At 42.8% G+C, this 72,089-nt stretch overlaps 2 protein-coding genes across 2 annotated transcripts in view; both read left to right on the top strand.

Moving 5' to 3' along the window:
- Positions 1-943, top strand: part of LOC134623969 (nuclear factor 7, ovary-like) — a 1,458-nt gene extending 515 nt beyond the window's left edge. Inside the window, exon 1 of the mRNA XM_063468968.1 lies at positions 1-943. This exon is cut by the window's left edge and continues 515 nt beyond it. Within this exon, the coding sequence (XP_063325038.1) occupies positions 1-943 (943 nt within the window).
- A 49,064-nt stretch (positions 944-50,007) lies between these two features.
- On the top strand, positions 50,008-58,101 carry LOC134623968 (nuclear factor 7, brain-like). The gene is made up of 3 exons (XM_063468967.1): positions 50,008-51,479; positions 52,750-52,800; positions 58,030-58,101. The coding sequence occupies exons 1-3, from the start codon at positions 50,088-50,090 to the stop codon at positions 58,099-58,101; spliced, it is 1,515 nt and encodes a 504-aa protein (XP_063325037.1). The 5' UTR covers positions 50,008-50,087.
- The last annotated feature ends 13,988 nt before the right edge of the window (positions 58,102-72,089 follow it).

Genomic DNA, 72,089 nt, shown 5'->3' with positions numbered 1-72,089 from the left:
GTTTGATCAAACAAGAAAACACATTAAGGTCCAGGCCCGACACACAGAGAGGCAGATTAAGGAGCAGTTTAAGAAGCTTCACCAGTTTCTAGCAGAGGAAGAGGAGGCCAGGCTGGCTGCACTGAGGGAGGAAGAGGAGCAGAAGAGTGGGATGATGAAGGAGAAGATGGAGGCTCTGAGCAGAGAGATAGCAGCTCTTTCAGACACAGTCAGAGCCACAGAGGAGGAGCTGAGAGCTGAAGACGTCTCATTCCTGCACAACTACAAGGCTGCAGTGGAAAGAGTCCAGCGCTGCCCCCTGCTGGATGATCCACAGCTGCCCTCAGGAGCTCTGATAGACCAGGCCAAACACCTGGGCAACCTGACCTTCTACATCTGGAACAACATGAAGGACATGGTCTCCTACACTCCTCTCATTCTGGACCCAAACACTGCTCATCCAAAACTCATCCTGTCTGAAGATCTGACCAGTGTGAGATATGGAGGAGAGAGGCAGCAGCTTCCTGATAATCCAGAGAGGTTTGATTTGTTCTGCTCTGTCCTGGGCTCTGAGGGCTTTAACTCAGGGACTCACAGCTGGGATGTTGATGTTGGAGACAGTACAGGGTGGTTACTAGGTGTGTTAGCAGATTCTGTGCAGAGGAAGGGAAGCATACAGTCTGGATTATGGGAGATATTGTTTGATGGAAGTAAATACTACAAACACTCACCATCAACTCCTCGCACTGCTCTCTCAGTACGGAAGAAGCTCCAGAGGATCAGAGTGAATCTGGACTGGAACAGAGGAAAGCTGTCGTTTTCTGATCCTGATACTAACACACACATACACACCTTCACACACACTTTCACTCACAGGATGTTTCCATATATTGAAACTGTTGGTAAAGTGAAGGTGTTGCCGTTGAAGGTGTCAGTGTCAGTGGAGCAGTTGAGGATGAGTTGAGGATGATGATGTTTCTAATGTTTCCTGTCAGTGAATTGAAGCTGTTAAACTGCAGCTGTCCTCCTGCTGCCTCGTTGTTCCAAAGTTCTTTGTTTCTCTTTTAGTTCTCACTGTTTCTTTCTGTTTCTGCTGTCCACCTTTTCACATGGAAAATCATTTCACTGTTTCTCACTGAATGACTCCCCAAACTAGATTTGAAATTCTAACAAGTTTCTAATCATTACAAGTGATTCATGTTTCTATTTGATGTGTGTAAATGGAGATGATTTATTTTGTTGGGATATGGACTGACATGTGTTGAATGAGAGGAGCAGTTTGTTGTTTTCTTCTTGTCTGTTTAGGACAGCAATAAATATATTGTTGAAACAATGATTCATGTTTAACTCCATATATGAAATGTTTCTGATATTTGAATTCTGTTTGATTAAAGACTTTCTGACACAAATGCGATTTCATTGTATTAATAGAACTAAATAAGATCAGAGTTGAAAAGCTGGAGTATTATGTACGTGCTTCACTGTCGATATCTTCAGGGGGATTCAAAGTCATGAGATAAACAAGTGTAGGCAAGGCAAGGCAAGGCAAGTTTATTTATATAGCACAATTCAACAGCAAGGTGATTCAAAGTGCTTTACAGAGACATTAAAAACAAAAACAAATAAAAAGCATGATTTAAAATTGATTAAAACAAACAAACAAGCAAGCAAACAAACAAACAAACAAAACAGTATATAAAATCAAAAATTAGAACAGTAGATAAAATCAGTAGTTAAAATGTAAGTTTTGAAATTTAAGCTTAAAAGTGCGGATTTGGTGCTTTATTCAAAAGCAGCTGAGAACAGGTGAGTCTTCAACCTGGATTTAAATAAACTGAGTGTTTCAGCTCATCTGAGGCTTTGTGGGAGTTTGTTCCAGATATATGGAGCATAAAAGCTGAATGCAGCTTCTCCGTGTCTGGTTCTGACTCTGGGAACTGATAAAAAACCGGAACCAGATGACCTGAGGGATCTGGAAGGTTCATACTGGGTCAGGAGGTCACTGATGTATTTTGGTCCTAAACCATTCAGAGCTTTATAAACCAGCATCAGAACTTTAAAGTCTATCCTCTGACGGACAGGCAGCCAGTGTAAAGACCTCAGAGCTGGACTGATGTGGTCCACTTTTTTGGTCTTAGTGAGGACTCGAGCAGCAGAGTTCTGAATGAGCTGTAGTTGTCTGACTGATTTTTTAGGTAGACCTGTAAAGATGCTGTTACAGTAATCAAGCCTACTAAAGATGAATGCATGGACTAGTTTTTCCAGGTCCTGTTGAGACATCAGATCTTTTATCCTTGATATATTCTTGAGGTGATAGTAGGCTGATTTTGTTATTGTCTTAATGTGTTTTTCTAAGTTTAGGTCTGCATCCATCACTACACCCAAATTTCTCGCCTGGTTGGTGGTTTTTAGGTGTATAGATTGAAGTTCTCTGGTGACCTGTAATCGTTTTTCTTTGGCTCCAAAGACTATTACTTCAGTTTTGTTTTTGTTTAGCTGGAGAAAATTGTGGCACAACCAGTCATTAATTTCCTCAATGCATTTACCAAGAGCCTGTACAGGGCCTCGGTCTCCTGGTGACTTTTTGATATATATTTGTGTGTCATCTGCATAGCTGTGATAGTTTACTTTGCTGTTCTTTATAATCTGTGCCAGTGGGAGCATGTAAATGTTAAACAGAAGGGGTCCCAAGATGGAACCTTGGGGAACTCCACATGTGATACTTGTCTGCTCAGAAGTGAAGTTACCTATTGATACAAAGTATTTCCTGTTTTCTAAGTATGTTTTGAACCAGTTTAGTACAGTCTCTGAAAGACCTGCCCAGTTCTCCAGTCGTTTGAGTAATATGTTGTGGTCAACTGTATCAAATGCTGCACTGAGATCCAGTAAAACTAAGACTGACATTTTTCCACTGTCTGTATTCAGACATATGTCATTAAACACTTTGGTCAGAGCGGTTTCAGTGCTGTGGTTCTGTCTAAAACCTGACTGGAAGGAATCATAGCAGTTATTCTGTTTTAAGAAGTAATTGAGCTGTTGAGAAACTGCTTTTTCAATGATCTTACTTAAAAATGGGAGATTTGAGATCGGCCTGTAGTTGTTCATTTGTGTCTTGTCAAGATTGTCTTTTTTCAGTATAGGTTTAATTACAGCAGTTTTTAGTGATTCTGGAAACACACCTGACATCAAAGAAAAGTTGACGATCTGTAACAGGTCTGACTCCAAAGTCTTTGAGACCTTTTGAAAAAACTTGTTGGCAGGATATCTAAACAGCAAGAGGGGGAGTTCAGTTGACCTAAGATGTCCTCCAGGTCTTTGCTGTTAATAGGGTGAAACTGTTTCATGGTGTTTAAACAGTTTTTCGGTGGACACAGTCCATATCCTGAATCTGCTGTTGATGTACCAATTGTTTGTCTAATCTTTTGGATTTTTTCTGTGAAGAATTTGGCAAAGTCATTGCAGGCCATCGTCGAATGAAGTTCAGCTGCCACTGACACAGGAGGGTTTGTTAGCCTGTCAACTGTAGAAAATAAGACCCGAGCGTTATGACTGTTTTTAGTGATGATGTCAGAGAAGTAGGACCTCCTTGCACTCCTCAGTTGTAAATTATAATTGTGAAGTTTCTCTTTATAGATGTCATAATGAACCTGGAGGTTTGTTTTTCTCCATCTGCGCTCAGCTTTCCTACACTCTCTTTTTTCGTTTTTCACCAGTGTGGAGTTTCTCCATGGAGACTTTTTCCTTCCAGAGATAACCTTCACCTTAATGAGAGCAATAGTGTCCATTACATTTAACATTTTAGCATTGAAGCTATTGACGAGCTCATTGACTGAACCTCTGGACAGGTCAGGTGTTAATGGGAAGACCTGGTTAAAGATCTCACTACTGTGTTCAGTTATACACCGTTTTGTGATCACTGCTGTTGATATATTTATGTGGGCTGAAATTTTACTTTCAAAGAAAACACAGTAATGGTCAGACAGGCCACATCAGACACAGTAACCTTTGAAATGCTCAGGCCCTTGGAGATCAGTAGGTCAAGAGTGTGTCCTCTATTACTGTTACATGCTGAGTCAGCCCAAAGTTGCCCAGAGTGTTACTCAAGTCTTCAGTCCCTTTGTCCTGAGGGTTGTCCACATGGATGTTAAAATCCCCAACAATAATTACGCAGTCGAAATCAACACAGATCACAGACAGCAGTTCACTGAGATCATTAAAAAAAGTCTGTGCAGTATTTGGGAGGCCTGTAAACATTAAGAAACACAACTTTGGATGGGACCTTCAGCTGTAAAGCCACATATTCAAAAGACTGAAAACTTCCAGGAGATAGCTGCTTACATTCAAATGATTCATTAAATAAGAAAGCAACCCCTCCTCCTCTCCTGCTCACCCTGGCCTCACTGATAAAACTGTAGTTAGGAGGGGTCGTCTCGATGAGAACAGCTCCACTGTTACTTTGGTCCAACCAAGTTTCAGTTAAAAACATAAAATCAAGGCTGTGCTCAGTGATTAAATCATTAATAAAAAATGTTTTCCGAGCTAAAGATCTAACGTTTAATAAAGCCAACTTAAGTGTTTTAGAGGTATTATTTGCCCCCTCGTGTTTGGGAGCAGTCTGTGGCACACAAGGTATCTTTACTATATTTAAAGATCTTTTAGAGCGCAGCTCTCTGTGTTTTGACCAGGCCACATGTCTCCTTCTGTCACCTGAAGGTACAGACATTTTAAAACCTTCTAGTAAACAGGGTCCCAGCTTCTCCTGGGAAAAGTCACCACTGCCATAATCCTCGCAGCCCGGACCCTCCACACATCACACATCAGACTGCGGAGACAGAGCATGAAGGTGGTAAGGAGGAACTAAGGGGGGCGAGGCTGGGCAATGTGACTTCGATTGCTCTGTTGAGGGCGGGGCTCGATGGTGAACCTTTGGCTGCTCTGGTGGGGGGTTTATGGGGAACAAAAAGGGATTGGGCCGTGGGGTAGATCTGAGCCCAGCATTGACCCGCTCCATCATCTCCTCAGTGAATTTCAGGTGTGGGGAGGAGGGAGAAAGGGATGGGGAGGAGGGTGATGGCCTGTCAGGGGTTTGGGGGACTGGGGAAGGTCGTGGTCCCTGGTCCTGGTCGTTGGTGTTGTTGAGAAAGTTGGAGGCAAATAGGGACCCCTCTTCTTGCCTCAGATGTCTCTCCTTTCTGAGGCTCTTCCCGGGTGGGGGCAGATGGAGCTCCTCCTCAGGGTTTCTGCTGGGCTTTGTCTGTTCTCGGAGTACTGTTTGTTCCACTTTATGAGATAACTCCTCATTTATCTCAGCCTTGGCACCAAGCACAGATGGATGACGTATGGAATAAAACAAGTTGGAGGTGAACAGTTTCACCCCTGACTTGTTAAAATTAAATCCATTTGCTTTAAACAGATGCCTGCGTTCCCAAAAAAATATTAAAGTTGTTGATAAAATGCACTGAGTGGTCAGTACATGCTGATATAAGCCATTTATTCAGTGCAAACAATCTGCTGAATCTCTCGTCTCCTCCTCTGACGGGCGGTACAGGCCCACTGATGAATACAGCTGCATTCAGAGAGTTTACAGTATTTAATAATCCAGTAAAGTCCCATTTCAGAACCTCCGACTGTTGTTTGGACACATCGTTTGACCCTGTATGCAGAACAATATTTGTCACAGTTGGATATTCATCTGCAATCTGAAGAATTCTCTCCTTCAGGTTGTTGACCATATCCTTAGGAAAGCAGAGGACTTTAGTGTTCTTACCGCACATCCTTTGTACATCCTTTACGGCAGAGTCACCCACAATCAGAGTTTCAGGCCTAGCCTTTAGCTTTCCCTGTGGCCTTTTACTTTTCAATAGATTTTCAGACCTTACTTCGCTACTTTTGGTTGTCCGATATAGATCCAGGGTCCTTTGATAGTGGAGCAAATCTGTTCTGCAGTTTCACATTCAGTTGTTTTGGAGGTTTGTTGTTAACCCTCCTATTCACGGTTGTCCAGTCCTGTTTCCTCCCGTATACAGGGGTAGAAGAGCTTCTCTGTCTCGTAGGAAGTGAAGGCCAGTCGGTTTCAGAGATTTCAGCTCGCTGTGCTCTGCCTGTGATACGTCCTCCCCCTTCCAGGAGACATGACTTATGTCTTGGTTTTGCACCAAGACAGTCCAAGGGGGGATTATCGCTTGAGGATTTATTATAATGCACAGAGTCTACTTTCTTGGTCATGTTATCTGTGCTCCTTAGCTGTGTACTAGCTTGCTCATCGCCATTGTTTTGAATCAAAGGCAAGGTTGTTTCATTTCCACACAGTCCATTTACCTCCACGTTTACTTCTAAGCGATGAATTTTTGTCTCCAGTACTGCAATCTTCTGCAGGAGCCTGTGGTAGTCATCTGTGGAGAGGGAAGGCATCTTCTTGCTAGTTAGCCTAGCGGTTAGCACCTTTACAGGCTATTGAGGCTATTCGGTGCCCTGACCCTGTAATCAGGCTTCAGCTGTGTCTAGGCCACAGACACACGGAGCGTTGAGTATAAGGTAACTAAAAATGTTGCTGTTTCTTTTTTTTTTTTTTTTCTTCTTTTTTTTTATAAACCTGTCCCGTTTGGTTCTTTTGCCATCAGAATTATTGTCTAAAGGCGAAGAAAGATGCCCAACGGATTTACTTTACCAAATGGACCATCCCAGCCTTGCCGTAATGGTCCATTTGATTTACCTTTTATTGTTTATTTTATTTTTTTTTTATTTTTACTTGCTAGATACGGGACAGGGGAAAAGAAAAGGGAGAAAGAAAGAGGGGGGGGGGGGGGGAAACAGCGGAGAAGAGGGACGGGGATAAAGGGCAAAAAACAAAAACCAACAAAATAAGCAGACAAAAAATACATATATCGATCACCTGGATCACCTGTTGAGAAAGAAAAAAGAAAACAAGCAGAAGAAAATGAGAGTAATAGAATAAACAACATCACAATGATATATGGGAATATAACACTAAATACTTAATATTAAACATTATTGTGCAGCACGTAAGATCGACAGCACACAGTGTGCTTTGAGGTAGGAGCCAAAAAGGGTGTAGTTTGTGTGTGTGATCACCTGTGTGTACACCTGTGAGCATGAGCGCGCTTGTATTTAAAAGGTTCCTTAATGTAATGATCTGCTAGAGGGTGTGGGGGGGCCACAGTCCCATCCTCCAGGGCATGAAGCAGGTATGGAGGAGATCAAAACTCCAGACATCCAGAGGCCCCCAGAACACAAGAGACCAAGGAAGACCAACAGAGGGGCAGCCGCGCCACTATCCCAGAAAGAGCTGAGGAGAGTCCCAGATGAGGGATCACTCAGCAGCCGCGGAGCAGAAGCCAGGGGGGGTTGCAGTGACGTGCCCGTGAGCTCCGCCGGCAGCCAGCTGTGCCTGAGTGACCGAGCCCCAGGCCGAGAGGCCGAGGGCACCCCAAATGTTGCTGTTTCTGTTAAGAACACTTTAGTCCTAATGATCTATAAGTGTCCAGAAGTTCTCGCAGGTAAGCTCATACGGAAAAAAGGGAAAAAATCATCATAAAAATCAATAAAAATCAATAAAAGAAGCAAAGCATTTAAAGAGCAAAGAGAGGAAGCGTCCACACTCACAAAAGGGGGTACACTCACAAAAGGAGTGTAGAGGTGTGTAGAGAAAAATATTTGAGCTTTATTTTGTATCAAAGTGGAGCATTTCTTCCAGTGTTGGGGTTGAAAAATTATAAATTGTTTATAAAATAAATAAAGCTGTTTTATTGTTTTTATATATGCCCGATGCAATGTGCTGATAAACGAGTTGGCGCTCTGTGTTTTGAGAGTCAAGCGCTTCATTCAGTGTTATTGTCTGGATTTGAAATATTGCAGGTACACCAATGATGACTTTCTATAAGTCTCTTGGTCAGAGAGTCCAAACAAGATGTCCTGAACTGGGTCTAAGAATCAACCAAGTAAAACATTCGATAATAAAGACTACGCAGGGTGTGTTTTTGGGTCCATGTTTCTCTTATTTCAGGAAAAGGAACAGATAGGAGGTCGAGGGACTGAGTGGACTTGGATTGAAAAGGTAAGATTCGCAGCGGACTGCCACGTTGGTGTTGGGAGAAGATAGCCATAATAGGGTCATCTTTTCTGTGAAGCAGTTTGCTGGTTTGAGCACCCGCCCCTTTCCTGATGGGTGCCCAAAGTGGCCCTTTGTTGAGGCAAAAAGTTTATTTAAATTTTTAATTTTTTTTAAATGTGTGTGTGCTTGCGGAGTCCTGTCTGTGCCCCTCAAAAATAATATTTAACTATTAATCATAGTCTTTGCTAAATAAAAGGATCTGGCTTGCATCAGTCACATGATCACCATTAACCAATGACCGCCCTTGACAGCAGAACGCGCCGGTTACGAGCCAGGAACGAGCTCACAAAGAGAGCACGCATTTTTTGCGGTCCAGAGCAGTAGTGATGGGATTTCCGGCTCTTTTTAGAGAACCGGCTCTTTCGGCTCGGATCACTAAAAAAAGCCGGCTCTTTCGGCTCCCAACCAAAATTAAAATATGAAAACAAAAATATGCACATTCTCTGTCATATGGGCCTGAATGAATAAACTTTCTGAATCCTTTATCATCTGCAACTGAAAATAGTTGTGGATGATTACTATACCTTTCTAATGTAACGTTGTTGTCCCTGGCTCTCTTTCTCTGTCTCTCCCTCCTGCTCTGTTCCTGTGCTACTGAGAGTGTAATATTTCATATTTATTCCTACTTTCTCATTGCTTTATTATTGTAGCTCTAGTAATAAATAATAAGGGAAGGATTCTGAATTAGCACCATGATGCCCATACTATATACAGTATTCTGAAGAAGGTCTAAAATGTCACTGTGTGTGCGTGCATGTGTGTGTTTAATGTATATAGATTTTTTTTTTAAATTATTACTCATTATATAACATTGTCCAGACATGGCTGGTAAGGACATGAGGAGGAAACAGTAGGAGCTGTGTGAGGCTACTAAAGGCAGTGGATCTCTCAGCAGCTGGATTACAAAGAGCACAGGTAACATTAACACATGCACCAGCTGTTGGAGACGTATTCCAGGAATGTTTTGCTTCTATAACATTTTTCCGTCATCATTTTATTATAGATTAAGTGCAGGAGTTGTTAAGTGTGGATAATTAAATAATAGTTTATTGCAATAGCAAGTCGTGCCTTGTTCTCAGATGGACAGCAAGTGGAGAGTGATAGATGAGATGAGGAGATGAAGGAGGAAGAGAGGCAAGAGTGATTCACAGGCAGAGCCTTGTTTATTTCTCACAGTTTTATGTCTCCTTATGGTTCCAAGCGCTGTCACCAATCTTTGCATTTTGTTATTATCTCATAACACTTGTTTAATCAGCTACATCTCTCCTATGGACTTTTTAATGTCTACAGTCTCAGATCAACACAGCCCTGCCCTCCAGCACTATCAGCAGCAGGAGCAGCAGAAACCCCTCAACAGCAACATTGTATCAGGTAAACATAGGGTACGTTTGCTTTGCCTTGTTGCCACCTCACAACAGTGATATAGTATGATGCAATCCCATATTAGATTCTTGATGAATGTGTGTTGTTGTTATTCAACCTGGTTCAATGTGCCCCTTTTTAACTTTGAGCACCCGCCCCTTTAAACGTCTCTGCACAGCCCTGGTCTTTGCTTACTTTGCCGTGCTGAATTGAAGCCTTGAGGAAATTGGGGGACTATGTACTGAGTTACTGCTTCCTCATTTGGACTTCATTGGGCACAGCCAGGAGAGGACCACATCTACAGCCAAGATGTACTCTTTCTCCTCTCTCAAATCATCTTCAGGACTGGTAGGAGACCTTTAGCAACAGCATAGAATAGACAGAAAATTGTGAGTTTTTTGTGATTTAATCTTAAAATTCATATTATCTGATTGAGCTGTAACTGCAAAATTAAAGAAAGTAAAATATCCCATGTGTATTTAAAGGCTAATATTGTGGACATTCTTCGGACATTTTTAATTCTTTGGAAAACAGTGGTGAAAACTTATGTATGAACTTTTAGTTCAGCATCATAAGTTCCCATGGTAAGCTACCCCAACAAGACGTCAACCACCTTAGTACTACAGAAATCTCAAGGTTACCCTGGAGTTACCTAAATCAGATGAAATCCTGCTCCATGGTACAAACCCCAGGTCCAGTGAAAAGTCAGAGTGCGGCAAAAGTGACCATTTACTGAAACTTAGTGAATTTATCATGGACAGTCCTTGAAAACTGTAGACCTTCACTCAGTCTGTCTACAGGGTGGGCCATTTATATGGATACACCGTAATAACATGGGAATGGTTGGTGATATTAAAGTCCTGTTTGTGGCACATTCGTATATGTGAGGGGGAAAACTCCTCAAGATGGGTGGTGACCATGGTGGCCATTTAGAAGTCGGCCATCTTGGATACAACTTTTGTTTTTTCAATAGAAAGAGGGCCATGTGACACATCAAACTTATTGGTAATGTCACAAGAAAAACAATGGTGTGCTTGGTTTCAACGTAACTTTATTCTTTCATGAGTTATTTACAAGTTTCTGACCACTTATAAAATGTGTTCAATGTGCTGCCCATTGTGTTGGCTTGTCAATGCAACCCTCTTCTCCCACTCTTCACACACTGATAGCAACACCACAGGAGAAATGCCAGCACAGGCATCCAGTATCCGTAGTTTCAGGTGCTGGAATCACCAACCATTCCCATGTTATTACGGTGTATCCATATAAATGGCCCACCCTGTACATTAAGTACTGTGTAGAGAATGTGACAGTTACCAAAATTATCCAGGCTTTTCCTAACCAAAAACCTTGGATGATGAATTAAGTACAATCTCTGATCAGAACACGTAAGTTAGCCTTGAGGTTGAGGGAGAGGTCTCTCTACAGCCCTGCCAGAGCCAACATGAGCAAGTGCATCAAACAGGCCAAGGAAGCCTACAGGAGGAGGATAGAGGGCCTTCTCACCAACAACAACCCCAGCCAGGTGTAGAGAGGAATCCAAGCCCTCACTAACTATGAATGACAGGGCCCCCTTCTCTCTTGCTCTTGACGAAGGCGGTTGCACTTTTCTCCTCTCCTCCTCTCCCTTAGCTTCCCTGCTTAGCCTCTTGTGTCCTTGTCTAGTCTCGTGTTTTTTGTATTACTTTTCCCTGGAACACTCTCTCACAGTCTGTTCTCTAAAACCTAAAAGAGGAATTATGGATTTGATCAACTGGTCCCTAAATGCAATTGACACCCTTTTCTCAACGAGGAAGTCTGGGCTTGGGTGAGCCTGAGTGCTGAAGATATCTACCTATTCGGAACCATGATAACAGGGTTCTTGCTGATCGGAGCTGGCTTGGCTCTGGCTTGGCTCTGGCTTATCGAAGAATTAAGAAAGCGGAACCGGCTGTTCAAACCCCCACAAGGCTGCCCGCTGGGATTGAAATGATGGGACAAGGCGTGAGTTCTACCCTCTCATCCACTAACCTCTCATTATAATTGGAGATTAGGTGGAAACTGTCTGGATTGCAACCACATAAGCTAGCGCAATAAGTTTTTTTGCATATGAAACTGGAGGAATTGTACTTATATTGTATGCATTCAGCCTGTCCTAGGTCACAGTTTCCTTTAGTGATAGGTCCAACAACACTGACGCACCGGCGCATGTATCAAGCTCACAGAGCGAAACCTGTATCGGTGCGTGCGTCGCTTTAAGAAAAAGTCATGTGATCGATACAGGTGCTGTATCGCTCATTGCCAATGCGTCAAACTGTGTTTAAAAGGTACCGCATCTGTCAACGGAATGAGTCGCCACCAAAAACACAAAACAAAATTACTCTTGCAAAGATAAAAAAAATACATATCTCTCTATAACAAAATGGAGCCCGAAAGAAAAAAAAAGTTTCTGGTGTGTGGGATCATTTCGATCATTTAACTGCAAATAAGGTAACTGTTTGTCTGTCTTTGTTTCAGTGTAATCTATCAGAACAGGAAAAACAGCAATGTGACTTGCTGTGTAAATTATTTATTTCATTTTATGCAGGTTAAATGTCGCATGTTTTCTGCAGAGCGTTCTTACACAAACAAAAGCACTTCCTCAATGTTAGGCATTACAGAGCGAAACATGAAAATGAGGAGACAAACACACCGAGAATGAACACAGATAGGCCTATATAGACATTGAGCTACTTTATCGTCATTTTTTTATTCATATGTGTTTTATTATTTTGAAATCAAGCATCTAGGAAGACTGTTCTGGACCAGGCAGTCCTGAATTTTATTATAAAGGACTGACAACCCCTTAGTATTGTGGAGAGTGAGGGGTTCAGGGAGCTGGTTCAGGTCCTTGATCCATCATACGTTTTGCCAACCAGAAATGTTTGTATAGATAATGTCTCATCAGGTAGCTGATGTTAAGTACTGCATACTGATTTAATTTTGTTTCATCTTCAGACCATCAAGGAATTGATAGCCAAAAAACATGCGTGGGAACTCGAACGAGTGAAAATGGAAGTACAGCAAGCTGTGGCAGTGAGTATAACAGCTGACATGTGGAGTTTGAACTTTGAACATGGAGGCTTACTTGGCTCTTACCTGTCACTACATTAATGAGATTATGCAGTTGTGTGCATCTGTGTTGGGTGTGAAACACTTTCTACAAAGTCACAGTGCAGACAATTTGGCCCAATTCAAAACGGGCATGATGGATGACTGGGCCATCACAAATAAGGTAAGGTCTCTTGTGACCGACGCAGCACCAAACATGATTGCAGCAACAAGAACTCTCCAAATTCGACATTCAGTTTGCATTGCACACAAACTCAATTTATTTGTCAAGAAATCATGTGATCAAATCCCTGAACTTTCATCCATAAGAGATAAATCTAGACAAATCCTATCATTCTTCAGATCCAGCACTACAGCCAAAGAAAAGCTTGCTCAAGTGCAGCAGCAGATGTGACGGCCCGTCTTGAAACTTATCAACGAGGTACCAACACATTGGAACAGCACATATCAGATGCTGTCACGGCTACATGATGAGAAAGAACCAGTCTGGGTATCTCTTGCTTCTCTTCCAACAGATTTAACTCCATATACAGCCGATGAGTGTTACATCGTAAGGGAAGCACTTCTTGTGCTGGCCCCTTTCCATCAGGCCACAGTGGAGTTTTCTGAGGAGAGGAGAGTTTCAGGATCAAAGGTCATCCCGATGATGAAAATGCTATATTGTGCACTTGAGCAGAACTCTTTACATCAACATACACAAGCAGCCACCCGTCTCCATGACCAACTTAGGCGTCGTGTCACAGACACTGCTTCTAATCTGGAGTCATTAACCCTTTAAGACCTATTTTTACATGCTGTAGTGCCATTTTTGGGAGCATTTCAAGTTGATACACATCAATACAACCAGTGTAGCCCAAATCTTTATAATATGTATGAATTACGTGGATAGTAATTACATAAATTGCAAAAAAGTGCAATAAACTACAAAAAAATTGTAAATCGTTTTTGTTTTTTTTAACATATTGTTGGGTCTGTTCCCACAAACCCCGCTAGTTCTAGAGACTTATTCATCATGAAAGAAAACAAGACAGTCGATCGATCGATTACTTGCGCAAGGGAGGCCTCGTTGATATCTTAGCTCATCACGAATGACCCCAACGATGGCCTCCTCCTGCTGCCTTTTATTGAGAGACAGTTCACACAAGAAGTAACGCCCACATAGTTCTAAGACAAGGCTTTGTATGTATATGTGTGAACTTCTATATGTAAGTAGGAATGTGTGTGTGTATGTGTGTGTGTGTGTGTGTGTGTGTGTGTGTGTGTGTGAGACCTCCTGCTGACCAGAGGGTCGTAAACGCAGGAAGCTTACATCAAAAGAAGCAGATCTTCCAGATAGGATGTATCTGCAATAAAACATTACAGCCCCCCCCACCAGAACCTCGAGAATCTGGGGGGAAGGACAGTGGAATCCCTTTCATCAGAGTTGGCAAGCATAGAAATGACAAACATTAACAATTCACTCTAACACATATATTTCTAGTTAGAGAAATTTAAGAGGTTTATCCCTCAAAACTGTAAATACAAAAAAGTTGCACAAAATAGTTTTCCAGCACAGGAAATTTATTTTTAGTGTCTTCATAGTTTTATTTTTGAAATACACCAATTTTTATATACTGCAGGAAAAACGAAAATAAATATTATAATGCAAATTTGCAAAAAAAACAAAAAACAGAATATGCATCAAAATAAACGATTTCCAGCAGTGCAACATGAGTCCTAAGCATCCCAGAAACGACACAGAAAGTCATAAAGTCAAACATAACATTTCCGCAAAATGACGTCACTTCCGGTTTCAGGCAGGTCATGGCGGACATGCGATAGTTCGCGCTGATGGACTAGGAAGTGTTACGAACAGCTGATCGGATCGGCAAAGCGTGTTTCTGGAATATTATGTTTTTGCTGCTGCAAGTGCTTTTTATGCAATTTTTGCAAAGCTATATGTGGAAGGAAACTGTGACCTCGGACAAGCTGATGCCATAAGATGTAAGTACAACTCCTCTGGTTTCATATGCAAAAAAAATTATTGCGCTAGCTTACGTGGTGGCAGTGCTACCGGTGTTCCAGATCTACTGGCGTTTAGATCAACTGGCGTTTAGATCAACTGGCGTTGGTCGAACAGATGTGTGGCAGTCTTGCCTTTCAGGAGCTGCTACTGACAAACCAGCAAAAAAACCGCCAAATGTGTCATCTGTGACACTTGTGAGGTTATCTCAAACACACTCCGTCAATCTTGATGCCATTGAACAACAAAATGTTTAAAAATGTCGCGAGTTTACCTGGTGATATCCTCATGCGCGACGCGATCGCGAAAACACCAAACAATTAACACCACGCCGATGTTGTTCACAGGACAGCAAGAGTAAACGATCAGGAGACTCTTGTCGTCATTATCGTTCCCCTCACACGTTTTATTTCTCCGGTTTCAGCGTTTTTGCTTCACAACTAAAGCGTGCAGTTTACTTTGTGTGCACTAACATGGACTCGAATCAACCAGCGCCACCTCTGGCCAAGTGCCACAGCCTACAGCCAGATCAACTTGTGACACACATCTGCACCACGTTTGAATTCGTTTCATGCACAATACATTTGTACCTTTCAATTGTGTCTTAACCCTTAGATGCACACGTGGGGTCATTTGTTTTCCTTCAAAATCTTTAAAATGCAAAGTTGTAATATATTCATATTCCAGGTATTCCTCATAAAATATGTTTGTTAAATGAGGCCATTTGCATTTTTATTTATTTTTTCATTAATTTTAAAAAAATGCAGTTTTTGTATCAATACCCCACTCTTCCACAAGTGGGGTCAAAAATGACCCCAGGCAGTTCCTGTGGAATCTTCTATGAAACTTTCATTCTTAGCAACTCTGACTGTCCCACTTACACATCTGATGGATCATGAATTAATTTTTACACAGTAACCTACATGATTTATAGTCAGGGTTGCACATAAGTGGTCCGCAGGTGCACATTCACTGTCAAAATAAAAGTATTCCCTGAAATTCAGAGAATATGCGCTTCTTTTGCGGTGGAGGAACACCAAAGTAATTGCTTATGGAGCTTGCTTCTTTGACATCTTTAAGAGTTCTGAACAAATGTCTGTCCTCCTCCAGAACATCTTATGTACGCAAACGAGCGTTCCAACTTCTTATCTGGTACATGTCTTTTATTTTGACAGCGAATGCGCACCTGCGAACCATTTATGTGCAGCCCTGTTTATAGTTTCCTGTGCATTTCAAATATTGTCCTTTCTGATGTTTTTTTTTATATCTAAAGTAACATCGCTGCTATGAGGCCAGCTAGGATCCCTGTGGACCTTGCCCTACAATGATCCAGGACGGATGGGACGAAGAGCCCATCGGAGGCACTGACTCAGAATCTGACATCTAAGATATAGAGGACCCAGACTATTGTCCCCCCCACTGAACAAGGCCAGTCAGATACAGAGGAGTCCTCTGATGAGTCCTCTGAAGAGGAACTGGATATTGAGTCTAACAGAATGAGCCCCTCTTACTGCTCTAGCCACAATATTCTGAATTAATCGGCCAGGGCTTGCACCTGGGTTTAGTACTGTCTCCCCAATAGATGTATGGAAGATGTTCATGTCTGATAATATAATAGAAGAGGTGCTGACGTACACAAACATGAAGGCACGAAGAGTAGCCACAGACAGGGAAAAAGAGTGTAAAAATGTAAAAATGCAAACATAAGCTCCTGGCCTTCATTTGATTGACCATTCTTGCAGGAAGTGAGAAGAACTGGGATGTACCAGTCGGTGTGTTTTTTGGGAGTCCTCTGCATAACCCATTGTACAAGGCCACTATGTCAATTCAAAGATTTGAACATATTCGCCGTTTCTTGCCCTTTGATGACAAGAAGACCAGAGCCTACCGACTGAAAACAAACCACATGGCAGCTTTCCGCTACATATGGGGCCTGTTCCTGGTCAACTGCAGGCAGAAATTCATCCTCAGTGATTGTGTCACAGTGGATGAACAACTTGTGCCTTTCAGAGGGAAGACCCAGCTTCTGCAGTATATGCCGAGCAAGCATACAAAAGTGATACAAAAACTGCAATTAATTAAAATTAATGAAAAAATAAATAAAAATGCAAAGGGCCTCATGTCACAAACATGTTTTATGAGGAATACCTCAAATATGAAAATATTACAACTCTTTGTTTTAAAGATTTTGAAGAATAACAACCAAGTTTATAGCAAAATGCATTGTTTCTATTTGGGGTCATTTTTGACCCCACTCGTGGAAGAGTGTAGGTATTGGTAGGTTGTGCATCCAAGGGTTAATACCTCAGCCTCCTGATGGGTTATGGGGTTTCATAGGGTTGATGTACTAATTAAATACTGAAGCTACTAGTTTTGTATGTTCTACTAAATAGTAGAGTCAAATAATTCATTTTTTAATTTCCTCATATTGTGTTTAGAGGCATCTCTGCAAGATGCAGTTGCACAGGCAGCCAACTTGATCAGTCTTGCTGGTCACAATGTTTGCATAACACTTCAAAACAAACAAGAAACTGCTTTGGATCTGGCTCACTGGTATGTCCTTCAACGGACCCGTGCACCTTTTGAAAGGTATGTCTAAACACATACTGTAATGGTAAAAAATTAAGCCTCTCAAACTAAAGTCCCTGTGTATCATATTTCAACTCAGTTGTTCCAAGCTCCATTCTAGTACAGTTCATAACAAAACAGATATCTTTCATTCATGAAATTAAAATTCACATAAAACGTTGTATCTGTGCAATGTAGGCATGTGTTTAAATATGTAAATAAAAATAGATTAAAATTGAGTAGCATTTGGGTTGACTGTAGACTCACAGAAGGGTTATGCCAATGGAACAAGAGACCAGATGTATTTGAAAGCAATTTGTCACTTTTACTCCAATTCATGACAGGTCCCTGTGTATCATATTTCAGCTCAGTTTTTCCATGTATAGGCATTCTTTATCTGTATCTAAGACAGTCTGGCCTTGTAAGGGGAAAAATATTCTTCACCCCTGATACAGCAGTCCACAGGAAAGTAAAATGTAATTAGTTCAGAAATGTCTCTTAATAAAACCTCAAAACCTCTTATTATGATACAGGTTCCAAATCCCATCAAATACAAATATAATAATATAAAATACACTTTGATTTTGTTTTATTTTGGCTAGGTTCAGAGATGGCTTGAGGTCTCTAGGTGTGCTAGATGCTCTACAGACATACCCTCTTCAGATGAAGTGCCTTTTCGTGAAAGCTGGAGTGGCTCTGAGAGCAACTGATATGGAGAATCTATTCTAGATCATTCACTCTGAACGAGGGAGTAATGCATTTCGAGACGAGTGCCGGACCCTGGCTTTCTGGCAAGACTATCTTCAGGAGGCAGAATGTGAGTTTAATATTTGGCACAGTGTTTAACCATAAATCAAAATTCTCAATTTTGTGCAGCAGCATCATTAAATTACAGACACAGACGCCATAACAAAAAAAGGTAGATAGATAGTACTGATGCAAGTGCTGGATTTACAAAGAACATTGTATCCAAATGTGATTTCAGTTTGACTTCAATGTATTAACAGCATAAATAAATAACAAGATAAATAGGAGGATAACTAAATAAATAAATTATTACCAATCCTGTATACTGAGTACAAATAATAGGCTATTTCTGCATCCACGTACGCTTAATACAACGGGTTGGCTTAATATGTTATGGTCTCCACTAACTTCTTTTTTTGACATTGTGGTTTCACTGTATAGCCTAAATTAGCTTCATGTGTGTCTTTCAAATTACAGCTTAATTTTAAAAATATACATGTTTCACTTTTGCTTTAGTCTTTTGGTAATTTAATGTATCTGTACACCAATAGTCTTAGTCAGAATCTCATTACCATTTTGTATTTTGTATCTTATAGTTGAAAATTATGTCTCTGTGGAAGATATTCTTGTTTTCTGCACTGGATGTGACAACATACCAGCCCTGGGTTTTTCTCCAGAGCCAAGCCTTGAGTTCGTCACTAACTGCAGATTTCCAGTGGCCAATACTTGTGAAAATATCCTTCGTATACCAGTTCATGCAGTGTACACTACTTTCAAATCAGACATGGATTTTGCAATACGGAATTCACCAGGATTTGGAAGAGCATGATGTGTTTTCTTAAGGATTGTTGACATGATGAGGATTTGGGTTTTTTTTCTATTTTGCATATGCATATTTTTTTGCCTCTCGTCCCGCGGTAGCTGAATAGGCGCCAACCCCACAGCAACCCAGTTAAAGATAAGAAGAGAATGGATGGAATAATTTTGTTTCAGTTTATACGTGTGAGGCATTTTTTTGTTTTTTGATTGTAGTTAATTTGTTTTCCTGCTTACATGGCATGTTTTGTCTCTGATATGACCCATAGTAACATTAGATTATTTAGCACCCCTGCAGTAAGCAAAACAATATGCCACAATCTCATTGTTATATAGAATTCTCAAATGCTTCCTGTGTTCAACTATTCCACACAATTTGAATTTTCAAATGAGATGAGTTAAGCTTTATTTGGGTGTCCCATTTGAACATTTATGCTTTACACAGAACTTTGTATTAATATCATTTAATTTTTAGCTTAACTCACAGGTTTAAAAAATGTTTTTTTTTAGGTTTTGGTAAAGTTTTGAAAAGTATTACAGTAACCCCACATACTGAAAGGTGGAAAGACAGTATCTCCAACACTGCCAGCAAAGTTGTCTATAAATGTGACAGACATTGGTTTGGTCAAACTGGGTTATGTTACAGGTTGAAATATGAACATTATATCACACTATATGACATCTTATCAAATTATTATATGTTATCAAAGTATTATAAACAATAACAATAATAATAATAATAATAATAATAATAATAATAATAATAATAAACATAACCTGGTTTGCAGGGAGTGTTTTAAGGATTTTGTTTGCATATTTTACTATACTACTTCATAACACAGGCTCATTGTAGATTGTTTGGGGTTTTTTTTCCTCTTTCCTTTTTTCTTTGTTAAGACCAGCCCTATTACTACAGAATATTATTTTTTTTCTTCCTCTGGGTACTGGAAATACACAAATAAAGTGTTCTGTGTTCCTACTTTTTATGTACTTTGTGTCTTTTAAAAAAAAGACTTTAAAGAGTTTAAAATGTATAACATATTTTATTTAATGAATGAATCATAATTCCTGTTTATTAACAGATAAATTAGTACATAATACAATCACATGTAACATATACTGTAACATTTTGTACTGTGACAAGTATGGTTTGTCATGAAACAGAAGTGTAGTCTAAACACTTTATTTGTCTACTTTTATGATTTAAATGGCACAAGTGAATATGAAGATAAAACCAGTCTTTTTACCTTACCTTACTTTTACCTAAATAATAGCCTTGGACCTTTTTCAGTATCATGATATTTCACAATTTTTAATGTCTGGCACTCAAATACATTTTATAATTAACACAAACACATTTACTAATAACTTAACTGAAGCATGCGGCATGCTGTCAACAAAACTTCTATCCCATGATTTCCATTGTCACTCAAGGGGTCGATCTGCCTCAAGTCAGCAGTCAACTGCTGGTGATGGTAAGAACGATGTCTGAAGTGCACTTGACTGAGCGGTCTGTGATGCTGAGGAAGTTGCAACATTCCAACAGTCCACAGCTGCACCGGGGAGTTATTTCCCATTGTCCTTAAGCTGTGATGGTTCCATTGCTTAACAAATTCATCCACAGATCTGTTAATTCTTGGAAGATATACATGGTGAAGAGCCCTAATATGAAATGGGTCAGTGCTATCTAAAATCCCAACATTTTCCATAAAGAGGAAAAGGTCTTTAAAGTATGCTGACACAACTCTGTTTAGTTCACCCCACAATCTTTCAATTCTTTGATTATGCACACTTCGTTCAACCATAAAGCTTCCTCTGTTTGGCCCTCGATGTTCAATCATAAACCGTGCAATATCAATATTCTCACTGCCAGCATCACCCCTGACACGTTGTGGGAGGCCAAAGAGATCAACGGCACTCTGGAAAAGCTGCATAACAGTTGATGCTCTGTTATCTGTGCAGCATCTCATGTAGGTAATGCAGCGACTATAGCCGTCAACTCCTCCATGAAACACAAACCACCAAGGATTTAACTTATGGTTTGTGTCAATATGCCTGGAATAGGAAGAAATATATTATTATTATGACACTAGATGTACATTACAATAAAGGTCTATGACTTTGACATAACCACCCATCTCGCCCCTGCGGCCGGTTTTATCCTTCAACCTCGGGTCCTCTACCAGAGGCCTGGGAGCTTGAGGGTCCTGCGCAGTATCTTAGCTGTTCCCAGGACTGCACTCTTCTGGACAGAGATCTCCGATGTTGTTCCCGGGATCTGCTGGAGCCACTCACCTAGCTTGGGAGTCACCGCACCTAGTGCTCCGATTACCACGGGGACCACCGTTACCTTCACCCTCCACATCCTCTCGAGCTCTTCTCTGAGCCCTTGGTATTTCTCCAGCTTCTCGTGTTCCTTTTTTCTGATGTTGCTGTCATTCGGAACCGCTACATCGATCACTACAGCCGTCTTCTTCTGTTTGTCTACCACCACTATGTCCGGTTGGTTAGCCACCACCATTTTGTCCGTCTGTATCTGGAAGTCCCACAGGATCTTAGCTCGGTCATTCTCCACCACCCTTGGGGGCATCTCCCATTTTGACCTCGGGACTTCCAGGTAATACTCGGCACAGATGTTTCTGTATACTATACCGGCCACTTGGTTATGGTGCTCCATGTATGCCTTGCCTGCTAGCATCTTGCACCCTGCTGTTATGTGCTGGATTGTCTCTGGGGCATCTTTACACAGCCTGCACCTGGGGTCTTGCCTGGTGTGATAGACCCCAGCCTCTATGGATCTTGTACTCAGAGCTTGTTCTTGTGCTGCCATGATTAGTGCCTCTGTGCTGTCTTTCAGTCCAGCTTTGTCCAGCCACTGGTAGGATTTCTGGATATCAGCCACCTCCTCTATCTGCCGGTGGTACATACCGTGCAGGGGCCTGTCCTTCCATGATGGTTCCTCGCCTTCCTCCTCTTTCTTGGGTTTCTGCTGCCTGAGGTATTCACTGAGCACGCTGTCAGTTGGGGCCATCTTCGTGATGTATTCGTGGATGTTTCTTGTCTCATCCTGGACTGTGGTGCTGACACTCACCAGTCCCCGTCCTCCTTGAGGGGTGAAACCCTCCATGCATGGTCAGGAGCTTTCTTGTCTTTATATATATATATATATATATATATATATATATATATACATAGGTGGTACCTACAGGAAATGCCTCCCAGACACTGTGCACTTAACATTTAACAAGTAAAGATGAAGAGGGATTACAAACACAAAGGTAAGCCTTTTTAAGGGGAAGTAAAACTACTGCCTCTTGCACCTTATTGGAATTTGTCATTAAATAAATAAATTAGGGCTGACGACTAAACTGCGTTAATGCATTAAACTGGCTAACCCTCACTAACGAGTTAATGCAGATCAGTCCGTGCATGGGGTGACTCGGCGTTAACGCGTTAATGTGGCTCAAACGTGTTAACACCGCCATCACGACTAACTCGATTAACAATTAACCCAGCCAGACTGACTCAAAATCCCTGAAATGTCGCTGTCAATGCACTTCGGGCAGTTTGTGCAAAGTCTGTTTATTCTGTGCTCCAGATGGGTTGAGTGCGTTAAAAAGTCAAATTGTATTAATCGTGGTGGCCCTGTTAACGCATTTAAGTTGCATTAACGTGTTAACGCTGACGGCCCTAACATAAAAAACATAAAAACAAGGGGTATAAGTGTATTTAGTCATGTATTTATTGTTATGCCTGAAGAAAAAACTTGTTTTGATACCAAAGCGCTCTCAGTACCAATATCACTCTCTGCAGTCGCCATTATAGAAATGTCACAAGTCAACATTTTGAGAAGAAGGCCTTGAAAAATGTTTAAATGAAAGCATAAAATAGGACATTGCGAATACAACACATACGGCAAGGGTGAGTCCGCTGTTCAGACGTACTACTTATTAAGTCTGCTTATGCAATAGCACATGTCTTATTATTCCTTATTCTGTGTTTTTGATAAGTCCCTTGAGGAAACCATTTTTGTGATTAGGCTCTGTATAAATAAAAGTGAATAATAATGGCCTATGTATGTAAGTCCTGGCATGAACTTGTGTGCAACACAGACACGTGTATGTTGGAAGTTGCATCAGGAGCTACCGCACAAAATTAGACCAATATAATGCTATTCAATAACGTTGATTTTTTTCCCTCCACGTTCACTTTCTTTTTCGTTGATGAAAAATGTTGCTCTGTGTATGCTGTAAAGCTCTAATACAAGTTCTACTACTACTGATGATGATGACGATGATGATAATAATAAAAATATTTTAAATGCTTTGGTAATACAGGCAATAAAGATGTACAGGAGAACATGGAAAGGAGATGCATTCCCTTCACGGAAGGATGCAGTCTGTTATGTTTCTGCTGGAAGGGCCAATCTGGGACTGAATTTGTCCCAGGTTCGCACTGAAACTGGGACAAATTCAGTGTCTGACATTATCCATTGTCGAGCCCTCATGACAGAGGATGACGCTCTAATCCAGACCACTGATACATTTAAGAAGTTGTATGTCTCCAAGTGATCCGAAATGGTCTCTCACCGTGCCTTGAACACATTGAGTGAGGCAAAGTATAACAAGCCATCAACATTGCCCTTTACAGAAGATGTTTGGATTCTCCAAGGATGCACCACAAAAGTTTTCTTGAAAGAGATAAAACAATGCTCCACACAGATGTTGCCATGGGTCTCTCAGAAATGGAATAGAGACTCTGTAACTATTTCTGTAGTAAAGAAATAATGGCGAAAAGGGACAGAAATGTTGCAGTTCTGTTAACACCAAGCATGCTAGATGCTGTCACTACTGGTTAGTAGGAGGACTGAATGTGGTATTTGTGTCACTAATATCTACCTCTTTGCAATGTCGATCAATGAGTCATTACAGAGGAATGGACTCTTTGAGTGTGAATGCAAACCAGTGTGGAGCAAAGCACCTTGAAAATCTCAGATCGACACAGCTCAGTAAACATGTTGCCACACTCTCACAAGTCCTTTATTTGAAAAAAAATGAACTTGATCAGGCTGAAGATTTCCTGGGTCATGATATCCATGTTCACCTCCAATTCTACAGATTACCAGTTCCCACAACAAAGCTGGCCAAGATTTGCAAACTACTTTTATCATTGGAGAAAGGACATCTTTCCCTGATTCAAGGGAGATCACTGGATGAGATCGAAGTTGAAGTTTTGTATTGAAAGGAGCAAATATTTGGGCTTGGCAGTAGGTGAATATGCTGAATCAAGAGAATTAAAACCTTTACTTTTAATTTTTTAAGTAGACAATTATGTTAAATATCCATGCTTTAAGGTGCTTGAAGTCTGTTGTTTCATCACTTGGCAAAATTTGGCAAACTGCAGAGTGGTGGCCTTAAATAGCACAACTATGTAGTGTGATAAAAGTATAATTTTCATTATTAACTTTGTTCTGTATTTTGCCATATCTTGTTGTTAATGTGATGATGATACAGCACTCACAATGTCAGCATGTGACACCAGTGAGCCTGTGCATGCAGTAGCTAATTCCACAAAATAATAGTCTGTTCTCTTATATAACTCTGATTTAACATGCTGGTGTGCATGTGTGGCAACGCGAAGGAATGATGATGGGTAAAAAGGCAATGCAATCATGATACACACATGCTAGGGTGGTGGTGTGGTTACTACGAGCTCAAAAGCTTTACTGTTACAAGGAAAACCTGACAGTGCCACCCTGGGAATTTCATTCAGTTTCACACATATCTAGTTCAAAACTATGGTGATTACCAAGGAGGCACTCAGGTCCATTATACTTTAGACAAAGATGTAGGGGTGGGGGAAAAAATCGATACTGTGTAGTATCGTGATATTTTGTTTGCTAATAATGTATCGATACAGGGACAGCAGAAATCGATATTTTGTTACAAAAAAAGTTTTTGTGGACTGGAACATGCTCTGACTTCAGAGCATGTTGATCAGCTCCTTTTTCTGAGCAAGAATCCTGACATTCCTTCACTGTCCAAATGTGTTTACCTTTTTTATGGCAGCAATAAACATGACAGTTTACTTATTTTAATTTAAGACATGTTTTATTTTAATTAAGTTTAAAACTTTTTTATTTAATGTAAAATTATATTTTGTTTTAATTTACTTTCAAATTCTTCAGTTGCTGAAGGGGCTGCATAGTTTTCACAAACTGCATTTCATTGCCTTGTACCTGTGACATGTGCAATGACAATAAAGTTGAATTCTATTTTATTCTATTCTATTCTAAATTGCATAGTTCAGAATAGCTATAATTGTACCAGATGGTTGCATTCAGTTAAGTTGGACTAGACTGTAATACAAACCGTTCAGTTTGTCAACAATAAAACTGACTGAAATGAGAAAAAGACTGAGTGTGAGACTTTGTTATTAGATAAAATGAATATTGATAAAGTTTACCTTTATGTGCAGAATCTGAATATCGCAAAATATTTTAAAAAATTGCAATAATATCGTATCATGCGTTAAGTATTGTGATAATATCGTATCGTGGGATGTGTGGTGATTCCCACCTCTACAAAGATGTGGTTCGGAGTGTAAAATAGTTTATTGATTTACATATACATCTCATCTTTACACACACTATGATGCAGTCAAACCAGACGTACACCAGATTCCCAACAAGGTTCCACCCAGTCACGCCCACTTTGGGCTTTAAGCTTTTGAATAAGGAAACAAAAGTTTTGAATATCCAAAACAGGAAAGCAATCATCCACTTCACCCTCTGTAGTTACTGCAGAAACACTCCGGTGACATGCAGCTTCAAAAGGGCCTCTTTCCAGTAAGGTGAGACAGTAATAGGAATTTACAAACTATTCAGAAACAAAATGTCCAAACGACCAAAAATAAACTGAATCTCCAATTTAAAGCAAATAAACGATTTATTCAATCTATCAATATTTTGAACTAAAACACATAAACTGTTATAAAAGGAAAATCCCAATGCATTCACAACACATTAACAAATTAACATTCTTAACATCTTTGTTCAATGGCGGCACGCACGGGTGCAGCGACTCTTAGCTCTCCAGTTTGGTGCTCGTTTTTACTTTTATTGTGTATATTTTTGAACGTTTGCAACGCCGCCATCTCTTACAGTCGCCAGAACCTAATTGACCTAGGTTTCAAATATAGTTTGTCTGTTTCTGGCGACTATCAGCGAACACACAACATCCTGGAGGAGATAGCGAGACCGCCAGGGTCACCGTGGATGGTCTGCCCGCCCAGCAAGCGTAGAAGGCGACGGAGGGAGAGAAAGCAGAAGAGGGGATGCCGGTCGGGCTCAGATGCTAGGCTATGCAAACAACCACACCGGCCAGCACTTCCAAGCCTTTTCCTATCGAACGCCAGATCCATCACCCACAAATTGGACGAATTGGAGCTACGGATAGCCACCACGAGCTTTCCACGTAACTGCAGCATTATTCTTATTACGGAGTCGTGGCTTCACCCGCTGATTCCCGACGCTGCAGTCGAGTTAGCAGGCCGCACGCTACACCGGCATGACAGAAACAGCAACTCAGGTAAAAGCAGAGGAGGGGGGCTATGTGAGTGGTGTTGTAACAGCAGGATCATTCACACACACTGCTCTCCTGATTTGGAGGTTCTAGCAGTCTCATGCAGACCTTTTTACATCCCGAGGGAGTTTACAGTAGTTATTGTGATAGCTGTCTATATACCGCCGGATGCTAACGTTGGCACGGCTCTCAGCCTCTTACTCAACACCATTAACAAACAACAGCTTGCCCACCCCGATGGGGTTTTTATTGTCGCCGGCGACTTTAACAAAGCGTGCCTAAAGACTGTGCTTCCTAAATTTGTCCAGTTTGTAGACTTTGCTACGAGAGGAGAACACACCTTGGACCACGTCTATTCAAACATCAGGCATGCTTTCAGAGCGACACCCCTCCCCCACCTGGCTGGATCTGACCACCTCTGCATGTCCCTCACCCCCACCTACACCCCCCTGCTGAGAAAAACAAAGCCCCAGACAAAGATAATAAAAACCTGGCCTGAAGGAGCCCTCTCTCAACTGCAGGACTGCTTCTCAACAACTAAATGGGATTTATTCTCCAGCCACAACCTCCAGGAGTACACGGACACTGTACTCTCGTACATCAGGAACTGTGTTGACAATGTCACCGTCAACAAAAGGGTCAGGGTGTTTCCAAATCAAAATCCCTGGATGAATAGCGAAGTGCAATCCCTCCTAAAAAGCCGCAACACTGCCTTCAAGTCAGGGGACAGGGCTGCGTATAGGGCGGCCAGGGCAGACCTGAGTAGAGGCATCAGGAAAGCTAAGGCTGCCTATAGGAGGAGGTTTGATGATGACTTTGCTGACAACGACCCCAGGAAAATGTGGCAGGGGATCAATCACATTACCAACTACAGAAGCAATAACCAGGTGACATCTAGGACTGATGCCTCACTGGCTGAGGATCTAAACCGTTTCTTCGCCCGCTTTGAGACGACCAGGCCCTCAGCTGTCACACCACTTCCACCCGCCCCCAGCACCGGCACACTAACACTTAGGGAGCCTCAAGTGAGGTGTGTTCTAAGGTCAGTGAATCCCAGGAAGGCGGCAGGTCCTGATGGAATACATGGAAAGGTTCTCAGAGCATGTGCTGACGAACTGACCGGAGTCTTCACTAAAATTTTCAACCTTTCCTTGTCATTAAACACCGTTCCGCCCTGTCTCAAAACCTCCACCATCATCCCCATCGCCAAGAAGACAACTGTGGTCAGCCCAAATGACTACAGCCCTGTTGCACTTACGACTGTAGTGATGAAGTGCTTTGAGAGACTGGTCTGTCAGTACATCAGGGCCGGTCTGCCTCCCACTCTGGACCCCCACCAATTTGCCTACAGGACAAATCGATCCACCAAGGACGCTATCACCATAGCGCTCCACACTGCGCTGAGTCACCTGGAGCACCGAGGAAGCTATGTGAGAATGCTCTTTCTGGACTTTAGCTCAGCATTCAATCATATCATCCCGGAGAGCCTGGTCCAGAAACTGTCTCACCTGGGACTCTCCACCTCCATCTGCCTCTGGATCAAGGATTTCCTGACAAATAGACCACAATCTGTCAGACTCGGCCCCCACCTGTCCAGCACCATCACACTCAGCACCGGGTCTCCACAAGGATGTGTTCTGAGTCCCCTCCTGTTTACGCTCTACATATCCGACTGCTCCCCTACCCATCTCTCAAACACCATCATAAAGTTCGCGGATGACACCACAGTGGTTGGACTCATCTCAAGGGGGGATGAGTCGGACTACAGAGATGAGTCCAACAGACTGACTGAGTGGTGTTCAGTTAACAACCTTCAACTGAACACCACGAAAACTAAAGAACTTGGATCTTGGACTTCAGGAAGGGCAGAGCAGACCCGGCCCCACTTTACATTCACGGGAACTGTGTGGAGAGGGTACACTCCATGAGGTTTCTGGGCGTGCAGATCTCTGACGATCTCTCCTGGACTGCAAATACCACGGCGGTGGTAAAAAAGGCCCAGCAGCGTCTCCACTTTCTGAGAGTGCTCAGGAGGAACAACCTGGAGGAGAGGCTGCTGGTGACATTCTACAGAGCCACCATAGAGAGCATCCTAACGTACAGTATAACAACATGGTATGCAGGGTGCTCAGCTGCAGACAGGAAAGTACTGCAGAGGGTCATCAACACAGCCCAGAAGATCACTGGCTGCTCTCTGCCTAGCCTGGAGGTCATTGCAAACTCTCGGTACCTCAGTAGAGCTGGCAATATCATCAAGGACCATTCTCACCCCAGCAATCAACTGTTTGAAGTATTACCGTCAGGCCGACGGTACAGGTCACATAAAACCAGGACAAACAGATTCAGGGATAGCTTCTTTCCCAGAGGTATCACCGTAGTAAATAAGCACAAAAACAATTGAACCTGCTTAGCTATACCATACTGTCACTGTCATTATATTATGCTGCTGTTCATACTGTTATTATATTAATGCTGCTATCCTGTATATATCGTACTTACTATTGTTTGAGTACTTACGATTGTTTTATTGTACTTTTTATATTTTACATTTATATTTATTATTGCATTTTGCACCAAGGGAGTGGCACTCCAATTTCGTTGTACCCTGTACAATGACAATAAAGGCTATTCTATTCTATTCTATTCTATTCTATTAACAACATTACTTTTCAAGGGAAGTTAAAACACAAGCAATACACAAAAATGAAACATTCTGGGTCACCACAGAGGTCTAAATCAGCTGTGCCTGAGACAGTGAGCTGACTCTAACGCTAACTAGTGCCCAGCAAATTATGCAGTCAGACATTCCATTAACCACATGCAAAGCAGAGAACACAAAGTGAAAAAAGGGAAAGGCAAAGCAGCAGCTCTTCTGTAACACAGAATACTGTAAAACTATTAAATATTAAGTGCTAACCAGGTATCTACAATGTGCAAAGTCCTGGTAAAACATTGACACTGACCATTTCCAGTCAGATGATGGGGGTGTGACCAGGCCTTGGGAAATGCTGGGAGTTGACCTCATGCAGCCCTTACCCCTCAGTGAAAGTAGAAAAAATATATTTAATAATCGTTGTGCATTACTTTGGATAGAACTGTTCCCTCTTTGCAAGTCCATAGCAGAAACTGTATTCCATGTACTAAACACATAAATACTCATCAACCTAAGTTCTCTCAGACCAGGGCCAACAGTTTGTATTTACTTTGTTTAAAGAAGACCGCAGATGATGGAATTTCTGGCAGAAAAATACTTCACCACGTCATTCCCAAACCAACCCAACCTGACAGAAAGGATAAACCATCATTATGTTCCATCTCATAGTTCATGTTCCAGACTATTTAGTTCACAGCCATCACCTGACTGTTGGGTTATTTGTAAATAAAATTCTATTATCATGTTTGAACCTTTTTGCCTCTGTTTTGTGTCTGCGATTGGGTCCATTCACCTTGTTTTGGCCACCTGACCTTAACAACAACAGCTTTTATAAACAGTCTGTAATGTTGATGTTTTATTTAAATCCTCTGTTCTTCTTCCCTCCTCCAGGTCCTACTACCCACCAAAACTACCTTCACTGAATTTAAGAACCAGGTGAGATTTTTACCGTCCAGTCTTTACACAAAACCTACATTTCTGACAAAAGAGGTTCTTCCTGTCCATGCCTTTCATAATAAAAACTCTTTACATATCTCTCCTGTGTTCTTGTACTATCAGAAAATGGCTTACAAACTTTATTCTTTGAAACTTTAGTAGCTTTATATAGTCTTTACTTTTCTACTCTAATGAAGTATTCAAAGCACTTTTCACATGGTTCACACAGCTCTGACATTTCTTGTATTGACAAAAGGTGGCATCTGGGGCAGTTTGTGTTCCATCATCCTTCCTAATAATAATTTGGCATTCAAACTGGAGGAGCTGAGGCTCAACCCCTGACCGTCTGATTGGTGGATGAGCCACTCTCCCTCCTGAGTAACAGCTCACTCAGCAGTAGTGATTAGAAGTGGAAAATTACAACCATAACAAGTCCTGTTAAAAACCTGCCAGTATTTTTCTGTTCTCACCACACCAATGGACTGATTTAAAAACTATAAAACGTTCATGTTAGGAAACATATTTGTGATTAAAAATCTTCCAAAAATAAATCATTGTTTTCTGTCCCTTTTCTGCTCTGTCTGTGTGTCCAGAGAAGAAGAAGAGGAAGATTAGGGGCGACCACTTAAAGCAGCGTTTCAGGAAGAACTTCACCCTACTGGAGGAGGAGGTGAGTCATGCAGCCTCTCTCCTCTCTCTGATTGGCTGAAAGATGGTTGTCAGCTGACCCACTGTCTCCTCTCCTTTGATTGGTAGAATCTCTCAGAGAAGCCAGAGCCTAATTACCTTTCAGCAGCAACCCCGCCCTCCTTGCTACCTCCACGCCACTTCTGCTGTGTCTGTGGGTTCCCATCGCACTACACCTGCACCACCTGCAGGGGGGTGCTACTGCAGCACCAAGTGTCTGTGCCCACACAGAGAGATGAGGTAAACACGCCACACGTTTTTCAGAGAGCTGATTGGTCGGGTTGGATAGATGCTCAGCATCAGTTACCATGACAGTGTACCATGTCAGAAGTTGACCTCAGTGTCAGCGACTAAAAATGTTTGGAATCATGTATAATTTTCATTCCACTTCTCAAGTGTACACCACTTTGTATTGGTCTTTCACGTGGAATTCTAATAAAATTGATTCATGTTTGCGGCTGTGTTTGAAGAGGAAGGGATTGATGCAGTCTGGATTATTGAGAATAAGTTTCTTTTTGGGTAAATACTACACACTCTCACCATCAGCTCCTATCACCATTCTCTCAATTGCGAAGAAGCTCCAGAGGATCAGAGTGAATCTGGACTGGAACAGAGGAAAGCTGTCGTTCTCTGATCCTGATACTAACACACACATACACACATACACATCTTCACACACACTTTCAATCACAGGATGTTTCCATACATTCAAACTGAGGATGAGGTGAACGTGTTGCCGTTGAAGGTGTCAGTGTCAGTGGAGCAGATGAGTTGAGGATGATGATATTTCTAATGTTGTTTCCTGTCAGTGAATTGAAGCTGTTAAACTGCAGCTGTCCTCCTGCTGCCTCGTTGTTCCAAAGCTCTTTGTTTCTCTTTTAGTTCTCACTGTTTCTTTCTGTTTCTGTGCTAGCTGAGCACCGCCTTTATGCAGTTTATGCAGCAGATGTTGAGCTGCGTCTCAGTTTAAGCCTTCAGTCACCTCCTGGGCCATCTGACCTCAGGAAATCACATGATAGGGTGGGGCCAGGTTTCCCAATGAGCTCACCCGAAACCTTGGCTGATTGTAACCTCCACCCGTTTTCACATCTTGGCTCGTGTGATTAGGTAGATGATCATTAGGGGGTCATTTTGTCCCTCTCTGGGGGACACTCCCACAGGGCTCAAATCTGGGACTCTCCACCATTTGACCCTAGAACTGAAGAAGCTTCTCAGATGACGAGTGAAACCTCTTCAAGCAACTTAAAGAAGTCCAGACCCTTTTCTTTCCAAGCTCCTTAGACTAAGATGACCTGGATGAATGAATGAATACCTTCACAGACATTTTGTCAATAGGATGTCCTCACTAACATATCACAATGACAATGTGTATGTGAGAGAGATTTTCAGTTAACTTAAAGTGGGTCAACACAACAGGTGCAGTTTAGTGTATTATTGCCTCCTGCAAAAAAAAGATGTCATTGTTAGTCCATCCATCCATCCATCCATCCATCCATCTTCATCCGCTTTATCTGGGGCCGGGTCGCGGGGGCAGCAGCCTAAGCAGAGAAGTCCAGACCTCCCTGTCCTCAGCCACCCCCTCCAGCTTATCCGGGGGAAGACCACGGCGTTCCCAGGCCAGCCGAGAGATATAATCTCTCCAGCGTGTCCTGGGTCTGCCCCGGGGCCTCCTCCCGGTGGGACATGCCCGGAACACCTCACCCAGGAGGTGTGCCACTTAAACTATTACATAAACTTGAATTATTGAACTATTGTCTGCATCACAGCTGTGAGGTTAATATCTCGCCTTACGCGAGTGAACACGACCAGAGTGCTAAAACAGAGCTTTTCTTTTTTTCTTAAAAATAACTTATTCTTAATCAAAACGAAAAAAAAAATCATTCTGATCAATATATAAATGAGAAGTTTAGTGGTGTGTGTACCATGTTTAGATATCGTTGTGGGGAACAAAAGTTAGAATGTTACTATATTTTTGGGGACCAACAGTTTTTCATGGGGACGAAATGCCTGTCCCCACACGTCTGAAGCCATGTTTGAGACTTAAACTGTTGTTTTAGTGTCAGGGTTATGGTTAGGTTTTTGATCAGGTGTGTGTGTGTGAATGAATGAGAGCACACACAGGACACTATACACTGATCTCTCAATGTTTCGTTTTCACATTTTGGAAGTTCCAGCATAGGCAAGAAGGAGAGATTGGCCATGGCTCATCATCGTTGTCTTGGCTACCAGACAGACTCTTTCAAGCAAAAGAATGACAATTTATTTACAACGTGGAGAACGGGATTAATAAAGTATACATTATTATCAACAACAGGCAGGATTTAGAGGAGAGCTTCCATAGATGAGATTTAGCTTCTCAGGTTTTTTTGTATCAGGGCAAGCAGGGAAGACAAGATGTCAAAGCAGTCAAGGTGACTCCGCTAACCCACATTGGCTCCAGAACACTACTGTCAGGATCTGGAGACTCGACTGGAAAGTTCTATCAGGCACCTGAGTTCCTTGGTCTCCACCCCTGGGCGGAGCCATCATCCCTGCTGCAGTCCTGCACACCTGATACCGATTCAGGGCAAACAGGTTGAGGATTTAAGGCCTAAAATGTGACATCATTCAGGGGTAAAACCGCAAAGGATTCTGGGAACTCGTGGCAAGAGGTACTAGCGCACGCAGGCTTTCAATTGAAATCAGTTACACAGCGATAAAAAGAAACACAAAAAATGGCAAGAAGCTGTTGTATTATTAACTGCAATAGCCGGTCGCATGACAGCCACGGGAAGTCGACGGGTAAAGAGATTGGTGTTTATCGGATTACGTCGTGGAAGAGGAGTTGTTTAAGCCATGTTTCCGAAGTAACAAAGAGCCGACGGATGGCCTGGATATACCAAATATAACGTCCCAGAACACTCCAGCTCACATGTTAGTCTGCTCCAAGCATTCCCACAAAGGTCAGTGTTTTGTAGTAGTTAATACGTCATTTTTCTTAACATAATTGGTGATATAGGTTACAAGCAAGTCTGGCGCTGAACAGAAATTGTCGCTCTATGCTCCTTTGTTTATTGTGCATAAATAGTGAATTGTCATGACAGACTATTGCGTTTTGCTTCTGTTATTACCACGGTACATTGACAAAATCGTATACTTTTATTCACAGAATAAAACAGTTTTTTTGTATCTCTAATTGCCCAGTACGATTACAGCATACAATATTATTGTCACTGCTACATTTCTGTAATGCGTACTAGAAATTATTTCCACTACTAATTAATTACCGTTGAGCTCAAAGGTCCTATTAATAAACGGTTAACGATTGTGTATTTATGAAGATGATTTGTGAGACTGGTAAACTTACCTTTGTTCGTACGATGGTCTTTTGTTCTACACGGTGCATTTCAAGGTCCTGTAGCCATCCGTCGGTAAACTGTACCTGGGCTTGTTGCAGTGACCTGAAGTTACTAAACTTCATGAGTGTATGCACTCACTCCAAGAACCGTATAATTATAAATCTGAGCGTGTTGAAAGTTGGGCAGCACGCTGACGTCTTTTGTCCACTCTGTGTGCTCGTAAGGGTCTGACCCTTTCACTCCTTTGATTTTTTCCTCGTACCTTTTCTTTGCCTTTTCATCAAGTTTGTCTTTGTACAGTCCGGCATTGTTCTCCTTCATTTTGTACATTCCTTTTTTGGGGAGCAAAGAAAAACCAAGAAGGTATTGGAACCGGAGAATGAACGTTTGCGGTGCTGCAAATGCTTGCATTTGATGCGGTACTTGGATTGTTTTGCCACGAGTTCCCGGCATGCAATGCGCGAAAGTCACGTGGTCTGTCAATCTCTATAGCTCTAAAGAATGTAGCATCATGGGCAGTGTAGTCCGTGCTGCAGGGAGAATGGACTGCCATACTCGTTATGTGTCTGTGAGCGCGAGGAGGGAGAAAAAGGCGAGTGGAAAAGTAGGAGCTGTCATCGAGCAAAAACGGGAGCTGGAAGCATGTAAATATAATAATAACCACTGCAGCCAAGAAGAGTGCCTGATGAGCCCAGTTGTAAGTACGCTATTAAGACTCGACTATACACTGTGTTCGTGTTTTCCTCCGAAACAATAAGTTCCGTTGGAGCAGCCTTTCAACGCCTCTCTTTGTCTCTCGCAAGCAAAGTTGACCCAGACAACAAAGTAAAGCTATTTTTCGGCTATGAGCCAGACACGGAACCCACCGTATTAGCCAGAGGTCCCTTTACTACGGTTCGGCGCCGCGGACCTTCAGTAACAGTAATAAATCACAGCAATAGTACATTCACGTAGTTGTAAAAAGCATGATAATATATTAAGTAATCCAAAGTATTCAGAATACGTTACTCTCATTGAGTAACGTAACGGAATATGTTACAGAATACATTTTGGGGCATGTATTCTGTAATCTGTAGTGGAATACATTTTAAAAGTAACCTTCCCAACACTGTTCGTCAACGACCTCACATCTCCTGGACCTTCTTTGTCATCACCCTCAACCCCAGCTCTCCTTCGATTATCTTCATATTCAGGAAGAATACAAGGACCCTCACCTGCCTGCCGTCCAGCCTCACTCACCACCTCGGACACAGTGGAACACAGGTCTGCCAGCCTTTCCACTACTCCCCTGGAATATCACCGCCTCTCCCTCAAAGCGAGGTTCACGCCGGTCACCAGTAAGTGCTATCAGTCATTTCCACCTCCGCTAGGATACCCTGCACCTGCCGCCTTCTTAACCCTGTTCTCTTTTCTTCCCAGATGGAACCGCTCCGTTCCCGTCACAACCTGCTAAATCCCCGTTCACCCCCACTGACCCACGGCTACATCGTTAGCAACACCTTGTCATGAATTCACTTGTTGCCTAAATAATAAACACTGCAAAACGTTTGAGCTGTCTCTGTTTGTGGTTTTCTGCAATTGAGTCCAATTTAGCTATCATCCCGTGGCGATTGTGACAGCTACAGTATCTACAGTGTAAGGATCAGGGATTAAGACTTTGTTTAATGTAATCAACTTCCTGTATAGGGCAACATAACTTTGATTATTGTGTCTGTTTAGTGGTCTAAGGTAACATTAGTCAATTTAGAATCACCAGTTAACCTAACCCCACTAACTGTATCCTGTAGGTGTGTTTAGGGTCATTCTCCTGCTGAAAAATAAAAGATGGTCCAACTAAACGCAAACCACATAGGATGGCATGTCCCTGCAGGAAGCTATTGTGCCTTCAATTGTGAATAAATTCTGTTTTGCAAGTTTTTAAAAATAAACTACAAACACTTGATGAGCATCATTTGATTTGGGTTTAATCACATGCTGCAGCATGGAGAGAAAGCAGCCAGGAAAGATGCCCTTGCCGTTGTCTCTACAGATGAAAAGCACAGCATTTCTTTAAATACAGGGGTGGACAAAAACATTCCACAGCTCTTACATATGGCCCCATCTCACAGTGGGGGCCTATGCATGCATATAGAGCCATACCCCTCCCCCACCTCGGACAGTCCGACTACCTCTCCCTCCTGCTCTCCTAAGCCTACACCCCCCTCAAACGCAGTGCCAGGCCCACCACAAAGACTGTTACAACCTGGCCTGAAAATGCTCTCTCCAAACTACAGGAATGCTTCACACAGACAGACTGGGACATATCTGAACACCAGGACCTAGAAACTTTCACAGGATCAGTACTGGACTACATCAAGTTCTGTTCTGCAAATGTGACTGTGGACAAAAGCATTCGGGTTTTCCCAAACCAAAAACCCTGGATGACCAGCGAGGTCCGCTGACTCCTCAAAGCCCGCAATGCCACCTTTAGGTCAGGTGACAGAGCTCTGTACAGGGCTGCTCGAGCTGACCTGAAAAGGGGGATTAAAAAAGCCAAGTCAGACCACAAAAGAAACATCGAGTCCCACCTGTCCAGCAACAACACACGGGAGATGTGGCAGGGAATGCAAGACATCATAAACCACAGAGGCAGCACTGTGAAAACAGAAAACCTGAGTGTGCAGCTGGCAGAGGAAATAAACAGCTTCTTGAAACACCACAACAGCAGCACTCATCATCCTCACCCTCACCTGGTTCCTGCACCACTCCACTCACTGTAATGGAGCACAATGTCAGATGTGTGCTCCTAGCAGTGAACCCCAGGATGGCCGCCGGTCCAGACGGAGTATCTGGCAAGGTACTAAGAGCATGTGCCCACCTGCTCACCCTCATTTTCACCAGACTCTTCAACCTCTCACTGGATCAGGCAGCCATCCCATCCTATCTAAAATCAGCCACAATCATCCCAGTCCCGAAGAAGTCTCCCATCACTACTGCATCACGGTATGGTACGGCGGCTGCACTAAGGCGGATAGAGCGAGGCTTCAGAGTGTAGTAAAGACAGCACAAGAGATCATCGGCTGCCCTCTCCCCTCCCTGATGGACATTTAGTCCTCCCGCTGCCTCAGCAGAGCAGCAAACATCATCAAGGACAGTTCCCACCTTGGTTTCAACATGTTCAGCCTGCTCCCCTCAGGGAAGCACTACAAGTGCAGCAGCACAAAAACCCACAGACTCAAAAACAGTTTCTTCCCTAAAGCTATAACCACCCTGAACTCACACATGCACAGATAACACACCCCCCCCCCCCCCACCCCCCTCCCAATTTCTTTTTTTCCCGTTTCCTTTATGAACCACCACAATACCAAATTCTATGTGCAAAAACCCAATAAATACATAACACTATTAATTACATATTACTTTTTTTAAAACCGGCTTGTATATTTGTACATTATATATATATATATATATATATATATATATATATATATATATATATATATATATATATATATATATATATATATATAAACACCCATCTCGCCCCTGCGGCCGGTTTATCCTTCAAGCTCGGGTCCTCTACCAGAGGCCTGGGAGCTTGAGGGTCACCGCACCTAGTGCTCCGATTACCACGGGGACCACCGTTACCTTCACCCTCCACATCCTCTCGAGCTCTTCTCTGAGCCCTTGGTATTTCTCCAGCTTCTCGTGTTCCTTCTTCCTGATATTGCTGTCATTCGGAACCGCTACATCGATCACTACGGCCGTCTTCTCCTGTTTGTCTACCACCACTATGTCCGGTTGGTTAGCCACCACCATTTTGTCCGTCTGTATCTGGAAGTCCCACAGGATCTTAGCTCGGTCATTCTCCATCACCCTTGGGGGCATCTCCCATTTTGACCTCGGGACTTCCAGGTTATACTCGGCACAGATGTTCCTGTACACTATGCCGGCCACTTGGTTATGGCGTTCCATGTATGCCTTGCCTGCTAGCATCTTGCACCCTGCTGTTATGTGCTGGACTGTCTCTGGGGCATCTTTACACAGCCTGCACCTGGGGTCTTGCCTGGTGTGATAGACCCCAGCCTCTATGGATCTTGTACTCAGAGCTTGTTCTTGTGCTGCCATGATTAGTGCCTCTGTGCTGTCTTTCAGTCCAGCTTTGTCCAGCCACTGGTAGGATTTCTGGATATCAGCCACCTCCTCTATCTGCCGGTGGTACATACCGTGCAGGGGCCTGTCCTTCCATGATGGTTCCTCGCCTTCCTCCTCTTTCTTGGGTTTCTGCTGCCTGAGGTATTCACTGAGCACGCTGTCAGTTGGGGCCATCTTCGTGATGTATTCGTGGATGTTTCTTGTCTCATCCTGGACTGTGGTGCTGACACTCACCAGTCCCCGGCCTCCTTCCTTCCGCTTAGCGTACAGCCTCAGGGTGCTGGACTTGGGGTGAAACCCTCCATGCATGGTCAGGAGCTTTCTTGTCTTTATGTCAGTGGCTTCTATCTCCTCCTTTGGCCAGCCTATAACCCCAGCAGGGCACCTGATCACGGGCAGGGCGTAGGTGTTGATGGCCCGGATCTTGTTCTTACCGTTCAGCTGACTCCTCAGGACTTGCCTGATCCTCTGCAGGTACTTGGTGGTTGCAGCTTTCCTAGCGGCCTCTTCATGGTTCCCATTCGCCTGCGGGATCCCCAGGTACTTGTAACTGTCCTCTATGTCTGCAATGTTGCTTTCTGGTAGTTCAATCCCCTCAGTTCTGACTACCTTACCTCTCTTTGTTACCATCCGACTACACTTCTCCAGTCCGAACGACATTCCAATATCATTGCTTTATAGCCTGGTAGTGTGGATCAGTGAATCACTCTTGGCATACAGCTTGATGTCATCCATGTACAGGAGGTGGCTGACAACCGCTCCGTTTCGTAGTCGGTATCCGTAGCCAGTCTTGTTAATGATCTCACTGAGGGGATTCAGGCCTATGCAGAACAGCAGTGGGGACAGAGCATCTCCTTGGTAGATCCCGCACTTGATGGTGACTTGTGCTATGGGCTTGGAGTTGGCCTCTAGTGTTGTACGCCACATCCTCATTGAGTTCCTGATGAAGGCTCTTAGGGTCATGTTGATCTTGTACAATTCTAGGCATTCCAGTATCCAGCTGTGGGGCATTGAGTCATAGGCCTTCTTGTAATCAATCCAGGCTGTGCACAGGTTGGTCAGTCTGGTCTTGCAGTCTCGGCTGACTGTTCTGTTTACCAGTAGCTGGTGTTTTGCGCCTCTGGTATTCTTGCCAATCCCTTTCTGTGCCCCGCTCATGTATTGACCCATGTGCCTGTTCATCTTAGCCGATATGATGCCTGACAGGAGCTTCCATGTAGTACTGAGGCAGGTTATTGGTCGGTAGTTGGATGGGACCGGTCCCTTCTTGGGGTCCTTGGGGATCAGGACCGTCCGACCTTCGGTTAGCCATTCCGGGTGTCTCTCGTTAACTAGCAGCTGGTTCATTTGTGCTGCCAGACGCTCGTGGAGTGCAGTCAGCTTCTTCAGCCAGTAGGCGTGAACCATGTCGGGCCCTGGTGCTGTCCAACTCTTCATACTGGAGACCCTTTCTTGGATGTCTGCCACTGTGATGGTTACTGGACCCTGTTCAGGGAGGTCGCTATGGTCTGCCCTCAGATCCACTAGCCACTGAGCATTGCCGTTATGGGTTGCGTCCTTCTCCCATATGCTCTTCCAGTATTGCTCCGTCTCCAGCCTTGGTGGTGTTGTTCTCTTATTGTTCCCTTGCCACTGAGAGTACACCTTTGCTGGTTCTGTGGAGAACAGCTGGTTTATTCTCCTGCCTTCTATCTCTCTGGTGTACCTTCTCAAGCGGCTGGCCAAGGCTGTGAGTCTTTGCTTGGCAGTTTCCAAGGCCTCAGGTATGGACAGCTTGCTGTGTTTCTTATGCACCTTCTTTGTCGCGCCTTTCTGCAACTCCGTTAGTTGGCTAACTTCCCTTCGTGCTACTTTGATCTTGCCCTCTAGCCTCCTTCTCCATGGAGGGTACTGCCCCTTGTGGCTGTTCAACTTGTAGCCAAGCATCTCACTGATCACTGCTGCCGTATTGTAGATCAGCTTGTTAGTGTCGGTAATCGTGGTTGTAGGTATCGTCCGTAGTGCTGCATTAACATCATCTAGCAGACCTTCTGAGGGTACTTCACGTAATCTTGGTAACCGGCTACGGGGGATCCAGGTTTCAAGCTTGGCCATTATCCTATCTTTCAGGTCAGTTCCTCTCGTACTCAACGATCCTTCTCCTATCGCACTTGGGGCTATGTACCCAATCTCGGGTGGGGGTGATGATATCTCCCCCCTGACCTGGCGTCCTGACTCCTCCTTGCCGTAGCATTTATGTTGTACCTCGTCAATCTCTAGCTGTGAGAGCAGCGCCTTCTTTCGAATGTTGGAACACTGAGCTACTAGTTGTTTCACCGTCATTGTGGATGTTGGGTATCGAAGAATCCATAGGTCCCTCATCCTATTCATGTAACCCCTTCCGCCAGGGTTACTTGCGTAGTAGCATTCCAACAACGCCCTGTTTTCGTCTCTTGCCCACCGATGCCTTCTTGTTCCAGTAGCCCACTTGTCGTCAGGGTGCCCTGGTTCCTCAACACCTGACGCGGACCTTGTTGATCCGGGCGACGTCCGAGCCGGCATGCCTTCATATTTATCTGTCTCGCTCATGTCTGCGGTAGGCTCGCTTAGCATAGGGGGTCTAGCCTTAGGACCCTTACTGGATACAGACGCCCCAGGCGGGAATCGAACTTGCGATCCTCTGCTCCAAAGGCGTGTAGTCTAACCACCACTACCATCACCTAAAGATTTACATGCAGTGTGTGAGGAACACATTTGTGATGCTATTCTGTATGTATATAAGTGACGAAAAAGTGATATTACTAACATGTGATCATTACATAAAATAAAGAAATTTCAATCACAATCTCCAACACTGTCAACAGCAACGCACCCCCACTCCATCACATCTCTTCCTCCATGCTTTATAGTACGAACTATGCATGTAGCGACCATCCATTCCACCTTCACTGATCAAACAAATCTCTTATGCTTGTTGCTTTTCCTTAGTAGAGGTTTCTTAGCAGCTATTTGACCATAAAGCCCCAAATCATGCAGTCTCCTCTAAACAGTTGCTGTAGAGATGTGTCTGCTACTGGAACTCTGTGTGCCATTTATCTGAGCTCTAATACGAGGTGCTGTTAACTTGTGATTTCTGAGGCTGGTGACTTCAATGAATTTGTCCTCTTGGTCTTCCTTTCCTTGAGTGGTCCTCATGAGAGCCTGTTTCGTTGAAGTGCTTGATGGTTTTTGTGACTGCACTCAGGGACACATTCAAAGTTTTAGCAATTTTACAGACTGACTGATCTTCAGTTCTTAACATGATAATGGACTGTTGTTTGTCTTTACTTAGCTGACTGGTTCTTGCCATAATATAAATCCTAACAGTTGTCAAAGCTGTCAGCCGTGTACCAAATGACTTCTGCACAACACAACTGATGGTCCCAACACCAGTAAGAAGCCAGGAAATTCCACAAATGAACCCAGAAAATGCACACATGTGAAGTTAAAACTTCAGGTGACTACATCATGAAGCTTAATAAGAGAAGGCAGTTTGCAGGGCTGTCGACAAAGCAAAGAGTCAGGAATCTGAAAAATAAAACATATATAAAACTTATAATATCGGCTAATAGGTATACAGTGTAGTTCTCATCATTAATTTATCATTGTTTTTATTACTTTAAAGAGGGGGCAGTGTTCTACTACATTAATGTAACGCCATCCGCTTATTTTGATGCTGTGTGGCACAGAACAGATGGAGGTAGCTGCTGTCCACATATGTGCAAACACATGAGTGAGAGTGAAAGAGACTTAGGAGAGTTCACCTGTAACATCCAGCATGAGGAGAAATGTTACAGCAGCCAGAGAGCACAGAAATGGATGATTCTGTCTCCCAGCAAGAATCAGAGGACATGAGTGGACAGAACAACTTTTCCTAATCTATGAGTAATGATTTTAACATTTCTGTATTTGATTTGATTTGATTTGATATTTTGGACGGGTTGGGTCGGGAGTTCTCTCACTCAATGCCTCTAGATCAAAAAGTATATAATTCCCATTTAACATGTGTGTATGTGTGGCAAAGCAAGGGAGTGATGATGAGAGGGTAAAAAGGGAAAGCAATCATGATGCATGTGTTACGGGTCCCGGGTGTGAAGACCACAATAACAAAAAGAATACAAATCTGTAAAAATAAAGGTAGAGTCTCAGAGAAAGAATCACAGGAGCACTCGTATCTTTTCCCGAACTGCGTCTCTTATTTCAGATCAACAAAGATAATTTACATTCAGTGCATTCACTTGTCAGATATGCTCAATAACTGTAACAGGTAAATAAAAGGCATTTGGCAAATATATGTATCTATGGTTATTACATTTCTCCAGTTTACACTGTTAATTACACTATTCCTTCACTCATTCACATCAGCAGTGCAGATACCATACAATGCCTTAAACGTCTTATTGCTCTTTCTCACATATAGGGCAAACTCAAAATAGCTTATCCACAAACCTGATATAAGTGCATAAATCTTACTAGATTAGACAAAACACACCTGAATGTATTACTTTGCAATGTAACAACATACATGTACATGCATTCTTAGCTTATTCTTAACATTTCCACATTACTTGAACCATAAAGTGTATATGAGATATTTTAAACTTGAATAATCTGATGTCAGGGCCTTTACAGTTAAATTGGAGCACCACACACACATATTTGATTGTTAAATAGAGTTTACCAAGTTTAAATACATCCCGCGGGCTGGCGAACTCTCGCGATAACTCGCGGTAAATCTCGCGAGACTTTGGGCTGCGCGGCTCGGCTTTACCGCCGCTGCGGTGCCGCGCTTCAGTAACTTTCAACTAAACCCCACTTAAGGTTACATCGGCAGTGTCAACATAACTCTCAGTAAACACCGAAGTAGAACGAGGCACAAAGCCCTCATACACTGTATTTTTAAGATGATACTGACCTGTAAAAATAAAGGTAGAGTCTCAGAGAAAGAATCACAGGAGCACTCGTATCTTTTCCCGAACTGCGTCTGAGAGGACAGGAAGTTGGTCCCCTCTAGGCAACCGCGGGTGAACGACTACAGTGTCAAAAGTTCCGCTTATCATTTCTCACTTTTACTCTCCTCAATTTTTATGGACTACACGTAATGAATGTAAAATAATAATTGTCTTAATTACTGGCGTATATTTTTCTTAAATATAATAAAATTTACCAAAATGTGGTAGCACATTTGTGTTCATCACACATGCACACTAGGGTGGTGGTGTGGTAACTGCAAGCTCAAAAGCTTTACTGTTTCAAGGAAAAACCTGAAAGCACCACCCAGCCACGCCCACTTTAGGCTTTCAGCTTCTGAATAAGGGAAACAAAAGTTTTGAATAAATCCAAAACATGAAAAGAGTCGTCCTCTTCACCCTCTGTAGTTACTGTAGAAACACACCGGTGATATCCAGCTTCAAAATGACCTCCTTCCAGTGCTGCGACACAAAACTAAGAGTTTACAAATTATACAGAAACAAAATGTCCAAAACAAAAGAATGAACCGAATCTCCAGTTTAAAGCAAACAAACTATCTATTCAATCTACCAGTATTGTGGATTGTGCTATAAAATAATAATTCAAAACACATTAACAAATTAACATTAACAACATTATTTTTCAAGGGAACTTAAAACCCGAGTAATAAACAAAGATTAATGCTAACTAGTGCCCATCACATTATAGAGTTGGGCACTCCCTTAACCACAAGCAAAGCAGAATAAACAAAGTGAAAAAAGGGGAAGGGCAAAGCAGCAGCTCTTCTGTAACACAGCCCAGAGTAGCAGTAGTGGCCCCGCTGAAAAAATATTAAGTGCACACCAGGTATCTAGAATGTGCAATAAATTGTGCAAAGTCCTGTTAAAACATTTACACTGACCATTTCCAGTCGGATGATGGGGGTGTGATTAGGCCTCACTGAAAGTAGAAACCTATATTTAATAGTCTTTTGTGCATTACTGCACACTTTGGATAGAGATATGAGTGGAGAGAACAACTTTTCCTAATCTATGACTAATGATTTTAACATTTCTGTATTTGATTTGATATTTTTGAAAGGGTTGGGTTGGGACTCCTCACACTCAAATGCCTCTAGATCAAAAAGTAAGGCTCTGTTCTCTTATATAATTCCTATTTAAGATACTGGTGTGCATGTGTGGCAACGCGAGGGAGCGATAATGAGGGGTAAAAAGGGAATGCGCACATGCTAGTGTGGTGGTGTGGTGACTGCAAGCTCAAAGGCTTTACTCTTACAAGAAAAAAAGCTGACTGCGCCACCCTGGGAATTTCATCCAGTTTCACCCATATCTAGTTCAAAACTAAGCTGATTACCAAAGAGGTACTCAGGTCTGTTATACTTCAGACAAAGATGTGGTTTAGAGTGTAAAATAGTTTATTAATTCACATATACAGTGGCTTGCAAAAGTATTCGGCCCCCTTGAACTTTTCCACATTTTGTCACATTACAGCCACAAACATGAATCAATTTTATTGGATATCCACGTGAAAGACCAATACAAAGTGGTGTACACGTGAGAAGTGGAACGAAAATCATACATGATTCCAAACATTTTTTACAAATAAATAACTGCAAAGTGGGGTGTGCATAATTATTCAGCCCCCTGAGTCAATACTTTGTAGAACCACCTTTTGCTGCAATTACAGCTGCCAGTCTTTTAGGGTATGTCTCTACCAGCTTTGCACATCTAGAGACTGAAATCCTTGCCCATTCTTCTTTGTAAAACAGCTCCACAACTGCCCTGTGATGACCTCAGAGGTTGTCTAAGAGAATATTGGGAGCAACAACACCATGAAGTCCAAAGAACACATCAGACAGGTCAGGGATAAAGTTATTGAGAAATTTAAAGCAGGCTTAGGCTACAAAAAGATTTCCCAAGCCTTGAACATCCCACAGAGCACTGTTCAAGCGATCATTCAGAAATGGAAGGAGTATGGCACAACTGTAAACCTACCAAGACAAGGCCGTCCACCTAAACTCACAGGCCGAACAAGGAGAGCGCTGATCAGAAATGCAGCCAAGAGGCCCGTGGTGACTCTGGACGAGCTGCAGAGATCTACAGCTCAGGTGGGGGAATCTGTCTATAGGACAACTATTAGTCGTGCACTGCACAAAGTTGGCCTTTATGGAAGAGTGGCAAGAAGAAAGCCATTGTTAACAGAAAACCATAAGAAGTCCCGTTTGCAGTTTGCCGCAAGCCATGTGGGGGACACAGCAAACATGTCGAAGAAGGTGCTCTGGTCAGATGAGACCAAAATGGAACTTTTTGGCCAAAATGCAAAATGCTATGTGTGGCGGAAAACTAACACTGCACATCACTCTGAACACACCATCCCCACTGTCAAATATGGTGGTGGTAGCATCATGCTCTGGGGGTGCTTCTCTTGAGCAGGGACAGGGAAGCTGGAGCCATGGATGGAGCCAAATACAGGGCAATCTTGGAAGAAAAGCTCTTGGAGTCTGCAAAAGACTTGAGACTGGGGCGGAGGTTCACCTTCCAGCAGGACAACGACCCTAAACATAAAGCCAGGGCAACAATGGAATGGTTTAAAACAAAACATATCCATGTGTTAGAATGACCCAGTCAAAGTCCAGATCTAAATCCAATCGAGAATCTGTGGCAAGATCTGAAAACTGCTGTTCACAAACGCTGTCCATCTAATCTGACTGAGCTGGAGCTGTTTGGCAAAGAAGAATGGGCAAGGATTTCAGTCTCTAGATGTGCAAAGCTAGTAGAGACATACCCTAAAAGACTGGCAGCTGTAATTGCAGCAAAAGGTGGTTCTACAAAGTATTGACTCAGGGGGCTGAATAATTACACACGCCCCACTTTGCAGTTTTTTATTTGTAAAAAATGTTTGGAATCATGTATGATTTTCGTTCCACTTCTCACGTGTCCACCACTTTGTATTGGTCTTTCACGTGGAATTCCAATAAAATTGATTCATGTTTGTGGCTGTAATGTGACAAAATGTGGAAAAGTTCAAGGGGGCCGAATACTTTTGCAAGCCACTGTACATCTCATCTTTACACACACTACGGTGCAGTCAAACCAGAAACACAATTACCTCCTTCCAGTGATGTGACACAAAAATAAGAACTTACAAATCATTTGTAAACAAAATGTCGAAAACACAAAATAAACTGACTATCCAATTTAAAGCAAATGAGCAATCTATTCAGTCTATCAGTATTCCGGAATAAAACACATAAACTGTTATAAAATGAAAATCTCAATGCATTCAAAATGCAAAACTATGATTAACATTAACAATATTTCTTTTCAAGGGAACCTAAAACCCGAGCAATAAACAAAAATGAAACATTCTGGGTCACCACAGAGCTCTAAATCAGCTGTGCCTGAGACAGTGAGCTGACTCTAACGTTAACTAGTGCCCATCAAAGTATGCTAGTGGACACTCCCTAACACCCACAAGCAAGAAAAAAGGGAAGGGTAAAGTTGCAGCTCTTCTGTAATGCAGCACAGAGTAGCAGTAGTGGCCCCGCTGTAGAAATATTAGGTGCTAACCAGGTATCTAGAACATGCAATAAATTGTGCAAAGTCCTGTTAAAACATTGACACTGACCATTTTCAGTCAGATAATGGGGGTGTGACCAGGCCTTGAGAAATGCTGGAAGTCAACCTCATGTGGCCTTTCCCCTCAGTGAAAGTAGAAAATTATATTTATTGTCTTCGTGCTTTGCTGCACATTTTGGATAGAACTGTTTCCTCTTTGCAAGGCCATGGCAGTAACTGTATGCCATGTACTAAACCCATAAATACTCATCAACCTATTTTCTCTCAGACCAGGACTAACAGTTTGTATTCTCTGTGTTTGAAGAAGCCTGCAGACGAAATACGAAATGTCTCTGTGAAGGTTCTCAGTCATCCAGGTCATCATAGTCTAAGGAGTTTGGAAAGAAAAGCGTCTGGGCTTCTTTAAGTTGCTTGAAGACGTTTCACCTCTCAGCCGAGAAGCTTCTTCAGTTCTAGGGTCAAATGGTGGAGAGTCCCAGATTTAAGCTCTGTGGGAATGTTCCCTCAAGAGGGGAAAGGAGTCGCTATTGATTCTCTATCTAATCACACGAGCCAAGGTGTGAAAATGGGTGTAGGTCACAGTCAGCCAAGGTTTCGAGTGAACTCACTGCGAAACCTGGCCCCACCATATCATGTGATTTCCCGAGGTCAGATGGCCCAGGATGTGAGTGGGCATTAAGGCGTCTGGGAAGGGTTCTCAAAACTGGATTATAGATGGCAGACAGTTGGTGTTGTAAACCACCGCCTCTGTTCAAAGATGGTCGCTCACAGTGGACATAAATGGCCTCTTTCACTTCTCTTTCAAACCATCTTTCTTCTCTGTCCAAAATGTGAATGTTAGCATCCTCAAAAGAATGACCTTTGACCTTTAGATGCAGATGGACAGCCGAGTCTTGTCCCGTGGAGGTGGCTCTTCTATGTTGTGCCATAGGCTTGTGAAGTGGCTGTTTGGTCTCTCCAATTTAGAGGTCTGGGCATTCCTCGCTACACTGTACAGCGTACACTACACTGCTAACTTTGTGTTTTGGAGTTTTGTCTTTGGGATGAACCAGTTTCTGTCTGAGTGTGTGGCTGAGTCTGAAGTAAACTGGAATGCCGTACATGGAGGAGACTACTGAGTTTTTCTGATAAACCACCTACATAGGGATTGACTATATTGTTGCGTTTGTCTTTCTGACCCTGCCTAGTTGGTGTCTGATCTTCTTTTCTGTGCATTTTTGCTGATTTGATGAAAGCCCAATTAGTATAACTGCATGTTTTAAGAGCTTTGCTTACATGTGTGTTTCCCTTAAGGCTTAGAGGGAATATTTTCTGCCCAGAATTATACGGTCCTGATGACTCCAAGTTTGTGTTCCAGAGGGTGGTGCGAGTCAAACATGAGCTACTGGTCCGTGTCTGTGGGCTTCCGGTAAACTTCAATGTTGAGGTTTTCATTCCCTTCAATGTGCAGGGCACAGTCCTGGAATGGCAAACAGTTATCCTTTGTGTCTTCCCTGGTGAACTTTATATTTTTTAAAACTCCAACCAGGAGGACCTAAGCAGGATTTTCCCTTCTTGGGTTCAGGAATTCAACTTTTAACTGTGGAGATTAAAGTTAGATATCTGAATCTCATCATCAAGAATGTGATGATGATGGTGGTAGTAATGAGTAGGCGCAGGGTACTCCACCCTGTGCAGCACACTTGTGTTGCACTTAACGTAAAGGAGAACTCAAAAAGCCTAAGGTGGCGTGTTAATAACGATGCATTCCGTATCTCCAGGGCAGAACAAGGTGTAGTGCTAAAGGGTGGAGTTAGAGTGCATTCAGCTGCAGGATGAGATCGTCTCTTGGGAAGCAGCTGACTGATGTAGAGGACCATCACTGCAGTGGAAATACTAGCAAGACAGCTTCAAGGAAGACAGGCGCTGAGAACGACATGGGCTAGTTGGTTAAAAGACTGAATTTTCAGAATAAAAGTATGCTAAAATGAGTGGCTAGATGTAATTTGGTGGCTGTTCATTTAACTGAATCCTAAAATTGATTTGTGAAAGGTTGTTTCTTATATGACCTCAAAAGACGAATCCTTTTCAACCCGACAATCCTCAGTTCTTACTCTTTGAGTAAGAAAATTAAGATTTTAATCATTAAACTGAAGTCTAAATGTCTTGAAACATTTTCTTAAGATGAAAAGGTTTATGCTTTTTAACAAATAAAAAGTGATTTACAGCAGTTTAAAATTTTTTCACTAACTGTTGTTAAGAAATCAGTTTCACCCCGGTTCTTTTTATTCCTCGGGCATCCAGAGACGGTACCCAGACTCAGTAGTCAATTCACAACTCTCTTTATTACTTCACACTCATTGATTATACCTTCTAGAAGTGAGATGTACAGGACCCCGGAATTCCTCTGCAAATCTCAACTCCTTTGTCTGTTTCACCCAGTTTTGTATCAATGACCCCCCTTCTAACCCCTCTACGAGGTGCCATAAAACTAAGCACTGTGTTTACATGCTTGTGTGTGTGCGAGCACGTGAATGCCTGTGTGTGCGCGTTCCTGTGTGTAAGTGCATGTGTATATATGTGTATGTACCTCTGCGTACGTGACTTCCTAGGGGTCATAAAAGTCCATCCTAATTCCAGACCACAGTTATCCAGTTACAAATGTTGAGACCCCCACCCAGGTATCCCCTGGGGAATTTCCACTCAGCATTAACTTCTCTTTGTCTTACTTTCACAGCTCAAGTGGGGGAAGGTCTCCTAGAAATCTACTCCTAAGTTTATGACACACTCAGGCCTGTATTACATCCAGGGCAGTGTCAGTGTCTCTACAATAATTCTACATTTATGAACTCTAAAATAGGCTAAACATATCTTCAATGTTCAGTAAACGTTCATTGTTCTGGTGTTCTGGAACGATATCATTTTTAAAAAGGATTCCTGACTTGAGAAACAAGTTCAAAGGATTTATAATTAATGAGCTGATGACTTGTGTTCTTACCAATAAACACATGAAATCAAATGTTTCTATTCCTGTGTTACACTCTAACATAATGCAGTCAAATGAACAGAAAACATTCTTGAAGATCAAGCAACAAAACCTTTTTTCAGCTACTACCAGGTAAATGTCTAATCTCAGTAATGAAAAACAGACTCGTTTATGGGTGAAGAAACAGCCTCTATAAGAGGACGGTGAATGAAGCTCCGCCCCTGACATGATTCAACTGCAACAAACCAGGAAACAGGCTGTTCCTCTTCCTAATTAAAGGCAGATGCACAGACGATCAGACTGAGTTCAGACCAAACTAGCAGCTTCCTCTGAGTGAGTCCAGCTACAGGAGAGAAAAGTGGAAAACTCCAACACTGCTGCTTCAAGCTGCTGACGCTCCACACACTGAATGAGAGTTTGAGCAAAAACACGACTCAAAGCAAGTTTCAGTGAAGGTAGTAGAGGAGGGAGGGGAGCCAGGACTGACTGTACTTCCTGTCTGCTGTTTTCAGCTTCACTCACAGACTCAATGGCTTCCAGATCAGAGGAGGATCTCTGCTGTCCGGTCTGTCAGGAGGTCTTCAGAGATCCTGTTATTCTGTCATGTAGCCACAGCTTCTGTAAGGACTGTCTGAAGAGATGGTGGAAAGAGAGAACAACACACGAGTGTCCAGTTTGTAAGGAAATATCAGTGCAGGAACCACCTTTAAACCGAGCTTTAAAGAACCTGTGTGAGTCGTTCTTACAGGAGAGAGATCAGAGAGCTTCAGAGGCTCTCTGCAGTCTGCACTCTGAGAAACTCAAACTCTTCTGTCTGGACCATCAGCAGCCAGTGTGTCTCATATGCAGAGACTCAGAAAAACACGCCAATCATAGATTCAGACCCATCGATGAAGCTGCACAACAACACAAGAAGGAACTTCAGGAAACTCTGGAGCCCTTAAAGGAGAAGTTAAAGGTTTGTGAAGAAGTTCAAGTGAAGTTTGATCAAACAGCAGAACACATTAAGGTCCAGGCCCGACACACAGAGAGGCAGATTAAGGAGCAGTTTAAGAAGCTTCAGCAGTTTCTAGCAGAGGAAGAGGAGGCCAGGCTGGCTGCACTGAGGGAGGAAGAGGAGCAGAAGAGTGGGATGATGAAGGAGAAGATGGAGGCTCTGAGCAGAGAGATAGCAGCTCTTTCAGACACAGTCAGAGCCACAGAGGAGGAGCTGAGAGCTGAAGACGTCTCATTCCTGCACAACTACAAGGCTGCAGTGGAAAGAGTCCAGCGCTGCCCCCTGCTGGATGATCCACAGCTGCCCTCAGGAGCTCTGATAGACCAGGCCAAACTCCTGGGCAACCTGACCTTCAACATCTGGAACAACATGAAGGACATGGTCTCCTACACTCCTCTCATTCTGGACCCAAACACTGCAAACCCAGAACTCATCCTGTCTGAAGATCTGACCAGTGTGAGATATGGAGAAGAGAGGCAGCAGCTTCCTGATAATCCAGAGAGGTTTGATTATTACATTTCTGTCCTCGGCTCTGAGGGCTTTAACTCAGGGACTCACAGCTGGGATGTCGAGGTTGGAAATAATACAAGCTGGATACTTGGTGTGGTAGAAGAGTCTATTCAGAGGAAGGGAAACACAGAGTTTGGATTTTGGGGTGTAATGTTCAGTTTAGGTAAATACTCAACACGCTCACCATCAGCAGGATTCAATAATCTCTCAGTACGGAAGAAGCTCCAGAGGATCAGAGTGAATCTGGACTGGAACAGAGGAAAGCTGTCGTTCTCTGACCCTGATACTAACACACACATACACACCTTCATACACACTTTCTTTCACAGGATGTTTCCATTTATTCAAACTGGGGATGATATCAAGGTGTTGCCGGTGACGATGGCGGTGTCACTGTCAGTTTTAGTAGAGCAGGTCAGTTCAGGATGGTTTTTTTTCTAATGTGCTTTCCTGTCAGTGCTGCATGCAGCCAAAACCCCAAATATTTCAAAGATATTCTTTTTTAGCTTTTTGTCCTTTTTTACATTGTGCTCTAAAGCTTCTGTGACTATAGCTTATTCAGTTTATTTGTAATGCGTGACAGCAGTAAGCTACAGCACAAATGGTGGTATAAAATCTGTTTTGGATTGTTTATTATTTTATATGGGATATGGGTATTAATTATTTTTCTGTTCTTTTTGAGTTCCCTGGCCTCCGCTCCAGTCTTTCCTGGTTTGAGTGAAAGAGGAGGTTGAGGGTGGAGCTGGTTTACAAGCAGAAGCCAATAAAATGGACTGAAACATGTCTTGTGATCACGCAGGGGGGAATGGCGTTCTTCTTAAATACACACACACACACACACACACACACACACACACACACACACACACACACACACACACACACTTTTTTTAATACATTACATCTGTGTGTTCTTGGCTTATTGGTCCCTAATAGTGCTGTCCACCTTTTCACATGGAAAATCATTTCACTGTTTCTCACTGAATGACTCCCCAAACTAGATTTGAAATTCTATCAAGTTTCTAATCATTACAAGTGATTCATGTTTCTATTTGATGTGTGTAAATGGAGATGATTTAGTTTGCTGGGATATGGACTGACATGTGTTGAATGGGAGGAGCAGTTTGTTGTTGTCTTCTTGTCTGTTTATGACAACAATAAATATGTTGTTGAAACAATGATTCATGTTTAACTCCATATATGAAATGTTTCTGATCTTTGAATTCTGTTTGATTAAAGACTTTCTTCATGACACAAATGAGATTTGAGTGTATGAATAGAACTAAATAAAATCAGAGTTTAAAGGCTGGAGTATTATGTACGTGCTTCACTGTCAGTATCTTCAGGGGGATTCAAAGTCATGAGATAAATTAGTGCAGAGGTGTGTAGAGAAAAATATCTGAGCTTTATTTTCTATCAAAGCAGAGCGTGTCATCCAGTGTTAGGGTTGAAAAATCATAAATTCAGTGTTATTGTTTGGATTTGAAATATTGCAGGTACATAGAGTGCAGAGAGTTTTCGCAGCATGCTTACACAAACACCAGTGATGGCTTTTTATAAGTCTCTGGGTCAGAGAGTCCAAACAAGATGTCCTGAACTGGGCCTTATAATCAACTGAAAGATAACATTCGACAATTAAGGCTACACAGGGTGTGTTTTTGTGTCCATGTTTCTTTTATTTCAGGAAAAGGAACTGATAGGAGGTCGAGGGACTGAGTGGACTTGGATTGAACAGGTAAGATTCGCAGCAGACTGCCACTTTGGTGTTGGGAGAAGATAGCCATAATAATCTTCTGTTATTGTCACAGTACATAAGCTGTACGGCCTGATGAGGGTCATCTTTTCTGTGAAGCAGTTTGCCGGTTCACACAAAAGTCCAGTGCTGTAAAACTTCTAATTTCAACTGCCAAAGCAAATTAAATCTTTTTAAACAAACTAAGAACTAAGCATGATGCGACTGGAGTCGTGTGTGTCAAGACTGATTTCAGCAGAAGTGGAGACAGCGAAGAGTAGAGTGAACGGGTATTGTTTAGAAGGGTTCAGGAAATCTGAGCTGGCAGCAATCACTTCTGAGTGTCGGGTCAGAACACTTGCAACTTTTCAGATGCAAGAGGAACAAACTGGCAGAGTCCAGGAATAAAGTTGTCATTCTTTATATTTCAAGAATGGCCCCATGGGTGGGCGAGAGTGTGGGGTGTGAGTGTGTGTGGTTTGGTCTTATGAACGCACACACTGTCGGTTGTGCAGCTGCCGTTTGTCTCTGAACTGAAGCTGCATGTGTGCACATGAGCCAGCTTCAAACTTGGCAGTTTTGTGTCTGGATTAATGCAGTAAGTTGTTCTTCTGTTTAAGTTTAAATATTTGAAATACTGTATTTGTGTTTCTGATAATATCTGTGAATACTGGATTACCATACATCAGAAAGAACTGTTTTTTCCACATTATTACTTATGTTTTTATTTGCTAATGTCAGAAATTATTTTTGAGAATAATAAATGTTTGAAAAGAAACAATGTAAACAATCATGGACAAATAATATATGATCACAAGATTATATTAAAAAAATCAAGCTGCTGTAATGAGAAAAACCATTTGGGCTGAGCACAATTATCTGTAGTTTGTTTCCATTGAGGAACACTTCTGCATTACATAGACAGGCTTGTTTGTCCTGACAACTCCTGTGTGAATGTAGATGAACATCAAAGTGTCAGATAGAGATACAGCACATGTAGCTGTACAAGAGATTACTTATACTCACTGTAGAGGATCCACAGGGACACCTGATGACAATGTTTAGAATCAGCAGCTTATTTAAACCATTTACTAGCCACAAACATGAGGTCATCACCTGAAATAGTTTTCCCATAAGTCTTGAAGGAGTTCCCAGAGATGCTGAGCACTTGTTGGCCCTTTTGCCTTCACTCTGCGGTCCATCACATCCCAAACCATCTCAACTGGGTTTAGGTCAGGTGACTGTGGAGGTCAGGCCATCTGGACAATAAGTCTCACTATCTGTTTAACATCTCCCATGAAGTTACAATGCCCCACTCTATGTGTGTGTGTGTAGAACACATTTGTGATGCTATCCTTTATGTATATAAGTGACACAAAAGTGACATTACTAAAACATGTTATCTATACATAAAATAAAGAAATATCAATCACAATCCCCAACAGTGTCACCAGCAAAGCACGTCCACACCATCACACCTCCTCCTCCATGCTTCATAGTGGGAACCATGCATGTAGAGGTCATCTGTCCACCTTTTCTGTGTCACACAACGACACGGCAGGGAGAAGCAAAGATCTCAAATTTGGACTAATCAGCCAGAAATACAGATTTCCACTGGTCTAACGTCTATTCCTTGCGTTTCTTAGCCCAAACAAAAATAAAATATAAATATATAAACTAAACTAGAAAAAAAATATATAACATATAACATCGACTAACAGGTGTGATGAGATGAGTGAGTGCACTTCCTGTCAGGAGAATAATGGTAGTTGAAGCCAGAATGATACACAGGATAAAGCTCAGACCTTTGTTAACCGTGCAGATGAAGTTTTGGTTGGAGGTGGAGACAACTTTGAACAACAGAAGAATTTGTCCTGTTGGCTATCTCAACAGCAGCTAGCTGTCCAGGATTGTTTGTATGTTAATGAGTCCATTTATACAAAAAGTGCTTTATGACAGGCTGAAATGGACTGATGGACTGAAGACTGACTGTGTTCATAGTGTCACGGCTGGGGCAGTGTTCGTGTGGTGTAGTGAGAAAAGGATCCAAAATGCAGGTACTGGCTGGGGTGCAAGTGAGCGTTTGTTGGTAGTGAAGGCAAAGTACAAAACAGGAAATAAGGAACAGGGAGCAACTAATACCTAGACTGGGAAAACTACTAAACAAACCTGAAAACATGCCTGGAACACAGGCAGACATACACTATAAATACACACAATGTAATGAGGGAATGACACACCAGAGAGGAACACAGCTGAACCTAATTAGACACGACGAGACACAGACCTTCAAAGTAAAACAGGAAACTCACAAACTGTTTTACAAACACAAACTCAGGGACACGAACAAGCACGTGGGGGAAGAATACAGGTTGGAGCAATAAACCACTGAACACCAGAATCAAATCCTAAGAACTAATAAAAAAATCAGAAGAAACTATAAAATAATAACAATAAACTCAAAACAATGCGTCACCGAACCAGGACCATGACACAAAGTGGGCGACAGAGCATTTAGTTTCAGCTGCTCTGACCTTCACATACTGACCTGTTCACTATGATCATAACATCTATCCATTTATATTCTGTAGAGCTCATCATTAATTTTTCATTGTTTTTATTGCTTAAAGAGAGTGCAATGTTTTACTACTTTAATGTAACATCATCCACTCATTTTGACGCTATGTGGCACCAAACAGATGGAGGTAGCTGATGTCCACAGCTGTGCAAACACATGAGTGAGAGTGAAAGAGACATAGGAGAGTTCACCTATAACATGAGGAGACATGTTACAGCAGCCAGAGAGCACAGAAATGGCTGATTCTGTCTTCCAGCAAGAATCAGAGGACATGAGTGGACAGAACAACTTTTCCTAATCTATAAGTAATGATTTTAACATTTCTGTATTTGATTTGATTTGATATTTTGGAAGGGTTGGGTCGGGACTTCTCTCACTCAATGCCTCTAGATCAAAAAGTATATAATTCCCATTTAACATGTGTGTATGTGTGGCAACGCAAGGGAGTGATGATGACAGGGTAAAAAGGGAAAGCAATCATGATGCACTCACACTAGGGTGGTGGTGTGGTAACTGCAAGCTCAAAACCTGAAAGCACCACCCAGCCACGCCCACTTTAGGCTTTCAGCTTCTGAATAAGGGAAACAAAAGTTTTGAATATATCCAAAACATGAAAAGAGTCATCCTCTTCACCCTCTGTAGTTACTGTAGAAACACACCGGTGATATGCAGCTTCAAAATGACCTCCTTCCAGTGCTGCGACACAAAAATAAGAATTTACAAATCATACAGAAACAAAATGTCCAAAACAAAAGAATAAACCGAATCTCCAGTTTAAAGCAAACAAACTATCTATTCAATCTACCAGTATTGTGGATTGTGCTATAAAATGAAAAACTCCATGCATTCAAAACACATTAACAAATTAACATTTTTCAAGGGAACTTAAAACCCGAGTAATAAACAAAGATTAATGCTAACTAGTGCCCATCACATTATAGGGTTGGGCACTCCCTTAACCACAAGCAAAGCAGAATAAACAAAGTGAAAAAAGGGGAAGGGCAAAGCAGCAGCTCTTCTGTAACACAGCCCAGAGTAGCAGTAGTGGCCCCGCTGAAAAAATATTAAGTGCACACCAGGTATCTACAATGTGCAATAAATTGTGCAAAGTCCTGTTAAAACATTTACACTGACCATTTCCAGTCAGATGATGGGGGTGTGATTAGGCCTCACTGAAAGTAGAAACCTATATTTAATAGTCTTTTGTCCATTACTGCACACTTTGGATAGAACTGTTCCCTCTTTGGAAGGCCATGACAGAAACTGTATCCCATGTACTAAACCCATAAATACTCATCAACCTATATTCTCTCAGACCAGGGCCAACAGTTTGTATTCTCTGTATTTAAAGGAGCCGTCAGACAATGGAATTTCTGGAAGAAAAAGACTTCACAACATCATCCCTAAAACTACCCAACCTGACAGAAAGGATGAACCATTAAGGTAAAGATTGTTTTTATATGTTGTTCGGCTCAGAGATTATTAAACCTCTGTCAGGGCCGGCGTACAATCGCAGATTATGTAATAGACTTTCGGACTGCAGCTGCAGAGGCAGGCTGGCCAAGTCAAGCCCTTCAGGGAGTTTACCTCTGTTCCCTGAATGAAGCTATGAAAGATCAAATGGCCTCACCTGACAAGCCAGCCACCTTTGAGGAGTTAGCCTCTCTCTCCCTTTGTATTGATAATTGTCTGAGGGAGAGAGAGGGAGAAAAGAGTTATAGTTACCTATGTTCTCATGTGATTCACAAGCCCTGTCTTCTTCTCTCGGTGTCATTAATCGTCAACCAGGTCACTCACTTATTTCAGGCTCTTGTTGATTCAGGCTGTGAACATAACCCCTTGATTTGTATCTGGCTAGTCAGTTAAATATACCTCTCCTGCCCCTAGATTGCCCTTTTCTGGCCAGTGCTAATGGTAACCATAGAGAGACACTGCCTTTCTTCATCATCTGTTCATGGTTCAGGGTTCAGGGGTGGCCACTATTTATCATGACCTCCATCCAAGAGGTTTTCAATAACAGTAAAGCCCTGTCACTTCCACCATTCAACGACTGCACCATAGAACTCCTTCTCGGTGCCAGTCTACCCACCAGTCACCAGTACAATCTGTCAAAACTAGAATGAGTTGCCATGGAAAACTTCAATGGGTGCAGGGTTTGTTTTGTAGGGGAAAAGGATGACTTGCTGTGCCCCTGACTTCCAGGGCCTCAAAGAAAAAAACATAAAAAAATACCCCCTTCCACTCATCAGCTCTGCATTTGAGCTGCTTCATGGTTGCACAATATTCACCAATCTCCACCTCTGAAAAGCATACCATTCGGTTCATGGTGTGCCAGAAATAAGGTACAGACTCTGCATCCTGCGTGACTTTTGTAGCCTTTATCCACACCTCACAGGCCATGGTCAAATATAATATTAGACTTTGTCACTGGTCACCCAGTTTCCTCTGGGAAAACAACCATGCACATAATCCCGGAAAAGCTCCCCACTGCTTCCTAAACCGCAAAAACACTGGTTGAACAGGTAATCAGGTTACATGGGATACCTATGGAAATAGTGTCAGAAAAGAGACTACAGTTTGTTCCACAGGTCTGGAAGAAGTTTTGTATGGCCCTAGGGCCAAAGCCATATCTCAGTTCTGGATATCTCCCTCAGGCTAATGGTCAGACTGAGCACTTCAATCAGGAGCTAGAAGCCATGCTCTGCTGCATCACTACCCATGGGTAGAATATGCTCACAATAAACTCACTTCTTCTGCTACAGGTCTCTCTCCATTTGAGGCATCTTTAGGTTATTAACCCCTGCTGTTCCCAGAGCAGGAAACTGAATTTGCTGTGCCGTCAGCACAGCATCACCTTCAGTGCTGCTGCCAGGCTTGGTCACGGACACGGGAGGCCCTGCTTCGTTCGTTGACACGACAGCTTCATTATGCCAACCAACAGCATACAGGGGCTCCAACATACTCCCTGTCACAAGAGGTGTGGCTGGCTGCAAAAGACATTTGTTGGGTCTAAACACAGACCCCGCTGTATCCAGGACTTATTCCCATGAAAGAAAAACAAGGCAACAGTGTTACTTGCGCAAGGGAGGCCACATCTATGTCCAGCACGACAATGAACCCCATGATGGCCTCCTCTCGCTGGCTTTTATTGAGAGACAGTTCACACAAAACACAGCAAAGCAACGCCCCCCGCATTGTATGTATATGTGTGAACTTCTATATGTAAGTAGGAATGTGTGTGTGTGTGTGTGTGTGTGCGTGTGTGTGTGTGTGTTAGACCTCCTGCTGACCAAAGGGTCGTAACCTCAGGAAGCTTAGATCAAAAGAAGTAGATCCTCCAGATAGGATGTATCTGCAATTAAACCTTACAGCCCCCTACCCAGAACCCCGAGAATCTGGGGGGAAGGACAGTGGAATCCCTTTCATCAAAGTTGGCAAGCATAAAAATGACAAACATTTAACAATCTACTCTAACATTCCCTCCTGTTTTGTGATTTTTATGCTCCAAATTATTCCTGTGTAGTATATTCTTATCCATGCACCTCTTGCTTGACAATTTCAGCGCAGGCGTCATTTATACACAGGCTTCTGTCATATCATTCATGTCAGTCAATTCATACTGTTGTAAAAGTACATAATTAACAAATGTATCAGAAATCATCTTAGTTCGCATTGATCTTATACACGGTAAAATTCATCCTATACATAAACAAATCAAATGTCAACAGTCCAAAAACAGGAATTAATATTTTCAAAAGAAAATGCCACCAAGGACCAGACATTAACCAAGCTCTCCAGCCTTGTGGTGCATCTACTCCTGTCGTGCGATTCATTATGTATTCCTGCAAGTAAACAACTGAATGTAACAGTCAAACAAGAAGAATCAACATACTCAAAAATCATATGTCACTACAATCCAACTGTATACAGACATAGACATTCAAACACATCAGTTGACTTTATCGTTTGTCCATGTGGCTCTCAGCTGACTTCAAAGCTGTAGCCTGGTCAACACCCTTCTTTATGACTCCTATCAATCCCCCGAGATCTTCTCACTGTAGGCAGTGGGGGTTAGAGTCAACTGGTGAATTATCTGCTTTTTACAACTCTTCTCCTGTCCTGTTGTCGCCACAGGAAAAGCTTTGTAAAGGAAATTGGATCAAGCTGTTTTGATCTTCTCGGCTCAAAGCCTCGACCAGCTTACAGAAGTGTTCATGTAACTCAGTTCATGTAAATGTAGACAAAAGGCTTCTCTGTTTGCATCCTTCTTGCAGAGGACACAAAGAATAGGTGATGTTGTACAAATTCCATGATAAATCTCCAACTTGGACTAATCCAGTGCCCTTCATTCACATAGGCAACTGGCCTGTTTCCAGTTCATTTAGCTGTTCAATGTCCTGTAGCAAGTCAGATTCTTGGAGTCAGACTAGCAGGTCTGTCGTACCAGAGCAGTTCACCTTTCCAGCTACTGGTGAATCAACCGTCCATTCAGGTTCAGAAGTTGAAAAGTTGGCAGTGTCCCAAGTACGTTTACTCCTGGATGTGTTGCTAAGGCAACCAAACAAACTGTCTCGCTCTCAGTGATGCTATATGGCCACAGTCCAGAAGAATGTGTAACCAGTGGCATCACAAGCATAGCCATTGGTCTCGTTCTTTATGTGAGCGGTTGTGTTCACAAACTTCCACCAGTAGTTGTTGAAAACTCATGCTGGTACTGGGTGTGATTTGCTCTGTCCCAGTGCGCTCCTGTCATCCCACTCAGGGTCCACAGGCACAAGAAGGTGAACAGCACATTCCCAGCCATTCTAAATTGGGTTCAGGATCCGTTGGTTTCTTCACCAGGATTGAGATGAGAGGTCCTAGAGATATACTCCCCCCTTTGTACCGCTGGCCTTTTCACCATCACCCAGAGTCGGCCAGGAAGTGTGTTACCTTCTTGCAGTGCGCTTGATGTATCCAAGTGTTCCTTTCAGCGATCTTCACTGCTGTGGTCATCGTCAGCAGCATCCGATATGGATCTTCCCACCGTGGACTGGACCAGCACTTCCTCTCCATGGCCTTGTCAACATCCAATCTCCAGACTTCAGATTCTGCTCCTGCGGAGAAACAGAATCATCTGGCAGATCATTTGTTCTCAAGACGTCTTTATTTTTGAACATTTTAAGCATCTAATCTGCTAATATGCTCTCTCTTCTGCTCTTCTATCATCACTACAGAAGAATAGAACTCTAAATGCTCTAACATATATAATCTCAACGAGTCAGACCATTCTCTATTGGAGTAATCCTCATGTACATTCATATACATCTTAACAAATTCTATACACAGTCTAACCATGTCCTGCGTGTCTTCCTAAGTCTTAGCTTTACTGTTCCATTAGTTCTCTCTATCAACCCTGCACTTTGTGGGTGATATGAACAATGATGTTTTTAGTGTTATCCCTAGATGTTGTGCCATTAATCTAATCACTTCATTTACAAAATGTGGACCATTATCACTAAACAATACTCATAGTTATTACAGTTGGACAGCTCTATAGTCCATGTGAATAACTTGAAATGGGTGACAGGGTCTGGGGAATTTCCCTCTCTTAGGTCTCAAATTACCCCGAGAATTATGCTTACAACATATCATACATGACCTACAAAAAAAGGTTTTTTAAAGGGTATTTAATCTTAAAGTATAAACTACTCATTATCTCCCTCCTGTTGCGACGTGGCAAAGCCCATGGCGCAAAATAGCAGCAGTCTTATACAAAGTCTAAGGCAGTATTGGTTTATCACACAGATAACAAACACCATCCTGCAAACTCGCTCCTTCTGTATATCACAATTGTTTCCCTGCAGTAGGTCAGTGGCCCTGCATGTCTACCAGTGCATCCCGCATAATAGCCAACGTCTGCTGGCATTGCACTGCTAAAACGTTAACAACATGTTCTCCTAAAGTTGCCTCTTTCGCGATCTTATGTGCAAAAGCATTCTCTAATGCAACTGGATCTTTCCCTCACATGTGTACTACACATTTACAAATGGCAATTTTACTGGGTAATAACACTGCCTCCAGCAGATTTTGCAAGAGTTTGGCATGTCCTACAGGTTTCCCTGTAGGGGCTGTCACACCTCGTCTCACCCACTGCACTACAAAGAAATGTAATGTAGCAAATGTATATTGGCTGTCAGTGTATATTGTCACATTTTGTTTCTCTACAGCTTTACACGCTTCCGTTAAAGCTACCATCTCTGCTGCTTAAACAAATATGAAACATGCTAGTTGTCCTACACAGATAACTTTCTCACTGTCTACTACAGTAAAACCTGTTTTAGTCTGTCCCTCTGCTGTTGTAAAACTCAAACCATCAACAAACCAAACCTTTCCCTCAACAAGTGGCACATCTACCAAGTCATCCCTCGGCTTACACTCCTTCTCTACGTGGTCTCTACACTCATGAGAAGTGCCCTCTTCTTTCGTTGGCAAAAGGTTTGACGGATTCAGAATTGTGCACCATTTTATGGTAATATGTGGTTGTGAGAGTAACAGTAACATTAAAGACAAGTGTCTTGTAAGTGACAAAAATGTAACTTTAGTCTGTAGTAGTAGACATCCACCTCGTGTGGAACTAACAGTGTCAAAAGGGTGAAATAAACTATTTGCTGAAACATTGTACAGCTTAAGCTGCTGCACATACTGATCTCACGCATGGAAGTAAAGCACAAGCAACTAAAGCTAATCTTTTAGGATAGTAAGTTACTGGCTTCACTTGTGGAAAAAGTGCTGTTAGTTATGTCACAGTCACCTGGCATTTGTGCTGTTCACAGAACCACAAGTCCATCGCTGGACCTCCTCTGCGCTGTCACTTATGGAGCTTGGCACGCTCCCTCAGGTTCTCATGTTCCAACGCTGCTGAAGATTTTTAAGGCAGAGCACGTCGTACACCTTAGTTGTCTTCCTCAACGTCAACGTCGAAAGCCTTTCATCTTATTTAGGATTTTGCTGTGCAGAGTCTCCTCATGACGATCTCCTGGAAGCCCAGTAGCACAGCTCTCTGTGCTGAAGGTGATCTCCGATCCTCCTGAAGACTCTCTCCAGGCTTCAGCTTCCATCTTGTGGACGATCCTCTCAGTCACTCCTTCTCGTCATGGCGTCTCACGACATCTGCAAATTAAAATGACACTCCTCTCGCCACATGGCTTCCACCATGTGTCAACTCCCCAATGAGACATGTACAAGAATGTTGCACAGTCTCCCTAAAACAATCTCCAGGGTTTGTCCCCTGGAGCAGCTTCACTCCAACCTGTAACCCTGTGTAAAAACATCAGTCAGCAATTAAATGTTTAACTTGTTTAACTCCCAGCTCCACCTGGAGCCTGTATCCTAGAAGACAAAGTCTTAAAGTTAAAACAACTTCACACTTGCAACTAACTGCAGTTCATAAGTGTAATAAAGTATTCAACATCACAAAGACAAGTATCATGCGCAGGTTTCCTCCAATCATTAAATCACTATTATTACCATAATTTGTCCCAAATTATGAATCATCCCAATTTATTCCACAATTTAATTGGTGACTTTCCTTAAGCAATGTCACTCCACTCATTTTATCACTGTGAGCTCAATAGTGGCCAGCTAATGAGCCCCATGTTCAACTATTCTGTAACCACTGCACAGTTGTTCAATTGTCACTTGTCTGTCTGTGCTGAATCCTTTACAAGCACTCTTAAAGGAAAACAAACATTAGCCAAACACACGGTTCACCCTGGTGGTCAGGCGTGGGCCATCCAGATTCCAGAGATGCTGTAAAAAGGTCATAAAGTTAACACTCTGCTGTGAGAAAAGTAACACTGGTTTCAAACACAATATATCCCACACTGTATTCACTTCTTCCCTGTAACTTCATATTTTCTCCACAACACAGTGTAATTTAATCACCAACACACAGCCTGTAACCACAGTTTTCTTCACACCAAATCTCAGTAATCCTGCGATAAAAAAAAAACATCATTAAGTTGTGTCCTGCTATAAATCACATGATTGAATGACATGATTAACCATCTGCTGTAAAAAGAAATGTAAATGTTAGCGCTGCGCATTTGTATACACTCTTTCTCACAGTAATCTCTGTGAGCAACACAAGGTAGTTAATAACAAACCCATGGTGAATTCACAGACACAGAAAATTTTAAACTAAAAAGTTAAATTTGCAGAGTTCACATAGTCATGTGAACCAAGTTTCCTCCTGTGGTCTCCTTCTGCTCCTGCAATAGACACACACAGAGATACATCCACACCTTTGTCAGGTGGGGGTTAACTTCACACAATGGTGTTAAGTCAGTCAGTCTTGTCAGCTTTTGTCAGTCAGTTTTTTCACTCATTTGTTATTTGCTGACAGTAGAACCTCTCGTGACGCAATAAGTTTCAACTGCCAGCAATGACGTCATTTCAAAAGAAAAAGAAAAACTTTAAAATCGGATTACGTCGCCGAATCCTTTTTGGCAGGGACTTGTTTTCTGATTGTCCCAAATAAGTGGCTTTCTCCCAAGCCCATTTTAATTTTTGGAGAAACTCACTTGCAACAGTTTTCTCGACGACGAGTCGTATAACGCTTCTGTTCTAATCGTGCATCTCTGCTCAAACAGAGATCATCAACCGAAACTTTCAGTGCACCATGAAAGCAACAAAATAAAAAGAAAGGAAAGAAAATAAAGGAAATCAAAGGAAAGAAAGACCTTGTTAAATCATGACACGTGTTCTTCATGCCAGGGGGATAAATCGTACCAACCCAATTGGCAGGCTCAACTTAGTAACAAAAGACAAATCAACAGCCAGTTTAATCTCAAACATCCATCCAATTAGCCACACACAACATACAGCATAACCCTGTTGTCTCATCACATAAAGTTTCTTCTCATGTAACCAAATGTGTGCCATGTTAAAACTTCTTCACACACCAGAAACTCACAATCAGCTCACTCAGCTCATTCATGTAAGACCCCTCACCAGCATTCTGTTTTCTCCTCTGTGATGCAGTCATCTGTCCTACTAATAATATTCAGTCCACTAGTCTGTGTATCACTTTCATCTTACTAGTGACTTGGACAAGATGACAAACAGAATCTCATGCTTAAGATGCTGTCTGGTCTTCATGAGTATCATTTATTGTGTATGCATGTAGGGTTAGTATGGTTAATGCATTTTCTGTATGTTTTCGTGTTCCTCTCTCATCACATTTTCATGATTCTCATCACTGCTTAAAACAACACACATCTCTCTCTCTCCCTTTTTTTTTTTTTTTTTAAACTGTCCTTTCCTCCGAAAAAGGAAAGTAGCATTACAGTTGTTTCAGGCTGAGAAACACCAAACACTCTTCGTGCTATCATTCATCCACACAACTATTTTATTTCTTTTTGTCCACTGGGCAGGTGACCTGCAGAATCACGTCTGCCCCAGCTGGATACCTTTTCACACACACCGTGACGTCAGACACACTCACACTCGCTTCTGCTTAGAGCACAATTTCACTTCATTCAACAACGATCCACACACCACGTGCTGCCCAATAAAAAACTTTGCAGTGTATTTCATCCTCTTTCAAGGCAAACTTAAACACCATGTTTTTTCTGTTTTGTCTGTTGTCAAAGATGGATAGGTGGTTGCAACGTTTATGTTCACTTTCTTTGCTTTCTCTTTCCTCTCTTTCCTAGTCTGTTTTGGACTCAATGCTGCTCCCAATACTCAGCCACCTCTGCTCACTCACGCTCTTCTTTCTGCTAACATTCTTGCTCATTTAACATTCTGTGCCTCTCTTCTCTTTTGAGCCTGCTCCAGCCACAACTTCCTTCCTCCGCTTAACTTTCCCTGTTTTACCTGCTACACTTACAGCTATTCTTTCTACCAACATTTTACACTGAACTTCCACTAATGTCCCTTCAAATCCATATTTCTTACGCCAACAACCTACATACTACGTGCTGCCCGGTGAAAATTTCTCCACAATTTTACATCCCCTTCTAAGGCAGACTTACACATTTTATTCTCACACAAGACAACAATCAGCCACACTCACGCAGACCACGTCTGGCCCGCACACACACACATAGGCCTATCGCTTGCGTCTACACGCACAGCTAGCGCTCTCTGTTGAAAACTCTCAAACGCCCCATATGGCGGAGAATTCAACCGTCGGACACTCTCCAACGCCCCAAATGGCGGAGATTCCGAACACTCCTCACGGCGGAGCTACCGAACCTAGGTTGTCTCCACGCCCCACACGGCGGAGAAGCCTGCGTCTCTCTCACGCGGCTAGCGCGCTCCCGTTCCTGCGATCAACGCAGGGTCACGTAGCCGCTCTCTAAGGCCTTCTATACTTACTGTTCGTGTTGTTTCCGTTCATGGGAAGAGTCTCTGTATCCCGTCAATCGTCATCCATCCCGAGGGGAGTTCAGACGCAAACTTCCCGGCCTAGTGACAAGCAAGGCACTAGGGCTTTCCGTCAATCATCCCAGACGTTGCGGTGGCGTCCTCTCCCTCTCCTCGCGGTGGATGCGATGTGTTAGGTTCCGGCTCTCGAAGGACCAAATAAATGTTGGGTCTAAACACAGACCCCGCTGTATCCAGGACTTATTCCCATGAAAGAAAAACAAGGCAACAGTGTTACTTGCGCAAGGGAGGCCACATCTATGTCCAGCACGACAATGAACCCCATGATGGCCTCCTCTCGCTGGCTTTTATTGAGAGACAGTTCACACAAAACACAGCAAAGCAATGCCCCCCGCATTGTATGTATATGTGTGAACTTCTATATGTAAGTAGGAATGTGTGTGTGTGTGTGTGTGTGTGTGTGTGTGCGTGTGTGTGTGTGTGTTAGACCTCCTGCTGACCAAAGGGTCGTAACCTCAGGAAGCTTAGATCAAAAGAAGTAGATCCTCCAGATAGGATGTATCTGCAATAAAACCTTACAGCCCCCTACCCAGAACCCCGAGAATCTGGGGGGAAGGACAGTGGAATCCCTTTCATCAAAGTTGGCAAGCATAAAAATGACAAACATTTAACAATCTACTCTAACAACATTCCCCACCGGACATCTTCTCGCAAACCTTCACCTAGTATCCTCGGCCCTTTGATATTGACAAAGTGCTAAGTCCTGCAGCTGTCATGCTCAAGCTTTCTTTCATCCATGTGGGTCCATCTCACATTCGAAGTGTTCCAAATCAAAGTGGTGCTTTCAAGTGCTCTGTGCCCACCATCCGAACTCTTGCCTCCACCCCAGCTCATCAACGGACCCCCGGCCTACTCAGTCCGGCGTATCTTAGATGTGCGGTGGCACGGCAGGGGTCAGCAGTTTCTAGTTGACTGATGGTCTGGGTGAGTGGCTTTATTCTTCCATAGAGCTGGAGTTTTCACCCCTGGGTGGAGCTACCTCATTTCAATCACGATTTGCAATTTAGGCTGCCAGCATTTAAGACTAGTGCTCTCAATAATGCTTTGCCAGATCTTCTGCTAACCTGCGTTAGTGTGAGTCTGCCAAGTTGTTCCATCATAAAGTTCACCGTATGCTTACCTGGGGTTTTCTTGCTGTGGTTTTCAGGAATCCTCTGGTCCAATATTTTAGTCTTGGTGATACCACTTCCGGGCGCTGGTCTGTTGGGTAATTCACCTGCGTGCCTCCCTGCCACTGCTCAAAGAATTCACAGAAAACACTCCCTCTGGACCTTGGCTTCTGGACACTTACCCGGACCACTTTGACTGTCTTCCCTTCACGCCAGCCTCCACCTGATAAACCTGTAAGACACTTGCTGTTATTTACTCTTCTTATCTGACCAAATCACCACCATCAATTCAATTTCTCTCTCTGTGTTCCAGTGCCACTGACCTCCCCTGCGTGGGCCACAATCTGCTCCCAGAGTTGTCTCCATAGCTCATGTTTCATAGTTCATAGATCATTTTTCCTGCTTCATCATTCATAGTTTATGTTACTATTTAATAGTTTACGTTACATCTCATAGATCATAGTATGTTCAGACATGCATTCATGCCGTTAGCATGCGCCCGTACTACCTGCCCCGGGAATTCTCGCATGTTATCGCGATAACAGCGTATGTCCCCCCCCTCGGCCAACGCGGATGCAGCCTGTGACACTCTCCACTCAGTGGTCAGCAGACTGCAAACACAATCTCCGAGAGCCCTCCTCATAATATCAGGGGACTTCAATCATGCCTCACTGGACTCCACACTGCCCACCTTCACCCAGTATTTGACATGCCCAACCAGAGACAATAAAACACTGTATGCCAATGCAGAAGAGGCATACAGTTCATCACCTCTCCCTCCCCTGGGCAGATCTGATCATAACCTGGTGCACCTTGTCCCTGTGTATGAGCCCTTAGTGCGCAGGGAGCCACCAGCCACCCGCACAGTGCAGAGATGGTCGGAGGAGAGCGAGGAGGCTCTTAAGGATTGTTATGAGTCGACTGTGTGGGAGGTGATCTGTGACGACCACGGAGAGGACATCGACAGCCTTACTACATGCATTACTGACTATATTAATTTCTGTGTGGATAACACCGTACCTACCAGGACTGTACGGTGTTTCTCCAACAACAAACCTTGGATTACCCCAGAAATTAAAGCTGTCCTCAAGCAGAAGAGGAGGGCCTTCAAATCCAAAGACAAAGAGGAGTTGAAAAGGGTGCAGAGAGAGTTGAGGGGACTGATAAGGAATGGGAGGGATAGCTACAGGCAGAAGATGGAGAACCAGCTTCAGCAAAATAACGTTGGTGAAGTCTGGAGAGGCCTCAGAACCATCTTAGGCCACAAACATCAGAACTCTCTGCCTGGGAGGGATGTGAGGTGGGCAAATGAACTGAATCATTTCTTCAACAGATTTGATTCAGCCATGAGGCAGTCTCCAACATCGGCTGCAGACTCACCCACCCCCACTGCTGCTGTTCCACCTCTGACACCTCAGACACTTCACACCTCCTCTATTCACCCTGCTCACTCCTCCCCACCCCCAACAACAGCATCCAATACACACTCAACACAAGGCTCCAGCCTGTCTCTCTCAACCACCCAGGTTAGGAGGGAACTGAGGAGGATTAATGGCAAGAAGGCAGCGGGCCCAGATGGCATCAGCTCGAGGGTCGTCAGGTCCTGCGCGGACCAACTGTGTGGTGTGATGGAGCACCTCTTCAACCTGAGCCTGAGGCTGGGAAGAGTCCCACAGCTCTGGAAAACCTCCTGTGTTGTACCAGTGCCAAAGACTGCCAAGGACCTCAACAGCTACAGGCCGGTGGCTCTGACATCCCACCTGATGAAGACCCTGGAGCGGTTGGTCCTGCCTCAGCTTCGGCGCCTTGTGAGCTCATCACTGGACCCACTTCAGTTTGCCTACCAGCTTGGCATTGGAGCGGATGATGCCGTCATTCACCTCCTACATCGCTCCCTCGCGCACCTGGAGACCGCTGGAAGCACTGTGAGAATCATGTTCTTTGATTTCTCCAGTGCCTTCAACACTATTCTTCCCTCGGTTCTGAAGGACAAGCTGGAGAACTCTGGAGTGGACCATCACCTCACTACCTGGATTTTGGACTACCTCACCGACCGACCACAGTATGTGAGGACTCAGGGCTGTGTGTCGGACAGGGTCGTCTGCAGTACGGGGGCCCCACAGGGAACGGTTCTGGCTCCGTTCCTCTTCACCATCTACACTGCAGACTTCTCCCACAACTCCACCCAGTGCTTCCTGCAGAAGTTCTCTGATGACTCTGCTATAGTCGGCCTCATCACTGATGGCGACGACAAGGAGTACAGAGGACTGACTCAGGACTTTGTGGACTGGTGCCAGCTGAACTACCTCCAGATCAATGCCAGTAAAACCAAGGAGCTGGTGGTAGACTTCCGCAGGCACAAACATCCTCCACTGCAACCACTGAACATCCAAGGTATGGACATCAAGGCTGTGGACAGCTACAGGTACCTTGGTGTTCATCTGAACAGCAAACTGGACTGGACTCATAACTCAGACACCCTCTACAGGAAAGGGCAGAGCAGGCTGTACCTGCTGCGGAGACTCAGGTCGTTTGGAGTGGAGGGCCCACTCCTGAAGACCTTCTATGACTCTGTGGTGGCCTCAGCCATCTTTTATGGTGTGGTCTGCTGGGGCGGCAGCATCTCTTCTGGGGACAGGAAGAGACTGAACAGGCTGATCCGAAGGGCCAGCTCTGTTCTAGGATGCCCTCTGGACCCAGTGGAGGTGGTGAGTGACAGGAGAATGGTGGCTAAGCTGTCATCACTGTTGGACAACATCTCCCACCCCATGCATGAGACTGTGACAGCACTGAGCAGCTCCTTCAGTGGGAGACTGCGGCACCCACGGTGTGGGACGGAGAGATTTCGCAGGTCTTTCCTCCCCACTGCTGTCAGACTCCACAATAAAGACTTTAACTGATCAAACACACACACACATGTGCAATAACACTAATGTGCAATAATCTTTTCTGGCATCGCTGTATTTTTACTCAGTTGTATATAGCATTTGTACAGTATTCTATTTTTATCTTATTGTATATTTTATTCTATTTTATTCTACTGTATATAGTATTTTATTTTATTCTATTCTGTACAGTTGTGTACTGTATTTATTCTTATTTTATTTTATTCTAATTTTTGCTTCATAACTTTTGCACTGTCCACTTCCTGCTGTGACAAAACAAATTTCCCATGTGTGGGACTAATAAAGGTTATCTTATCTTATGTTCGAGACTATTGAGTTCAAAGCCATCATCTGACTGTTGAGTTATTTGTAAATAAAATTCTCTTATCACGTTTGAATCTTTTTGCCTCTGTTTTGTGTCTGCGTTTGGGTCTATTCAGTTGTAGTTGTTAAGGCCCCCCAGCCTTAACAAATACATATTTCATAAACAGTTTGTAATGTTGCTCAGCGACGACATCTTGTTGATGCTTTGTTTTCATCCTCTGCCCTCCCTCCCCTAGGTCCTACTGCCCAAATATCTACCTTCAGTGAGTCTGAAGAACCAGGTGAGTTTCTTACCTTCCAATCTACACACGAAATCTATATTTTTGACAAAAGCAGTTCTTCCTGTCCATGCCTTTTACAATAAAAGCTCTTTACATATCTGTACTGTGTTCTTGTACTAGCAGAAAATGGCTTATAGCAGCTGAAACCTATTATTTGAAACTTTGGTATTCAAACTGGAGGAGCTGAGGCTCAAACCACTGACCTTCTGTAGTAGTGATTAGAATTGGAAAATTACAACCAGGTCAAATCCTGTTAAAAATCTGCAAATATATTTCCGTTCTCACCACACTGATGGACCGATTTAAAAACTAAGAAAAGTTCATGTTAGGAAACGCGTTTAGGAGTAGCAGCCCACTGCTGCTACTTGGCCCTGGTTTGCCCTCATGGATGAGGTGATAGGACAAAGGCCTTCCATTAGGCCTCCTGTCCTAATTTCCTCTCTCCTTGAGGACACTCCGGGGACAAGCGCAGCAGTGTGTGACCAAAACGAAAGCGATGAGGAAAAAGAGGAAAAGAGACAGGGATGATGAGCTGCTAGACCTCATCAGAGACAACATGAGGCTGAGGAGAGGAGAGCCCAAGAGAGCAGCCCAAGAGTCAGGCCCGGGTTTGTTGCATCATCATCATCTGAGTGGACAGAATCAGATTAATAGTCAATATCTGTTCCTGTAACTTTAATGTTGTCTTTATATTTAAATAAATCAGATCTGATTTCAGAGTCTCCAGGACTGGAAATATCAGCTACTTGATATACTACATCAGTCATGTTTCTGTCTCTACGAGCTGCTCACATCCCTTGACATTTTTCTACCAAGATAGCAAGAAGACATTGAAATGTTGTTTTTTCATCTGAACCATCATTATGGTCAAGATTTAAGTCCCAATGTTAAATCAGTGTTGAATCAACAAAGAAATACTGATAAACCCGATGGTCTAATAGTAGTGACAATGGAATAACATTGATTCACAGTTGTTCTGTTAGCATTGATTGTTGATGTATTTATAGTTGACCAGGTGACAAGAATCATGTTGAAAAACCATTTATTTATAGTTGAGTGGGAAATTAAAGCTGCTATCACTTGGAGTATTCCGTAGCACCCCTCTCACAGCGGTACATCCTAGCCACTATTGGACAGTGTTTTTCACAGTTGAGTGAAACTCAGCTGTTATACAGTTGATCGGAGACGTAGTAATCATCCCTGCACTTCACTAGGTTTCATATCAGGTAAGAATGTAAGAATTTATTTATTTGTAATTTGAAAAAACTGAACATTTGTTAATATTTATAGTTCATTTACAATGTGGGAGCCAGACAACCTTTGTGTCTACCTTCTTATGAGAGAGTTAATTTGGTTCCCTACACTCAGAAAAATAAAGGTGCCAACTGGAACCAAAAGTGGTTCTTTAGACTGATGCCATAGAAGAACCTTTGGTCCCACAAAGAACCTTTCAAACAATGGTTCTTTGAAGAACCATTTCTTTCAGTGGTTCATTGAAGAACCTTTAAAGGTGCCTCAAAGAACCATCAAGAAATGGTTCTTTGAGGCACCTTTAATGGTTTTTCAAAGAACCTTTTTTATAATGGTTCTTTAAAGAACCATTTTTAAAAAGGTCCGTCAAATGGTTCTTTAAAAAACCATTTTAAATAACCTTTTTTTGAAATGGTTCTTTAAAGAACCA

The sequence above is a fragment of the Pelmatolapia mariae genome, linkage group LG3_W, assembly GCF_036321145.2.
Source record: "Pelmatolapia mariae isolate MD_Pm_ZW linkage group LG3_W, Pm_UMD_F_2, whole genome shotgun sequence".
NCBI lineage: Eukaryota > Metazoa > Chordata > Actinopteri > Cichliformes > Cichlidae > Pelmatolapia > Pelmatolapia mariae.
The sequence above is the reverse complement of the archived record's forward strand: the minus strand, read 5'-3'. Positions and strand labels throughout refer to the sequence as shown.

Bases quoted from the DNA above. Each gene is read 5' to 3' on its own strand.
- LOC134623968 (XM_063468967.1), top strand. From the start codon at position 50,088: ATGGCTTCCAGATCAGAGGAGGATCTCTGCTGTCCGGTCTGTCAGGAG. The intron at 51,480-52,749 runs GTCAGTTCAGGA...CTTTTATTTCAG, and splicing joins TGTCAGTTTTAGTAGAGCAG to GAAAAGGAACTGATAGGAGG. The intron at 52,801-58,029 runs GTAAGATTCGCA...TATCTCCCTCAG, and splicing joins AGTGGACTTGGATTGAACAG to GCTAATGGTCAGACTGAGCA.